Below are 72089 nucleotides of genomic sequence, written 5' to 3' on the forward strand. Positions count from 1 at the left end.
TGGAACTGAACCTATCAGCCACCATTTTTCGGTCCAGAATCGTTAACTTTTAACTATTCTGTGTAAGTGAAACCCCTCGTTTTCGGTGCCAGAGTCCCACCCTAATGTGCTTACCGTAGGGAAAAGACAGATTAGGACAAGATCTAAGTTACCTTATTCTTTTACAGGAGATCAAATAAAGAAACGCGGAAAACTGCCATCCTTTAGGGGGACACTTTTAGGGTGGCTCGAGGCGATGTGCAGTAACTTTATTCAACCTAATGAGGGAGACCGAGGGATATGCTGTCGCACTTCCCGCTGCCACTTACTATGAACATTCTCTCCATCCACCTTGATATTGACCTACCCAAACACCATCCGTTGGGGGGACATGCCAAAGGTGCCGCGAGGCCGAGGATAGATCTCACGGTGTGGACTTTAGGAGAAAAGTGAAAGATTTAAGTGAAGCATCTTATGCCTTAAGTGCCTCCCTCTAAATGTTCTACCTAGGGATTCATTAACCTAGACAATCCAGCTACTGATTTTAGTCTAAGTCATCTTTTTAAACTCTGCTCATAAACAACGTTTGTTTATGAAATATAAACAAGTTCAAGTAGTCACATTTAAACACTTTAATAGACTGTCCTTAACTTGCACACATGCATAAAATTTATCTAATTCACCTTTCTAGGTAAGTTCTTAGGTAGGGGTGTTACGTTTCCGTCAACTTAAATACCCCAGCCTAGACAGAACCCGCCTTAGACAAAGGTCCCTTATAGATAGATTTGCTACACTTTAACCTTTTATTAGCCAATTTAATCCTATTAAACTATTTAAAAGATTAAAGCCTTAGGGTTGCTAATCATATTAGAACTATGATCTTAGGTCTATGTGATCCAAGTTTTAAACACTTTAAAACTATGAATTAAACCTAAGTGAGCATACATGTCTTTCTTATTTCTTTTAGTTCTAATTTCTCTTTCACTCTTAAAAAGAAACAACTAAAAACATTGTGCACAACGAGGTGTTTATAACATTTATAAAGTAACCTATGTGTCATGTTTCATGCAATGTCCGGTCATTACTATACATAACTTTTATATAACGCGCAATAACCAAGCAAACATGCTATTATTCACCCTTATACTATAACAATTATAATATAAAGATGATGCATGTCAATGTTTTTTATGCATGCATAAATATAACTCTTATATTATATGATGCATAAGCATGCTCTTACATAATTAAAATCATGCTTCTCTAAATTATAACAATTACAATAAAGAGATGATGCATGACCATTGCATAACCTAAGGTGGAATTTACTATATGTGCATACCATATGACATATAAAACATACATCGCATGTAATAAACAAAGGATTAATGGACCGGGATGAGCTTTTTAACCAAAATCTGGAATGAAAAACCCTATCTATTACATTTTTCATCGAGCAAACCGGTTCACAGATGAACCGGGTCTTGAACCGCCACGAGGTCTTCATCGTGTAGCAAACTTCAGTAGGTAGACGATTGTTGAGCGTGCACTAGACGATAGGAGCATTAACAAACGATCGCGTAAACGACGATGAGGCTGCGAAGCCTGATCGTCCATGCGATCGTGACGATAGGTAAACGATTTACCTTGAGTTACTAAGCGATCGTTTAGTCCATCTTATAGTGCGACGACAGGTAAACGATTTACCTTGAGTTACTAAGCGATTGTTTAGTTAGTAACTAAGCGATGAAGCTTGCTGACNAACGATCGTCTAGCGTGCTTTAAACGATACACGAGTGTCTCATCATCTAACCGATGCATGCAACTTGGTAAACAATTTACCTTGCTATGCTAAACGATCGTTTAGTCAGTTACTAAGCGATGAAGCTTGCTGACCTAAACGATTGTCTAGCGCACACGCGCATTAAACGATACTTAGCAATCGCGTGCCAGATCGTCAACCCGATACGACCAACTCTTGATCGCATACCCCATTGTTTAATCGATGCGTTCAACCGCGATCGCATACTCTTTCATCTTCACAATGTGATGGACAATGATCGCATATAACTTCTTCTACACGATGCGATCAACCCTAGATCATCTCGTTCCTCGAAGAGCCGCAACTTTTGCCCAAAACTTCGACGAACGACTCAAGACTTCAAACAAACTTTGAATACAGACTCGATAATGATTATTTATGCCAAAAAACGTAGGGGCTTTTTCAAACAACCATAAATGTAAAAGGAATTAAACAAATCGAGGCAATTCATCCCGAAAACATCCATTAATTCGGCACATCCATAATAGATTTAACATTTAAAAGAGCATAGAAATGCACCCACCATGAATGTATATGTTATTTCATTGCAACAGATGAAATCGGAGTATCAGAAACCTAGCTTTGATACCAATTGAAGGATCTCATATCGAGAGTTCTATGAGCGGGTTCAGATCGCTTCATAATGACCGTAATACAAAAGATGAAGACAAAAGATATACATTCAACACAAATAGTTATGCATATAAACCTAATTATCGGCATGCTCAGAACACAATAATTAACAAGGAAAGGGTTCATACCAGATGAAGACTCTCTTTGAACGTCTAAACCCTAAGCAACGGAAACCCTCCAATGGATCTACCAATGCTCGGCGGGTATGTCGACTGCAATAGCACGATCAGAACGTACATGAACACTACAGCGGGGACGATACCACCATAAGAGAAACCCGAGTATCCTCGAAGTCAAAGACCCAAAGAGTGGGCTTTAGTGAATTTGGTAGAGGACGGAGGATAATGCGTCGTGTAGACGATAAGCAAGTGGGAGATGAAACTATGCTATCGTATAGCGGAAATATTATCGTATAGAAGAGCTACACGATCGTGTATAAAAGGCTGAACGATCGTTTTGAAAAATTGTATACGATCGTTTTGAGAAAATGTGAGGTAGACGATCGTATAGACAGACGAGCTTCTATCGTATAGGCTCTCGCGATCACTTTCACGAATTCTTTTGGGCACAGACAAAAATATAAATGCACGATTGTGAAAAATGAAAACGGTTTTCATTTTTTAATCCGCCGGTTACCATAACCAACGCAACCCACTTCCCACGTCCGAACGTGGATAATTAGTTAATTATCATATAATTAATTAATTAATATAATCATATTATATTTATATCCTATAGTTTGATATCACATATCTACTATAGTATTTTCTCCTCTACTTGATATAAATCATATTTATATCTAATTTCCTCCAAAATAATGTATCTCATACATTTAGCCAATTATATCATATATAATTAACTAGTCCAATTATATCATATATAATTGAACTTCTTCTTGTCAATTTTAACATTTCAAATTAACCCAAAACACTGGTTCTCCAATTTATCCAAGCTACTTAGGTGACCTAATGGACCCGTGGCTCAAAGCTCCAACGGTACGTGAATACCTGACTAAACTCTTTAGCCACGAGATCCACCATCCGTTAACTGTCAGTGATTCCACTAAAGACCAACAACTAAACTCTTCTTACCACAGATATATTTCTGTGTCCATCAGATATAACCAATCATGAGTATGATGACCCTTCACAGATGCTCATAAGTATAATTGGACTAATTTACCGTTTTGCCCCTATAGTTACATCTCACTCTTTAAGTATCATTGATTCCTTTAATGAACAATACAACATAGTCCAACAATGTGTGAACACCTCTCGAGCCAAGAGAAGATGTGTGGCGCCACATCGTTCAAGCCCCAGAATCAGCCTTTAAGGGAGCCATCTATCTACTCACCCCTGCCTCGGGGAAGGAGTGAATTCCATCTTGTGTAGTTGAGTTCCCAGCTCCCAAATCAGACGAATCCCCAAAATGGTAGGTTTGAATCGGTGACCTGGCCATTCACACCCATACAAATCAAAGGACTGGCCTCAATGGCAGGAGTTTCCAACTCACTCAGGATTGATGTCATGTTACCTATGGTCATCCTATTGAAGTGAAGTCTCTGTCATGAATGGTGTTATATAACAAGACGTTAACACTTCGTGGTCAGGTCTTATACAAACTCTTTGTATAAGACGCCCCCGCTCGCATGTCCCCAACACAAATGATTAGGATCGGACTATCTGTGACAAGTCATAACACTTGTGACCATTCCACAAAGCGGGTCGTGTCCGTGGTGTTACCAGGATAAGGATTCCCTCCTTTATCCACTTACTACAGACCATTTTGGTTATCACTCAAGACATGATCGATCCTCTTGTATGTCACCACATACATGCTTGAGTCACATACAAATAACCAGGGATTTTATGTTTATTGGTTTGTGGTAAAGAAAATAAAACAAATAACCGAGCAAAACAACAAGATGTGAAGTAAATATCATATATTAACAACACAAGGGTGTTTGATACACAAAAAAGTAAACCCCTCATTGCGTGTTAGCTATTCCTTTGGGGTAGCCAAAGATCACAACCTCGACCGTGGTTCCAAATTTCTTTGGATTAGCCTCAGGCTATATGCTGGGCACCCTATATGCAGAGTACTAAACTAGCTTTACGCTGTCTACAAACTCCAAAGGTGTTTCTACAACACTCTTGGAGAAACACGTCAGTTAGTATTACACGCAGTCTCCACTACAAAACCCTAAAAGAGTCCGGTAAGGAAGCATAACTCATCATAGAGAACCATGTCATAAGGTCTATTTTTCTCCTCTCCCTACACATTCGCTGAGGTGTACCCGCTGAGAGTTGGAAACGATTTCATGTTTCTATCAATAGTCTTGGAATGATTCCAAATCTCCACCTCGATCCGATTAAGTGTTTAATCCGTCTATCCAATGCAGTTTTCAAACTTCAGCCTTGAACTCTTGAACTTTTCAAAGAGATTCAGATTCTGTTGCATAAGATAAACATACCTATACTGAGTAATATAGTAAATGAATGAAATACTCAAATACCTCTCCTGCTCGCATCATTACATCGAGAACACAAAGGTCAGAATGTAACTAACTCAAGAGGCTTTTGGCTCATAACCTTTTCCAGTAAAAGGTCTTTTAGTCATTTCCTTCAAGGCAAGATTCACAGAGTAAAGAATTTTCTTCTAACTACTTAGAAGTTCATTCTTTCCAACCTCTCAATCCTATTGAATTGATGTGCCCTATAGATGTTAAAGATGGGCATTTTCTTTTGGAGAAACGTTGACGTTTTATTTTTGAGTTACAGTATTTTTAACATTCTATGTTTCGGGAGGAAACTCTTTGCTGAACAGACGCTTAAGCACATACAGTTATTTTCACCACAATATGCTGTAATGGTTTTAATACTCATCTTTATGAATATAAACACTTTATTCCAAATTAAATTACAAGATTTATATTTTACACTGTAACAAGCATTTATAGAAATTAAGTTCTCTTTCAACTCAGCAATTACAAATACTCAAGTACAACAAGAAATTTCTTTTGTAAAAGTCACTGGTACTCCATCTCATGCCACAATGAGATGACGTCCCCGGTGCTGACTCGCATCGTCATCTAACCAGCCTCCAACTGCTGCAAGGATCTAATCCCCTGAAAAGAAGAACAAACATGATTAGTGGCGCTTGAGTCAATAACCCAAGCAGAATCATCATTCTCCACTAAACAAGTTTCCAAAACTAGTAAATCATATTTACCTTGTTTTTCTTTAGCCTTGGCCGCCTTCTTCTCCTTCAACTAGCGAGGACAATTCCTCTTCCAGTGCCCGTCCTAGTTATAGTGAAAAGACCTTCCCTTGTCAACCGATGCTGGATGCCTACCCCGTTGGGCGACAGGCTGTGGTTAGTAGGTGCCTTCCCCTTCCCATTACCACCCTTCTTCTTTTTCCACTTTTTAATGAAAGGAGTAGAAGGTGCAGACTTCGTTCCTGAGATCGAACCTTTATGGAACATCTTTGAAGATGAAGCAACATTTGCCTCACCTTCTCTCTTCTCCTTACTTTTCAGTAGGGATTGGAAAGTCTGCAACTCGTTGAGGAGAGTTGTAAGGGTATAGTCCACTTTGTTAAGAATTGCATTGCTAACAAAGTGAAAGAAGCTATCTGGCAATGAATGCAGGATAATGCTAACCTAGTTGCCCTCATCAATCCGAGACCCATTCATCTCCACCACATTGAAGTGGACCATCATGTTAAGCACATGTTCTCGAACAGAGGTGCCTTCCTCCATGTTGGAGTTGAAGATGCATTTTAGAGCCTTGTGCTTGAGCTATTCAGATGGTTGTTCGAACATCCCTCACAGGGACTCCATGATCTCACGCATTGAGACCATGGGCTCATGCTTCTTAGCCAAAACATCGTTAAGACTGGCTAAGATATAGGCTCAGGCCTTCTCGCCCAACGCTTATAAGCCTCCTGAACGTTTCGAGTGGCATTAGGAGGTGGAATAGGAGGACACTCCTCTGCAAGGACGAATATAAGATCATCGATGATAAGTATTGTTGTGATTGTGTGTTTCCAACTAGCGTAATTCTCGTCAGTTAGTTTATTGGTGCTAAGTAGAGCTATTATGGCGATAGCCATTTAAAATGTTGCTAAAAATAAAAACTTAATAAGTCTATGCTTTAACCATATTTTAACACCAATTTTAGTTTTAGCAAAATAGTTTCCAAGTACCCTAAGTGAAAAGAGTTCTATTTCGCAATGGTGCCCCAGCGATGCAGGACAAACATCACCGGTGGGGTGATTAGATGCCCTTTCACTGGGATGAGACACTCTCAACCATTAGGCAGAAACAACTCTTGTAACTGCACCTAACAATCACCATTCATTCGGTCCAGAACTGTTAACCCTTAACAATTCCGCGTAAGTGTAACCCCTCGTTTTCGACCCTAGAGTCCTGCCCTAATGCGCCCACCATAGGAAAAAAGTAGACTAGGACAAGAGACAAAAGAAACCTTATCTTATACAGGAGATCAAATAAAGAAACATGCAAAACTGCCATCCTATAGAGGGACCCTCCTAGGGTGCCTCGAGGCGATGCACAAAAACTTTATCCAACCTAATGAGAGAGACCGTGGGATATGCTATCGCACGTCCCGCTCCTACTTACTATGAACATTCTCTCCATCCACCTTGATATTGACCTACCTAAACACCATTCTTTAGGGAGGCACTCCCAGGGTGCCACGAGGTCGAGGATAGATCTCACGGTGTGGACAATAAAGGAAGAAACGGGAAGAGGTTTAAATGAAGTATCAGATACCCCAAGTATCTCCCACTAAATGTTCTACCTAGGGGCTCATTAACTTAAACCATCAGACAACTGATTTTAATCTAAGTCAGTTTAATTTGCCAAAAAATAAATCTTGTCTTTGAAATTAAACAAGTTCAAGTAATCACATTAAACTCTTTAATGGACTATCCCCAAATTTGCATGCATGCATCAGATCTATCTAATTCACCTTTCTAGGTAGGTTCCCAGGTAGGGGTGTTCCGTTTCCGTCACCTTAAATACCCCAACCTAGACAGAACCTACCTTAGACAAAAGGTCCCTTATACATATATTTGCTACAATTTAACCTTTTATTAGCCAATTTAATCCTATTAAACTGATTAAAAGATTAAAGCCTACGTTGCTAATCTCATTAGAACCGGGATCTTAGGTCTATCTCCACCAAGTTTTAAAATACTTTTAAAAACATGATTCAAACCTAAGTTCGCATGTATGTCTTTTTTATATATTTTAGTTATAATTCCCTTATAACTCTTATAAAAGAAACAACTAAAACCATACACATTGCCACACAACTAGGTATTTATAAGACTTATAAGTTTAAATTATGTGTTATGCTTCATGCAATGTCCGTTCATTACTATACATAACTTTTATATACATGTAATGAACCAAGCAAACATGCTATCATACACCCTTATACTATAACACTTATAATATAAAGATGATGCATGTCTATGCTTTATGCATGCATAAATATAACTCTTATATTATATGATGCATGAGTATGCTCTTATGTAGTTTAAACCATGCTTCTTTAAATCAGAACACTTACAATAAAGAGATGATGCATGACCAATGCATAATGTAAGGTGGGATTTCTTCTATATGGCATACCATATGACATATAAATAAAACATACATCCTATGTACATTCACAAAGGTTAATGGAATAGGATGAACCGCCTCAAAATCGGACATAAAAATTCTATCTATTACATTTTCCATCGAGCAAAACCAGTTCACAGGTGAATCGAGTCTTGAACCGCCTGGGCAAAGCTCCCATCGTTTAATAAATGCGGTCGGGTATACACAATCGTTTAGCTACGATCGAGTACTAATAACTATACGATGAAGCATGAGGTACTCGATCGTTTAGTGCACAAGACAAAACATGTGAGTCTAAACGATCATTCAGACGACGACGTTGTTGTGAAGCACGATCGTCTAGACGATCACATAACAAGCGCTTAGGTAAACATTTTACTTCGCGATTGTGTAGTCAGGATCTAAGCGATGAAAAACTTGTTAAGCTACCATCATCTAGTGCCGCGCGTGTTTAACTTCTCGACCGAGTGTCCGATATCTCCTACGATTCAATTTACCCCATTCGCGTTACACGAAACGACGAGTGCTTGGTCGCTGTCATCCTCGAAGAAAATTAACTCTTGCATTGAAGTTTCATCATGAACGACGTCAAACAGACTAAACACTATTGAATTTACAGAACTCATAGGCAAGTTTAATTACGGCCCCCCCAAAAAAAACCCCATAAAGGGCCCCTCTTTAAAACTAACTTCAAATGTAAAAGAATTTAAATAACAAGGCTTTCATTCCCAGAAACTCCATCATCCACATCCCAAACACATGCGTTTAAACAGAATGTAGACATGCTTTACCCACGAGAAAGTAAATGCTATTTTTTTGCTCAAATGAATTTGAAATATCATAACCTGAACTGCTGATGCCAATTGAAAGGAACTCTTATTAAGAGTACCTCTGAGCGGAAGAAAAAATTGTTCTTTAAATTCATTGTGATAGAATATTCCGCATTCACAATAAAAAAGTTAGTTATGCGCAGTTTAACAACAAATTATTAGGGCATGTTTTGAAAACTTTAAACAACAAAGAGAATGAAATAATACCAGTTGAAGAACCCTTCTTCGAAGAAAAAACTCGTTCTCATCAAAGGACTGCACCTTCTCGCGTCTCGCTGAGTCGTCCCAAGCTATTGATCACCAAATATCGCTGTCATCTAACCGAATAACGGACTCCTCACCAAACTTAACAACAAGAAAGACACTACCACTCGGAACCCTCGGTATTTCTCGGAGTGAGAACCAGGAGGTGGTGGGTTCTGGAAATGGGAGATTATCGGGTGTCTATCGTATAGACGATGCTTGATCGTTTAGGTAGAGGTACACGATCGTGTAGTAAAAGGGGCGAGATCGTATAGACGATCATTTAGTAAATGCTCGGGCACGCGATCGCATAGGAAAAAGCTAGACAATCGTTTACTAAAAACTATGCGATCATTTAGTAAATTGCGCGTGTGAATATGATTGTTTAGAAACGTTGAGCTGTCGTGTATGCTCTCAGTTTGCTATGTGATAGGCAGTACACATAACTTGGTGAGTGAATCTCTGATCCTTTGCAAAATAAAAACAATTTTCATTTTATCCTTCAGTTACGAAAACTGAATGCAACGTCTCAGTATCTCATTCGGTTATGGAGAAAAAGCCGGTACAATTATCCCATAATTGTTAAATTAAAAAATAAATATAATCATATTATATTTATAACCTATGGTTTAATATAACATCATATGCAACATATGAACCATAGTCTTTTTCTCCTCCACTAGATATAAATCATATTTATATCATTTTCCTCTAATTAATGTATCTCATACATTGTGTCAACTATATCATATATAATTGACTCGTTTAATTATATCATATATAATCAAACGCCTTCTTGTCAATTTGAACACTTCACACTGACCCAAAAACCGATTCTCAACTTGAATCCATTGAGCTGCCAAGGGGACCTTATAGACCTATGGCTCGAAGCTCCAACGGTACGTGGATAGCTGACTAAACTCTTTAGCCATGAGTTCCACCATCCGTTAACTGCCAGGCATTCCACTAAAAACTGACAGTTGCACTCTTCTCATCACAGATATATTTCTGTGTCCATAGGATATAACCAATCAACAGTATGATAACCCTTTACAGATGCTCGTAAGTACAGCTGGATCAATTTACCATTTTGCCCCTGTAGTTACATCTAACTTCTTAAGTACCACTGATCCCTCTAATGAACAATGTAACACAATCCTACTATGTGTGGACATCTCTCGAGCCATGAGAAGGTGTGTGGCACCACATCGTTCAAGCCTCGAAATCAACCCTTAAGGGAGCAATCTATCTACTTACCTCTGCTTCGGGGAAGGAGTGAATTCCATCTTGTGTAGCTGAGTTTCCAGCTCTCAAATCAGACGAATCCCCAAAGGTGTAGGTTTGAGCTTGTGCGGATTTTGCCAACTGCGACGCATGAAAATCAAAGGGATCACCCTTAATTGCAGGAGTTTCCAAAACTCACTTAGGATTTAGATCATGTTACCTCATTGGTCGATCCTAGTGAAGTAAAGTATTCTTTCATGAATAGTTTATATAATGAGACTATAACACCCCGTGGTTCGGACTTATATAAACTCCTTTTTATAAGATGCCCCAGCTCGTATGTTTCCACATGAATGATCAAGATCAGACCATCTGTAGCAAGTCATAAACATTTGTAACTATTCTACAAAGCGGCCGCATCTGTAATGTTACAAGATAAGGTTTCCCTTCTATATCCATATACTATAGACCATTTTTGTTATCACTTAAGACATGATCCACCTGTATGTCTCCACATATATGCTTAAGTTACAAACGACAACCAGGGATCTTAGTTTATTAGTTTGTGGTAAAGTAATTAAAACATCCAATGTTCTATAGACAAAAGTGAAGAAAATATCATATATTATTACATCACAAGCGTTTGTTCAAAGCTGTGTTTACAAACTACAAGACCCAACGAGAGTTTAGGGCATCATCTCCAACAACTCAAAGTTCTTAAAATAGTTGTGGAAAGTTTCACCATGCATCGAAAAGTCATCCATAAAAACCTTGATCGTTCTCTCCACTAAGTCAGAAAATATCGCCATCATGCATTGTTGAAAGTTTGCTGGCGTATTGCATAACCCAAATGGCATCCGTCGAAAGGAAAAGGTGCCATTAGCGGTGTACATAAAAGCACTGAAAACCGATCCGACCAATCTAAATCTATTGAATTAAAGTTGGTCAGTCAGTTGTCGGTTTTCCTATAAAAAAAATTGAAAAATCGATCAACCGAAAAATTGAAAAATAAAAATAAAAGTAAGCTTACTACCACAAACCCAAGCCCAAGCCTACTTTTTCAGTACTGATTTATTATTTTTTTATGTTGCCTAATTTCCAACTCAATACATGATTGATTTAAATGTTTCATAAAAAAAATTATTGATTTAAATTTGAAAAAGTTGCAAATTATGTTAACCTAAGCTCTCAAAAAGAGCTATATTTTCTTGCTTAATTTAGGCACGTTAATGGATTTTATGTGTTAATCATCTTATTTTCTAGGTACTGAGCAATAAAGAGGTAAAACTAGCCATTTGATGAGAAACGGGGTTAATTGAGGCAATTTGTAGGTGATTTGAGCATCCGAGCTTCAAAGGAGTAAAAATGAACAAACTGCCCTGATTAGAGCGTCGCAACGCTCGTTACATGCATAACCTCAACACTCGTGCAACGCTGAGCAATAGAAGCTGAATATGCAGGGTAGCATCACAATGCTACCCTTGGCGTTGCAACGCTATGATGATTAATGCAAAGCCAATGTTCGCGTGTGCGTGCATGTCGCAAGGGAACATCGAAGCCACCGTTGCAATGCACACTTGACGCTTGAGGTCTAACTCGATAAGAGCTGTGCCTATTTTATAAAATTGTTCTTTCCAAATTAGGTTAAGGAAAAGGCTGATTTTATGGAGGCTGAGGTGGTGCTTCAATTTGCTTCTTCTCCCTTCAGATTTTAGCATCTTAGTTTAGGATTTACATCTTTTTTGGGGTTGTAAATGATAGATTGGACCTTTCCTCTTCCTCTTGTCTAAGGGATGTTGAGTTAACTTCTATCTAATTTTTGGAGCAAGAACCCTATGTGTTTTTCTTGAGATTTCTATTCTTTGGAGTTAATGCATATTGAATTTGTGTTTTCTTGAATCTTGCTTGATTTTGATATATATTTTTGTGTTGGATTGATGGCCTTAACATAAATTTATGTCTTAGCTAGTTTATTTTAGGCTCACACGTTTCTCTAGTGTTCGTTTTGAAGGAAATCGAACACGAGGATTTTCATGAGCAGCGGAATAGATCATTCCAAATTACAATCATGTATGAACATTACAAATTACAGTCGTAAACAAAACAAATGATTATGCATTCATTACAGAAATTACAACATGAAAAGTACAAATGATCAAGAAGAGAAAAGCTACGAACATTTTTCGACTCATCTCCACACTCTTTGATCACGAACGTTTGAACACAGCAACCTCGAACGCTCGAACAACATGACTGCTACACAACATGAACACCTTGCACTCGAACTCAGTGATTGCCTCGATCATGAACACCCCAGTAGCACGAACGACCTCCACAGAACCTCGACGACATCGAGTTAAGTATGACACCAACAAGAAGGTTACCTTGGTATTCTTAGTGTGAGAATCCAGAGGGTGGGCTCTGTGTGGACTTGGTATGAGGCAGAAGAATGGAGGAAACAACAATCGTGTACACGATTGGGTAAGTGGGAAATGGCTGAAACCTACCGTATAGGTTAATGCCCAATTGTTTAGCAAAAGCTAAGCGATCATCTAGCAAAAGCTAAGCGATCGTTTAACTCATCGTTTAGCTGTGTGTCTATCGCCTACAAACACTACACGGTCATTTACCTTTTGTCAAGCTGTCGTTTAGTAAATCTGTATTTACTTGACAAGCTCCATGAGATTCTTTTACCGAGAGAGAAATCTCCAAAACAATTTTTGACAAAAACTTACTAAAATTAGGTAAACAATTTTTCTTTTATCTCACGGTTACCATGAACCACCAATAACCTCCCACTCAATTGGTTATTAGAGAAAAAGATTTAATAATCCAATAATTAATATTATTATACATATAAATGATAACCAACTTATCATACTATATTTATAACCTATAGTTTTAATATTTCATCTCATGAAACATATAAACCATAGTTCTTTTTCTATTCTATGACACTTAATATAAATCTCATTTACATTAATTCTCTACAAGATGTATCTCATACATCATATCGATCATATCTTATATAATAAAAAATACCTCTTGTCAATTTGAACATTTCAATTCAACACCAAGAACTGATCCTCAACTGAATCCATTGAGCTACCAAGGGGACCTTATGGACCTGTAGCTCGAAGCTCCAATAGTACGTGAATAACTGACTAAACTCTTTAGTCGCAGGATTCACCATCCATTAACTGCCAGACACTCCACTAAAGATCGACAACTGAACTTTCCTTACCACAGATATATTATGTGTCCATCTTAACCAATCAAAAGTGCGACAACCCTTCGCAGATCGCTCGTAAGTATAACTGGGCCAATAACAGTTATGCCCTTGTAGTTATATATAACTTCTTAAGTACCACTGATCCCTCTAATGAACATAAGTCATAGTCCTACTATGACTGAGTCTTCTCTTTCAAAGAAAAGCTGTGGCCATTATATTCAAGCCCCAGAATCAGCCCTTAAGGGAGCAATCTCTCTACTTATCCCTGTTTTCGAGAAAGAAGTGAATTCCATCTTGTGGATTGAGTTCCCAGCTCCTAGATCAGACAAGTCCCTAAAAAGGTAGGGCATGTTGAGTTGGCAATCTGGCCATTCTACCCATACTAATCAAAGGACGCCCTCAAAGGCAGAGTTCTAAAAACTCAGATTAAGGTCGTGTACTATGGTCGTTTAGGTGAGATGTAAGTCTCTAGTATCAACGACTTATATACAGAGTTTAGTCATCTCGTGGTCTGGGTCTTATACAAACTCTTTGTATAGGACACCCCCACTCGCACGTCTACACATGAATGGTCAAGATCTACCATTTGTAGTAGTTTACAATACTTGCAAACCTCTACAAAGCGGGTCGTATCCGTAATATCACCAGGATCAGGTATCCCACTTTAATCCTTATACTACAGACCAATTTATGTTATCACTTAAGACATGATCCATTGTATATCACATATACATGCTTAAGTTCACATAAGATAACCTAGGAGCTTTGTTTATTGGATATGAGTAAATGCCAGAATTAAATAACAATTATTTTATTCATCAAACAATGTGTATCTTTACAAAACAACGAGACTTCGGGAGAATTATGACACCAATCCCAACACATTTATGCTTAAAATCACTCCGGTAGCAAATGGTTGAATGTGTATGCTAGGATTTATAGTCTAATCTTGGGTCATAGGATGCATGTTTGATCTAGGTTCAGGGATAAATCGGTTGATTGAGTTAGGGCTTTCCGATTAATTAATCGACACAATGGAATCCTAAAGCTTAATGCACATGTGCTTAGTCTGAATTGATCGCTATTGAATCAAATTAGGATTTAATGCATGTAGTTTAATTAGGATGCTTTCTTGGTTGGTCCTAGCCAGTTGTCTGCCTTTGTAGAGCTTAGCTTGGTCATGTCAAGTGATTGTTGTGTAGGCATAAATCGATTGCATGTCCAATTAATGGATTTTGATGATTGAAATTATATAGGATCTCTCTTGCTTTCGAAACTAGATAATTCCTATCCTTAGTTTACATTTATCCGCTTTTATTTCAATTTCTTACATGTTTATCTCTTTCATACCAAACCCCCCCAATTTACCACTCTAATAGAAAATTGGCTTAACGAAACAAGTCACGCTGTCACGTGAATCGACTTGGACTTACCACCATTCTTACGTCTTTGTAGTGATAGAGTAGTTTGGTGTAATTATAAACTTTCTTTTGATTTGTGGCAGTTTTCTAGAATTAAATGACACCACAAAAGAGCCACTATCACCTAACAATAACATTTCGTCAATCCATATTCATCTTGACTTTGCTTTAAAAAAAGGAGAAAAAAAAGACCAAACCAACTGGCTCGATCGACAATCCAACGAATTTTACACATTTTTTGGTCGATTTTCGGTGCCGATTTTCTCCCAAAACCGACATCGACCGATTGATATTCACCCCTAAGTGCCATAGGAGCACGTGAATGTGGTTTTACTCTAATCCTCGAGCACTATCATGATTAATTGTACCCTGAATACCCGTCAAGGAAACAATAGTACTATTTACCAGCTAACCAATCTAACATTTGATCTATCAAAAGCAATAGAAAGTGATCCTTCTTCGTGGCCTTGTTAAGCTTGTGGTAGTCCATGAAGACTCACCACCCTGTTACTATTTGAATCGGGATGAGCTCGTTGTTTTCATTTACCACTACGGTCATTCAGCCTTTTTTCGGTATACACTGTACTAGACTAACCCATCATTGTCGAAAATGGGATAAATCACTCCGATGTTTATCCACTTGGTGATTTCTTTGCGGACAACTTCTTTCATGTTTGGATTTATCCGCCTTTGACTCTCAATTGAATTCTTTTCTTCTTCTTCCAGGTTGATGGGATGCATACAAAATGAAGGAATGATTCCTCTTATGTCAACTACTGTCCAGCCAATCGCTTGCTTATGCTTACTTAGAATTTTCAGCAACAAATTTTCATCTTATTCCGTTAGCTCAGTAACAATGATTACTAGCAATGTGTTATCTTGACCTAGATATGCATATTTTAAATGTGCCAACAGTGGCTTCAAGTCAAGCATTGGTGGTTCAATTACCAATGGTTTGAGTGTTTTTGATATTTCACGGTCTGATACTAGACTTGCTATTCCTATTACTACAGCAACCTGTTATGTTGTTTCTTCAATTTCTTTAATACTTCTTCCTACTCCTCTTGATGTGTAACGTCCTGCACATTTGAAAACAAAGTATCAATAGCATCAACGAAAGAACACTCATCCAAATCTCCTGGAAATTTTAGTGCACTTGACACATTAAATGAAATCTTTTGGCATTGACTCGCATAGTCAATTCTCCCTTTTACACATCAATAGCTCTCCCAATTACTAAAGAATTATTGATATTTCCTTATCTGATTCACAGTCTAAATTTATAAAGTCCGCAGGAAACACGAACTTGTCTACTTTTACCAATACATTCTCAATCTTTCCCACTGGCTTAGTGATGGATCTGCTAGCTAACTGCGGCGTCACCGTGGTTGGCTTCACTTCCTCAATGCCAAACAGAGTAAAAATGGAGTAAGGTATCGAATTTATGTTTGCCCCCAGGTCACACAACACTCTACCTAGACTCTGTCCTCCAATTGAGCATGGGATAGTGAAGTTCTCAGGGTCTTTCAGATTAGGAGGAATCTTTCTACTAACCATCGTGCTATAACATTCAGTTTACACAATGCTTTCGAACTCCAACAACTTTCGTATCTTAGAAAAAAATACCTTTTAGAAACTTGATATAGTTTGACATCTCTTCCAGTTCCTTAACTAAAGGATGTTGATATATAATTGCTTGAGGATATCCAAGAACTTCTTGAACTACATGTCTTTGTTGGTCTTTTGAAGCTTTAGGGTAAAGGTATGAATGGTTTATATGCTGGTACCTCTTTCTTGTCTGTTGACACCCTTGACATTTCATCTTCTTCATTCTTTTTGCCTTTTCTATCTACTGTCTTTATTTCCACATCTTTCAGAATGGTATCTTCTTTAGACTTGACATTTTTTTGTTTCTTTCTTTGTACACTGTACTTGTTTTTCATATATTTTCGGTCTTTCATATTCCACTTCTCTTCTTACTGTAATAACCTTACACTACTCCTTTCCATTCAACTTTGGTGCTTCTATGTTATTAGGTAAGGCTCTGGGCAGTCTATTCTGAATCTCCTTTGCCAACTGGCCCACTTGCACTTCTAAGTTTCTCAGAGCCACACCATTTCTTGCTATATACTCTTTCATTATTTCTACCATGATGGGACTTTTTTTAGGAGGCTTCACAGAAGGTTAGGCTTGAGGCTACTGTCGCGACACTTGTGGGAATCCAGGTGGGTTGCTTTTGTTTGTTACTGCATGTACTTATGATGTTGTTAGGCTTTGACCATGCAAAATTTGGGTGCAATCTCCATCCAGAGTTGTAAGTATTGGAATAGGGATCCCAATGCTCTTGTATTGGGTTTTATGTCATAAAACTCGTTGTTTGTAAACAATAAACTTATTCTGAAATTCAATAAAGTTATTATTGAAGTTTGATTCAATAAAATTGTTATTGAATTTATGAATTGCTTATTTCGTTTTAGAAATAAATCCAATAAACTAAAAGATCTATGATTATTATATGAGTACTTGAACTTTATGTGGAGACATAAAAGTGGATCAAGTTTGAGTAAATAGTAAAAATGATCTATAGTATATAAATAAGGTTGGGTGCCTTATTCTAGTAACACTATTAGATGCGACCCACTCTATAGTTGTTACAAAGGATTGTAAAGTGCTACAAACGAGGTGATCCTGATTCGTTCATGTGGTGACATGAGGAGTGGGGATGTCCTGTGCAATGAGTTTGCATAAGATCGGACTAAGAAATAAGTCACTCTTACTTTATAACGTTGTTTACTTTTTAAAACTAACTATTTCACAGTGGTGACATAGGTAACTTAACCTTAATCTTGAGCTAACTATGAACTCCTGTTTATTCAGGATTATTCTTTGATCTGCATAGGTGAGAGTAGTCCAACGACACTACTTAATAAGCCTTCCATTTTGGAGATAAGACTGGGTAGATAGCTGGGGACATAGGGTGCAAGATGGAATTCACGCCTACCCAATTTAAGGATAGAAGGAAGGTTGTTCTCTTAAGTGTTGAATCTAGGTCTTGAACAAGGGGCTCCACCCTCTCATTGGCCCGAAAGGGATCTGGTTTAGTAATTAGATCACAAATCAATTGTTCATTAGAGGATCAGTGGAAGCAAGACGTAATTTCAAGGGTAAAACAACATTTGACCCAACCGTTATTACGAACAACCTGTGAAGGGTTGACTTACTGCGTATGGTTAAATCAAGTGGGCACAAATATATCTACAATGAGGAGAGTGAAACTGTCGAGCTATAGTGGTGTGACTCGATAGTTAACGAATATTGATTAATTTGGTCTAAAGAATTTTAGCCAATTAATCTCAAATCGTTGGAGGTCATGATCTATAGGTCCATAAGGTATCTCTACTAGCTTGTAAAACATAACACCTTGAATTAGTAAATTGAGTGTATTTGGAATGATATCAATTTGAAGTGTTCAAATTGAATTTCAATTTGAAATGTTTAAATTGAATTTATGGTTTGAATTTGAATAGTTCAAATTCAAATTAGAGTTTGTATAATTATATTTGATATAATTAATTAATGTTTAATTTATTGAAACTAAATGAAAATGGAGAGTTTATATTGATTTATTGTATAATTATATTTGATATAAATATTGATTTAAATATTAATTACATGAATAGGATGCATGTTTAAAAGTAGGTATGTGATTAATTTAATTTTTGATATTAAATTACTATTTAATTAATTAAATCAAAATTAATTTTTATTTTTATTTCAATTTTAGAAATTGAAATATTGGTTTTGATTTTAATTAATTTTGAATTAATTAAAATTAAAGATTGAAAATTTGAAAATTGGTACTGCATGAAAAAGAATGATAAAACTCTTTAATTTTGAGATTAAAAGAATTTCAGGCTAAAAATTAGTTTTTGCAGAAACGGTTTTTCCCTCTCTTCAAACCCACACCAAAACCTTCACAAATTCAACCCAATTGTGAGTTTCACCACTTAAATTCAAGGCTGAGAATAGCAGAAAAGATCTCTTGGTGGTCCACGACTTTAATGGAAGAAGATTGCAGTTCAAATTCGTGTTCGTAGAGGATCTTCAAAGGTATGTATTGAAACCCTCTCAATACCCTATGAACATGCTTATTTTGATGTCAAAATTAAGAAATTAGAATGCTTAATGAACATGCTTATTTTGATGTCAAAAGTAAGAAATTAGAATGCTTAATGAACTTATTTTTTTCTGCTGCATGTTTCTGTAAAAGGAATTGAAAATCAAGATTAGGAATGATATAATCTGAAGAATGAAGTCCTAGTCCGACTATGCTATTTCACTCCTATAAATAAATGCCCATCACTCATCTCCCAACTTAGTTCAATTCATTCCAATGACTTGTCATAAAATTAACTTTTGATTTCTAAATATATTTTCATATTAAATTTAAATTTGAAAATGGATTGCTATATTTAATTTAGATATGAAACGTGTTCCTATTCAATTTAGATATGAAACATTTTTGTATTTAATTAAGTTTTGAAACGTTTTTGTATTTAATTAAGATCTGAAACGTTTTTGTATTTAATTAAGATCTGAAATATTTTCTACATTTAATTTAGAAAAAGTTTTTGTTGAATTCTTATAAAAAGAACCATGGTTGTTTTAGCCCTCAAGGTGAGATTTGAGTTTGACATGATATTTCTCTCTATTAAAAATGATTTAATTTTTAGCCAAGTTTTCATCCTAGGCGATTTAACACCTCAGTCGCACCGATTTTGCTTTCAAGGAAGTGGTATATCTATGGCACAATAGTGGATGTTTGAATCTTACAATTTGAAAGCAAAATTCAATTTCTACCAAATGTCGATAAAGAACGAATTGTGAAGGAGTTAGCATCTTGATATTCAATTAATGGCAAATTGAGAAAACGAATCTGAACGAGGTGAACGGCGATGAGTGGCGGAGATCTCGGAGGAACTGAGATATTGCAATTGGATCTGAACTATGGTGAGCGGTAGATTTTGTAGCGTGGAAGATCGATCAGGAAGAGAGATCCACGAGTGAAGCTACCCACGTCGATAGATNCGTGGAAGATCGATCAGGAAGAGAGATCCACGAGTGAAGCTACCCACGTCGATAGATCTGGTGCCAGCGGAGGAAGACCAGTGGCAGGTCTGGTCTATAGAGGCGGTGGAAAAACGGCAGATGAGGTCAAGTCTTATTTATTTATTTATTTATTTTTGGCTGAAGCCAACTCGACGAATCTCCACTTTCAATTTATAAGATGAAGCCAACGTTCTGCGATTACAGAAGAACCAGTCGGAAATGTTGTCCATCGATCAAGAAGCTATCGTTGGGTGATTTTAATATCATTCTCGCGGATATGTTCTAATGCAAAATGAATTAGGCCCAACATCACGTCTAAAATGGTTTCAGTGACCAAGACTTTAGAAGAAGCAATTGGCAGTCGACTGGTATGTACACTTTAAATCCACTTTACTCTAATTTAAAACATCAACATCAAGTGTTGTTTGATGGAAGACATCAAGGTCTAGACTTAGAATTTGATTTTGTGTTATGTGTTGCCTAAAGTAAGGGTTGATCTAAAATTAGGAGAGAAGTAATATTTAATAAGATTGAAAAAGGTTAAATATCTTAAAGTAAAATCAGTTCTAGATTTGTTCATCTATTTTTCGAAGAAATCGTGAGAGATATTATATTCAATATCTAAAGATTTACCAATATGGTTCATTGATTCAAATCTTATGTCTGCAACGTAAATAATTTCAAATCAAGTTGAAAAGTAGAAGTTGATTGTACATTCTCATATGTGTTCAGTACAATTTTAGAATCATTTCTTATATACAACCATGAAAGAAAATTGGTACACTGAAGGAAAAAACCACTTGAGGTAAAAATTAAAATACATAAAGAAAGGGAATTAATTATTTGTGTGGCTTTCCTTATAAGTGATTGCATATAATGGAAAATAATTTTTGGAGTAAAATTAATTTAGCATTTCTTCATGAAAAACAAACATGGTGTTTCATTTTTTGAGTAAAATTCATTTTGAATACATTTTGCATTTGTTTTCAAAATGGTTCATTGACTAAATCATCTAACTAATGGCATGATTTAATAGATTTGAAAAAAAAATCAGTATATTACATTATGTTAAGTAAATTAGTGGATTGATTAATGTTGGTTGCTAGAAGAGCTTTTTGTGGTATAGTAGTTGTTGATCATCAAGTATAATGGATTTAAGCTCAACGTTTCAAATTTTTATTTATGGTATGAGAATTAAGAAATTTTATTTCATTGCTACATTTGAGCATTGTATTCAATATATATTTGATTAGTATATATTATAATATTTCATGAGTAGCAAATGATATGTGCAATAAAAAAATAATAGTATTATTGTAATTGAATTGTCTTCCATACCTTAAATGGGATGCTATTGTGATCTACTTGAGCATGTGTATTAGCATGTTAGCATGAATGAAAATAATATTTCATGTATGTTATATTTAACAAAGTTTACGCATATTAAATTGTCATATTTGGCCATTAATTTTCATGAAGTTGAAAAGTATTATTATTACTTTTTAAATTGAGTGTGACCCTATACCATTATTTTGATTATCACTTAGCTTGTTTGTGGTACGAAAATATGTAAATTCCATCATTTTTATTTGGAAGCTTGTAGAATTGATGGTAATCTGAAATATTGTCTAAGCTATAAAATATGTGGATATTTTATAAGAACTTTTCATGGATATATAAGTTAGAACAACTATCTCTATTGGTATGAGGCTTTTAGGGTCAAAATAAATACATTACCATACTTTTGTGAAAATATTTGCATAGTTGTTATCCTTAATAAGTGGTATTAGAGTTATGCCCCTAGTTTAGCTATGTTGAACAAAGATGTAGTGGAGCCTCAAAAGTATGTTATGGTATGATCTATAGTTGAACTCTGTCAGATAGGCCGTGTGTCCTAGTGAAGAGGAGTTAGCCTAGACAAGAGTGAGACAAATGAATTGCTATTTGAGGGGAGACTTGGTGATCCTTTGTTTGAGGGGAGAAATATTGGAAATGCGACCAAAGTTCCACATTGGTTAGATAAGGAGATGATCATCACATTTAGTAGATAAGGAGATGATCATGGATAATATTTAATTTCAATTGATTAAAAGTACGCATGTCTAGGATCTTGAAAAGAGAAAAGTAAGATTGATGATTTATTGTTGTTATGTGATTTAGCAACTTATGAAGAAACATTATGAATTAAACATGGATTTAGTAGAATTTTTTAAAGGAAATAAACCACTTAAGTTTAAATGGATCTTCAAATATTTTGATGCATATTCTCATATGACTAAAATATTTAAAATATCTATTATAAAACTCTGATAGTATTTATATAATACATCACATGGATATAAAGAAGTCATTTACTCAAGTTATTTGAGCTAATTATGTGAATATTTGTAAATATCCTTTGATACATGTATTTATGCAAAATTATTTGAGCTAATGGTGTGATATACTGATCTTTGGTACAAACATAAATGTAAGTAATGATACTAAGTTCTTTATATCCTCACAATTTGAAATGTAAGATTTAGGTGAAGGTAATGTGATACTTAATGTTAAGATAAAGCAAACTAAAAATGGTTTTTCTTTATATTAATTACACATTGAAAAATGCTCCTGTAAGAATACCTTATGATACTAGTATGGGTCCTAAGAAAAATAAGGAAGATGTGTGTTTTGATCTGAATATGCAAAAATTATAAGAATTGTTATGTTTTTTTTTTATGAACTATACTAAACCTATCATTGTATATGTTCTGAGAAGATGAATAGATATACACATAATCCTGATAAAAATCATTTAATTACTCTTCGTATGTTGTGATTACGTATGTTGTGATTGCATATTTTGTTAGAAGGGTAGTGTATGCAAACTGAGTAACATAGAATGATGAAGTACACTTTACTAATGGATATGTGTTCTTATTGGGTAGAGAAGCTATTTCATGGAAGCGTGAATTTATTGCTCTGGAATTAGTAGGACATTAGTTTGAGTGGCTTAAAAACCAACTGGGAGATGCACCATTATGGGGGACATTAGTATGAGTGGCTTAAAAACCTATGTGGAGATGTACTAGACATTAGTATGAGTGGCTTAAAAGCCAACTAGGAGATGCATCATTGTGAGGGACATCAGTATGAGTGGCTTAGAAGCCTACTACAAGATGTACCATTGTGGGAGGGCATTATACCTATCTCTTTGCATTGTGTACCATTCTACGCTTTAGACATGGAGCTGTGAACCAATTGTGAAAGGCGGATTATTTCATTGTAAGGTTTGAGAGGAATTTTACAGATCCTCTCACTAAAGACATAACAAGGAGAGTAATTCTAGAATTTTCAACAAGTATGAGACTCCAACCATTATAGTGGTCCATAGCCCTTTATCTAAGTGGTCTATTGTAATAGACTTGATGGTCCATGGCCTTTTATCTAGATTGTCTAGGTTGTCTATTGCGATAGACTTGATGGTCCACAACTTTTCATTTGGATGGTCCTAGTACGGACTTGATTGACAAAACTAAAATATTTAAAAATTCCATAGCTCTTCCTTTAGGTGGTCCTAGCATGGACTTGATGGATAATGGTAAAATTTTCATAGCTCAGTTTTTGAATGGTTTGTCTTTGACAGACTTGATGGAGTTGGTCTCCTGGTATGGATTATATATGTCATAGCTCAGTTTTGAACGGTCTATTGCGATAGACTTGATGAAGCAATTAATGTGATTGTGAAGGTGTGACCGCCTTCTATGGAAAAGTTTAAAGGTATTTTTCTAGAGCTTTCACGTTGATTCGAGGTTCTATGTGCATGGCTTTAAATAGCACGCTCTTATCACGGAATCGATAGAAATTTAAGGAATGAAACGTATTGTATGGGTCTCGACCATAGTTATTGAAAATTCAAGAGGTAACTCACTCTCTCTAATCAACTTGTTGCTCTACTTCACTATGTATTAATTCATATTGAAAGATGTTGAGGTTTAAGTTTATTCTCTTATATTTGCTCATATAAATTATTTATTGTTTTTAATTCTCAATCATTCGTGGGGGATTGATGTGAATGACTAGTTAATTAGTCATTTGCTGGAATGACTTGTTATAAAATTAGCCAAAGATTTCTAGATGTATTTTTATATTTAATTTAAATTTGAAAATGGTTTTCTGTATTTAATTTAGATATGAATCTTTTCCTATTTTATTTAGATATGAAATGTTTTTGTATTTAATTAAGATTTGAAATGTTTTTTACATTTAATTTAGAAAAACGTTTTTCTTGGATTCTTATAAAAAGAACAATGGTTGTTTCAGTCTTCAAGGGTGAGATTTGAGTTTGGCATGATATTTCTCTTTATTAAAAATGATTTAATTTTGAGCAAAGTTTTCATTCAATTTCAATCCTTCTACGATGAGTGTACGACCGAGAAGGATATTGTGTTATCCTTAGAAAGTAACCGGCTTCTGGCGATTTAGCATCGAGGTCACGTCGATTTTACTTTGAAGGCAATGGTATATCCACTGCACAAAGGTAGACATTTGAATCCTATAAGTTTCTTCCAAAAATAAAACACCATGCTTGCTTTGGCATGAAGAAATGCTAAATTAATTTTACTCCAAAAATTAATTTCCATTATATGCCATCACTTCAAAAATAATTAATTCTCTTTCCTTATGTATTTTACTTTTTACCTTAAGTGGTTTTATCCTTTAATACACCAATTTTCTTTCATGGTTGTATATAAGAAATTGTTCTAAAAATGTACAGAACACATATGAGAATATACAATCAGTGTCTACTTTTTAACTTGATTTGAAATTATTTACGTTGCAGACATAAGATTTGAACCAATGAACCATATTGGAAAATCTTTAGATATCTCTTGCAATCTAAAAATAGAGAATATAATATCTCTCACAGTAATGCGTCTAGATCTTCCAGATTAAACCAAATCTACATACCTCGAGAAGTAGAACTTCCATTGCTGAAAAGAAAGAATGGGTATTGGAAGTGGAGATGTATATTGTTGGACTACTAAGTGGAATTCGTTGGGGGGGAGGAAATAGGATTAAAAAGTGGAGAATATATTCAACTTTGGAGCTTCAGAAAAGATGATGAATTTGATGTTTATTGTCTTTGCTTCGTGTGGTTAAGTTAGTACGTTACTAATTTATCATAGGAAAGATTAAGGACTAAAATTGATGATCAAGACTTAGTAGGGACTAAAATAAATATTTTTTTAATAGTTTAGGGATTAAAATAAATATGTTTGAAAGTTTAGAGACTAAAATAGAACGGGATTCAAAGTTTAGGGACCAAAATAGGTAAAAACTTAAATACATTCATGATTGTACTTATCTTTTTCATATCACAAATTGTTCGATCACAATTTGACGAATTCTTGTTACTTTTCTGAAATATTTTATGGTTTTTTTTTTTGTTTGAGTGTTTGGGAAATTATGAATTTCATCATTTATCTATAAGATTGTTAATTTTAGCTCCAATTAACTTTGTTAAAAATATCATTTGATCTCAAACTTTGATGATAATAACAATTTAGTTTCTATACTTCAAATTTATAACAATTTAGTCTCTAAACTTTAATAAATATCAATTTTGTCATTTTAGATTAGGATTTGTAACAATTTAGTTTCTATCTTAAAAAACTAAGATTTAATGAAATTTCTTACACATTTAGATTGATAAACTAATTAAGTGTCAAGTTTTTGTTCATAAATTATAAATATGGGTCTGCTTGGCAACCAATTTATTTTTTTGTTTTCTATTTTTATTCTTGGTTTTTTTTAAAAATAAGTTTGTTGGGTAATTAATTGAATTTTTTGTTTTTACAATTTAAAAAATGGTTTGGAAATTGTGAAGTAATTATGAAAGTAAAAAAAAAAAAAAAAAGAAATGTTTAATTTATAGGATATTTGTAATATATAGTAGAATAAGAGAAAAAATCTAAAAATATATTACATCTTTAAAATATTTGCAAATATGGATGAGTTGACTAATCAATCTTTGAATTTATTTTTAATTTCTAACTTCGCTCTCCCTTTATCTTATTTGATGTACACCTTCTTTTTTTTATTCTTTTTATTTTCTTTCTTTTCTTCGTCAGTTTTTGCTCTTCCCTTTTTTTTTTTTTTTAAAATTTTATTCTTTCCTTTATCCGATTTTTGTTTCTTTCCTTTATTTTTTAGTTTCTTTCATTTTTTTCTTTTTTCCTTTCTTTTTCTTTCCTTTCTTTTTTATTTTCTTTCATGTCCTTTATTTTTTTTTATTTTTTGATCAGGAAATTAAAAAAAAAATTCAAAGATTGACTAGTCAACTCATCTATATTTGTAAATATTTTAAAGATGTAATATATTTTTAGATTTTTTCTCTTATTCTAGTATGTATTACAACTATCCTATAAATTAAAGACTTTTTCTTTTCTGCTTTCATAATTACTTCACAATTTTCAAACCATTTTTTAAATTGTAAAAAAAAAAAAAAAATTCAATTACTTACCAAAAAAACTTGTTTTTAAAAAAACCAAGAATAAAAATAGAAAACAAAAAAATAAATTGGTTGCCAAGCAGACCCGTATTTATAATGTATGAACAAAACTTGACCCTTAATTAGTTTATCAATCTAAATGGGTAAGAAATTTCATTAATCTTAGTTTTTTATGATAGAAACTAAATTCTTACAAATCCTAATCTAAAATGACAAAATTGATATTTATTAAAGTTTAGATACTAAATTGTTATAAATTTGAAAGTAAACTAAATTGTTATTATCATGAAAGTTTGAGATCAAATGATATTTTTAACAAAGTTAATTAGTGCTAAAATTGACAATCTTATAGTAAAGGATGAAATTCAAAATTTTCCAAAAACACAAAAAAAAGTCATAAAATATTTCAAAAAAGGAAGTAACAAGAATTTGCCAATTTGTGATTGAACCATTTGTGAAATGAAGAAGATAGGATCAATGAATGCATTTAAGTTTTTGCTTCATATTAGGTTTAAATACTATTTTGTTCCATAAACTTTGAGTTCGGTTTTATTTTAGTCTCTAAACTTTCAAACATATCTGTTTTGGTCCCTAAACTATTAAAAAAATATTTATTTTGGTCTCTACGGCTAAGTCTTGATAATGTGTTTTAGTCCTTAATCTTTCCTATGTTACATCAAAATACATAATAAATTAGCAATGAACTAACTTAACCATAGTGAAGCAAAGACGATAAGCCTCAAATTCATCATCTTTTCTAATGTTCCAAAGTTGAATATGTTCTCCACTTTTCAGTCCCATTTCCTCCACCAACGAATTCCACTGTGTCGTCAAACAGTACACATTTTCACTTCCAATCTTCCACTTCTTCAAACAAATCATTCTTTCTTCAAGAACATCATCTAAAATCACCACGTTTATCCCTTTCTTATTTTGGTTTTCCACTTCACTCAACATCTTCCTCTCTTACTTTGTTGCAAAATCAAGTAACAGTTTCTTTATCGATAGGGAAAAACGTCCATGGTTCTTGTTTAAATCAGTATCTTGAAGTTTTCTGAATCATCAGTTTAATTTCATACCCACCCATCTCCACGATCCGATCTTTGAATGTCGCCGACATCTTAGGAATCGTCAGATACTTGCTTTGTTTTGCCTTCTTCTTCCTTTATTTCGCCTTTTTCTTCCTCTGTTTCCTATGTTTCTTAGTCCTAGTCGTCAATGTCGACGTCGAAGTTGGCTTCTTTCTCTTATGGGTTTTGTTAATTTTTTCCGATTCAATATGAGTAACAAATTGTGAAAACTCTATTACAATATCCGCAACCTTCAACATAGATAGGGGAATGACAGTCTCAGTCTTGGGTTGTTCTTTCTTTTCGACACTAGAATATCTTCTTCTTCGAGGTATGTAGATTTGGTTTAAATATGGAAGATCTAGATGCATTACCATTGTTATTTCTTTAACACGAAAAAACTTGAAATCAAAACGGAGTAGAATGAATTGAACTGAGTTGGGAGATGAGTGATGGGCATTTATTTATAAGAGTGAATTGAACTAAGTAGGAGATGAGTCGAACTAGGATCTCAATCTCCAGATATGTCAGGAAACTACAACCTTATAGGAATTTAATTTCTAACCTTGATTTTCAATTCCTTTTATGATTTTCTTTGTTACTGCCATAATTGCATTGAGTTTTTAATGAAATTAGATTTTAATTCAAATATTTATCTATATTCTTGTTCTAAATCGAGTTATCTTTTTATTTATTTTTGTTCTTTTTTATATCTATCTATCCTAATCTCTTCGGAGTGGGAGAAGGAAAAGGATTGGAAATACATTTTCATTCTCTCTTTATATATAATTTTAAACTATGCGGGGCAGATTCCCACGAGTCCCATCCTAAAAAAATGGGCGATCTCTAATTCAATAACAAATGTACCCATTTTTTTTGGGATTGGACTCGCTGGAATCTACCACCGTTTAAAATTATATATAGAGAGAGAATGAAAATACACTTTCAATCATTTTTCTTCTCCCACTCCGAAGAGATAGGGAGAGATACATATAAAAAAGAAAAAAAATAAATAAAAAGATAACTCGTTTCAGAACAAGAATATAGATAAATATTTGAATTAAAATCTAATTTCATTAAAAACTCAATGCAATTATGGCAGTAACAAAGAAAATCATAAAAGGAATTGAAAATCAAGGTTAGAAATTAAATTCCTATAAGGTTGTAGTTTTTTGACATATCTGGAGATTGAGATCCTAGTTCGACTCATCTCCTACTTAGTTCAATTCACTCTTATAAATAAATTCCCATCACTCATCTCCTACTCAGTTCAATTCATTCCGTTTTGATTTCAAGTTTTTTCGTGTGCAAAAAATAACGATAGTAATGCATCTAGATCTTCCAAATTTAAACCAAATCTACATACCTCGAAGAAGAAGATCTTCCAGTGTCGAAAAGAAAGAACAACCCAAGATTGAAACTGTCGTTCCCCTGTCTATGTTGGAGGTTGCAGATATTATAATAGAGTTTTCACAATCTATTACTCATATTGAACCCAAAAAAGTTAACAAAACCCACAAAAGAAAGAAGTCAGCTTCAACGCCGATACCGATGACTAGGACTAAGAAACATAGGAAACAGAGGAAGAAGAGGCAAAATAGAGCAAGTATCTAATGATTCCTAAGATGTTGGTGACATTCAGAGATCGGATCGTGGAGATGGGTGGGTATGAAATTAGACTGGTGATTCAGAAACAACTTCAAGATACTGATTTAAAAAAGAACCATTGACGTTTATCCCTACCGATAAAGAAACTATTACTTGATTTTGCAACAGAGGAAGAGAGGAAGATGTTGAGCGAAGTGGAAAACCAAAACAAGAAAGGGATAAACATGGCGATTTTAGATGATGTCCTCGAAGAAAGAATGATTTGTTTGAAGAGTGGAAGATTGGAAATGGAAATGTGTACTGTTTGACGACACAGTGGAATTCGTTGGTGGAGGAAATGGGATTGAAAAGTGGAGAACATATTCAACTTTGGAGATTTAGAAAAGATGATGAATTTGAGACTTATCGTCTTTGCTACGCATAGTTAAGTTAGTTCGTTGCTAATTTATTACGTATTTTGATGTAACATAGGAAAGATTAGGGACTAAAATACATTATCAAGACTTAGCGGTAGAGAGCAAAATAAATATTTTTTTAATAGTTTAGGGACTAAAACATATATGTTTGAAAGTTTAGAGACTAAAATATAACATGATTCAAAGTTTATGGAACAAAATAGTATTTAAACCTAATATGAGGCAAAAACTTAAATGCATTCATTGGTGTTCCTATCTTCTTCATTTCACAAATTGTTCGATCACAATTTGACAAATTCTTGTTACTTCCTTTTCTGAAATATTTTATGACATTTTTTTTTGGTGTTTTTGGGAAATTTTGAATTTCATCCTTTATCTATAAGATTGCCAATTTTAGCACTAATTAACTTTGTTAAAAATATCATTTGATCTCAAACTTTGATGATAATAACAATTTAGTTTCTATACTTTCAAATTTATAACAATTTAGTCTCTAAACTTTAATAAATATCAATTTTGTCATTTTAGATTAGGATTTGTATCAATTTAGTTTCTATCTTAAAAAACTAAGATTTAATGAAATTTCTTACACAATTAGATTGATAAACTAATTAAGAGTCAAGTTTTATTCATAAATTATAAATACGGGCCTGCTTAGTAACTAGATTGTTTTTTTTTTTTATTTTTTTATTTTTAGAATAGGTGATATTATTATACAACAACAAGGAGGATCTCATAGTCTGGGATCAAGGCATCAAAGCAACCAAACACAAGCAAAGGCAAAGCAACAAAACCAAAACAAAGCCAACAGGATACGACCAAAAAAAAACCAACACATAGACGTAAATTCGCAAACCACTAGGAAGAAAGGCAGAGAAAAGAACCCAGAACCCCACAAACTAGGGGCTACAGCAAAATAGAGAACAACGTGAAGTTCAAAAGTAAACAACATCCGTACACACACTAGATAAGACCAAGAAGGTCAACCCACCAGGAAGTCGCACGAGCATGAATCGTAGAGACCATAGGGTGAAATAGAGCAGACACTGACCTCGGTCGACCTTCATGCAGCCGCCGATTACGCTCCTGCCAAATGTAGTATATGGACGCACAATAGAAAACACGGAACAACTTACTACGCACCCCCTTACCCAACCCTACTCGATACAACCAACTCAACTCTACATCCCAACCAGCCACCTGATGCGTCGAACCCAACTGACGCAACACACTAGACCACACCTCTCTCCCAAACCCACACTCAAAAAATAAATGATCCCACGACTCCACACTTCCCCCACACAGAAGATACCTCCCTCTGATAACACATCCCAAATCCTCAACCAATTCCGCATACCCAACCTATCCCTTCTTGCTAACCACACACAAAAGGAGTGACGTGGAATACCACCCCCGCCCACAAAATACCAGCCCAAGACACTCTAGGACGACGAGGACGTATATTCTCCCAAGCACTAACGATAGAAAATTGACCACTAGCATCCGACACCCAAACCCAATAATCCTCTCCCTTCACCCTAGGCCCCACTAACTGGATAAGACCCCAGATCTCAAGCAGCTCCCAAGACACTGTAGGCCACCTCCAACCTCCCTCACCATCTAAGAACTCTGACAACCGCGCTTCCAAACTACTCCTTGCATCATAAACCACCGTAAACCTGTATGAATCCAAAATCGCGCCCCCCGGCAGCCAAGGATCCCACCAAACAAAACAAGACCGTCCATCGCCAATCATCAAACGAACCAGATGCTTGAATCTATCTCTACTTCGCAAGATAGCCCTCAAGCACCACGACCTCTCAACCTCACTTCGAACAGCTCACAGTGACCGCCCACGCATCTGGTTCAGAAATTAATTGAATTTTTTGTTTCTTCAATTTAAAAAATGGTTCGAAAATTGTGAAGTAATTATGAAAGTGAAAAAAGAAGGTTTTTAAATTTTGTTTTTATTTTTGGGTTTGTGGCTGATCCAATTGGTGGAGAGGGAAGTCTTGACTTAAAAGTCTACAAAAGCTTGTCGATCCAAAGTTCTACAAAAGTTTTAATTTATTTTTAATACTTTTGTACATTTGGACCATATTTTCTTTATGGTATTGTGGTTAACTAACAATTACTTTTTGTCTTTTGAGATTTTGGGCTCATATATTAGGTGACGCAATTTTTTAAACATTTTTTATATGAAATTAAATGAAAAATAATTTTCAAAATATTTTCTTATTTTACCCTTCACTTTCACTCAATTTTTCACTTTGTTTTTTCTAACAAGAATATTTTAAATATTTTTTTCAAAACTATTTCAAAATTCAAAGTTTGGTATCGAAAAATACAAATATATTATGAATATTATATAAAAAAAAAAAATAGATGTTCATTGTTTAGTATCCCAAAAGGCATGTGTCACCATTCATGTTGTCCATGTGCCTTGTAGTAATTCATGCTTGTTGTCCATGTAAGTCTACATCCTACTTACCACTTTGTCTATAAATAGTGGTCTTTGGTGGATCTTAAAATGATATACCCATTGGTGATAAATCCACACGAAATTCCACTAAATTTTCATTGTCCAATTATATAATTTGAGTTATTTTATAATTTGAGTTTTTATTTATTTATTTTATTATATAAGAATATTATTATATTATATTTTTCATATCCATATTCCTATTGTGCTCCTCAAACAAGGAGTCTCCAGTTCAAACAGGCGAACCGGGTCTTGAACCGTCTGGGCGAAGCAACGCGTCTCCAACCATCGTTTACTAAACTCCCTGTGATCGTCTACACAATAAAACAAACGCTTCGTTCTATCGCTTACCAACGCTCCCAGAGCTAAACGATTGTTTAGCAAATACTACACGATCGTGTACCTTTTACTAAGCGATGAAGCCTGAGGTACACGATCGCTTAGTGCGCTCCGCATAACGTATGCGTTCCGCGATCGTCTAAACGATTACGATGCAACAAAGTACCATCACCTAAACGATCGCTTAGCTAGCGCCTCTGTATCGTATACGCACGATCGTGTAGGTAGTAACTAAGCGATGAGGCTTGCTAACTACACGATTGTCTAGCACATGCCTTTTACTAAACGATGAGCATCACATGCTCCCACTACGATCGTCTACCTCTAGCGCCTACGCGATCGGGTAACCAATGCTACGCGATAGAGTAAACGATTTACCCCATCACTTAGCATTAGCTAAATGATCGTTTAGTAAATACTACACGATCGTATAGAAAAATCTACACTATCGCTTAGATCAATCCCAACGATCGTTTACCTTAGGCTACACGATACGTCCAATGCTTGGTCTTCTTCCTCGTTGAGAACCATATCTCCATGCTTCGAAACTTCATCACGAACGACTCGACTAACTCAAACTCTTTGAATTACAGACTCAATTGCAAGTTAATTACGCCTAAAAACACAGGGGACCTTACAAATTAACACTTTGTAATTGAAGAAAGCTTTAAACTAAAGGCAATTAAACCCGTAAACATTCATAAACTCCATCAAAAAATGCACTTAACAATTAAACACAAATGCAGAAACCCACCGAGACTGTAAAATGAAGTTCAAAACAGACTTGTAATTTGGAATATCAGAACAACCTGGCTCTGATACCAATTGAAGGAAATCGAACACGAGGATTTCCATGAGCAGCGGAAAGATCATTCCAAATTACAATCATATATGAACTTTACAATTACAATCATAAACAGAAACATATAGTTATGCAATCATTGTAGAAATTACAGCATGATACTACAAATAATCAAGGAGAAATGCTACACATATTTGTAGACTCATCGCCAAGGTCCTTGATCATGAACGCTCAAATACAACAACCTCGAACGCTCATCTAACACGATCGCTACACTGCAAGAACACCGCACACTCGAACTCAACAATCGTCTCAGTCATGAACACCCCAATAGCACGAACAACCTTCACAGACCCTTCCGACAGTGTCAAGTTGAGTATGACACCACCAAGAAGGCTACCTTGGTATTCTCGTGGAGAAATCCAGACATTTGGCTTCGTGTGGACTTGGTTTTAGGTAAAAGACGGAGGAAACAACAATCGTGTATACGATTGAGCAAGTGGGAGAAGGTTGAACCTATCGATTAGGTTGATGCCCATCGTTTAGCAAAAACTAAGCGATCGTTTAGCTCATTGCTTATTTGCGTGTCTATCGCCTACAAACACTACACGATCCTTTAGCTCGTTCCAAGTTGTCGCCTTAGTAAATCCTATTTACTTGACAACTTCCATGAGATTATTTTTCAAGAGAGAAAATCTCAAATTCACAGAATTTAACCTTATTAAAATTAGAAAAACTATTTTCGTTTTATCTCACGATTACCATGAAACCACCAATAACCTCCCACTCAATTTATTATTAGGGAAAAGAAATTTAATTATCCAGTAATTAATATTATTATAAATATAAATGATAACCAACTTATCATACTATATTTATAACCTATAGTTTTAATATTTTATCTCAAGAAACATGTAAACCATAATCTTTTTTCTATTCCATTGTACTTAACGTAAATCTCATTTACATTAATCCTCCACTAGATGTATCTCATACATCATACCGATCATATCATACATAATCGGATTACCTCTTGTTAATTTGACATTTCAAATCAACACCAGAATTAATTCTTAACTAAATCCATTGAGCTACCAAGGGACCTTATGGACCTGTAGCTCGAATCTCCAACAGTACGTGAATAAATGACTAAACTCTTTAGTCATGGGATCCACCATTAACTGCCAGACACTCCACTAAAGACCGACAGCTGAACTCTCTTTACCATAGATATATTATGTGTCCATCTTAACCAATCAGCAGTACGACAACCCTTCACAGATCGCTCGTAAGTACAACTTGGCCAATAACCATTATGCCCTTGTAGTTACATCTAACTCTTTAAGTACCACTGATCCCTCTAATGAACATAATGTTGAGTTTGATGTCCTAAAACTCGTGGTTTGTAAATATTAGAACTTATTATGAGAATTTAATAAATTTGTTATTGAATATATTTTTTTTTTATAAATCCAATAAACATAAGTCTCTTGACTATTATATGAGCACTTGAACTTTATATGGAGACATACAAGTGGATCAAGTTCGAGTAAATAGTCAAAATGATCTATAGTATATGAATAAGGTTGGGTATCTTATTTTAGTAACACTATTGGATGTGGTCTACTCTGTAGTTGTTACAAAGAGTTGTAAAGTACTACAAACGAAGTGATCCTAATTCGTTCATGTTGAGACATGAGGAGTGGGGGTGTCCTGTGCAAATGAGTTTTGTGCAAGATCGGACCATGAAACATGTCATTCTTTCTTCATAACTTTGTTTACTATTTAAGATTGACTATTTCAAAGCGATGACCTAGGTAACTTAACCTTAATCCTGAGTTAACTATGAACTCCTATTTGTTCGAAATTATCCTTTGATTTGCAAACGGTGAGAGTAGATCAATTGCCTCTGCTCAATAAGCTTACAATTTTGGGGATAAGACTAGATGAATAGCTGGGAACATATGGTGCAAGAGGGAATTCACTTCTACCCAATTAGGGTTAGTAGAGAGGTTGTTCCCTTTAAGTGCTAATTCTGGGTCTTGAACAAGAGGCCTCACCCTCTCATTGGCCTAAGAGGGATTCGATTTGTTGATTGGATCACAAATCAATTGTTCATTAGGGGATCAGTAAGACTTCTAAATAAGAGGTAATTTCGGGGGTAAAACAAAGATTCGACCTAGCCGTTATTACGAGAAACCTGTGAAGGGTTAAATTACTAATCATGGTTATATCGAGTGGACATAATATTTCTATATGAGGGGAGTTCAGCTATGGGCTTTAGTGGAATCATCCATTAGTTAACGAATGGGGGTTAGATCGGTCTAATAAGTTTAGTCAATTAGTCTTGGATCGTTGGAGCCCATGATCTGTAGATCTGCGAGGTCTCCTACTAGCTCGTAAATGGATAAGCTCTAGAATAGTGTGATAAGTTAATTTGAAGTGTTCAAATTAGAATTAAATGAATTTGGAGAAATAATATTTAAATATGATTTAAATATTTTAAGATAGTTTTTCCCTTATCTTCTTCTACTAGCTCATCAACAACCCACATTAACTCCAAGCATGAGCTGCATCTCATGTAGCAAATTTCTTTGCATGAATGTCTGCAATATAGTAAAGAGATTGGAGTGTTTTGAAGTGATGGCAACCGAAAAAATTTTTTGAGAAAAATTTGAGAGAAGAAGGTTGTTCTTCTACTTGGTTGCTGTTGTAAGCTTCTCCAATTTCCCTTAATTCCAACTTTTTGAGTCCCACTACTCAATTTTGACCTCCAAGAGGATAGTAGGGAAGATCTTGGGGTGGTCTACTACAAGATGTTGTGGAGATTTACAGCTGAATCAAAGCTTAGAGGAAGTTCTTCAAAGGTATGTCATGAAACCCATTTATTTCTGTTGAAACATGTTTTCTTTTCTGCCAAAATTAATGAATTAGAGTGCTTATGGATCCTGGTTTCTTCTGCTGCACATTAGTACCTTCCAACAACTGGTATCAATATGTTTTATATGAGAATTGTGAAACTGCTGTACTGATATAGTTCTTTAAGTTTTGGCTTTTAATTTCGCTTTGATCTTCCTTTTAAATTTGTAATTGGCTCTTGCTTGATGAGCTTTAATGTGTTCCCAAGAATGTAATTTATTTGGAGTCATTAGAGTTGAAATTAAGCTGCAAATTGAAGAAACAAGCGAAGAGGCCGAGTTGCAGATTCCAGAAAATCAACCTCTGTTCTTATCGTCATTTAGCTTCATGCATTAGACGATGTGAAGAAAAGCTAAGCGATCGTGTAACTTTACGCGTTGATCGTTTAGGTGTTGTGTGCTAAACGATCGTGTACCTACTGGAGCTAAGCGATGTGTTGTATTGCTATATGATGGCACTACACGATCGTGTAGCTTCAGGTGCGATGAAGAGCTATACGATAGTGCTGTGCGATCGCTTACCATGATCGTTTACCTTTAATCGAGAGCTAAACGATGTGTCGAGTTCCTAAGCGATAGCACTACGCGATCATTTACCTCTATACGACAACTAAGCGATGTATCGAGTTGCTAAGCGATAGCACTATGCGATTGCTTACCTATGTGCAGTAGTTGGGCGATGCGTTGAATGCTATACGATGGCATTAAGCGATCACTTACCTTTTGCGTGCATTAAACGATCGGCTTCATGCGTTAGACGATGGAGCTAAGCGATCATGTAGTAAATTATCCGTGTTAAACGAGAGCTACACGATAGTGTTAGACACTAAGCGATCGTGTAGCTTCCTTCGGCACTAGACGATGACACTATGCGATAGAAGGAAAATACTACACGATCGTGTAGCTTTGCTAAACGATCAAGCAAATACTAAAAGATTAGGCAAAATGCAAGACGATGGTCGTCATTGCTAAATGATAAGACTTAGTGAGATTTTGAACATGAGCAAGAGTTGCCGGTTCAATCGGTTCTTTTGTGGTCCGGTTCGGTTCAGCTTCGAATGGTTCTTGGCTGGTTCAGTTCAAACTTGGCTGGTCCGGTTTAGACGGTTCGGGTCTGATTCTAGCTACTTGAGTTCATTTTGGAGTGGTTTGAGCAGTCCATGAGCGGTTCAGAAGCTGTTTTGTAATAATTAGGTTTTATTTGCTTGTTTTTGCCAAAACTAAAGCCATATTAGTTAGTGTTTAATTATTTATGCATGTGATGTATGTTATAATTAAATAAATCTTATATGGCATACAGTATGCCATGTAGATTTAAAATCCCACCATACGAAGCATGCTACATGTATTGAAAGTATGTTATAAATTGTTATAATATATAGTATGCATGTTAGGATTTCTTTTATTTAATATAATAGTTATATTAGATATTGAATGCCTTTGTTTTTTGTCATGGATATTTAGCATATCTAACATTTTGTAAGATATTATAAAATTAGGTTAGACATTTGAAATCCATAACAAAGAACAGCCACATGCTCACTTAGGTTAACCGCTTGTTTTAATAGTTAAAATAGGTCGTTAAACTTGTAAAAGTAGGGTTAAAACTCAACCGGTATATAATCCTGTCGAAGGCTAGGGGTACTTAAGTTGACGGTCTATGGAACACCTTCTACCGGGGATTATAACCGAATAATTGAGCGTTGGTAACCGATTTTATGAGCATTCGTGAGCGATGTGAGGTAATAAAATGGTTTATCACCTAGACATTGTAGGTTAAATCCAATTATAAGAGTTATATTTGGATAAATCACTTAGACTTAGGTTGTATGAAATTAGCCATCATGCCTAAGTAAATATACCCAAAAATTTAAAACACTTCAGTGGGAGAATAAAAGTTAGCTCTCACGTCCTCAAGAGTTCACACCGTGAGATCTATGCTCGACTTCTTGTCGATTTTACCTCGACTGCTCCATACGAAAAGTGTTTGCATGGGTCAATAACAAGGTGAATGGGGAAGTGGTTCATAGTAAGTGGGTGAAGGAAATGTGTCAACATTGTCCTATGGTCTCCTCTATTAGTTTGAACTGTGAGATTCCTGTTGCACCTGCTATCGTTTTTATGCAGCACTAGCTAATCGTTAACCACGACGATCCCCATGGAGGGTTGTAACAACCCAGGCTTCAGTAAAATGAATATGGTCTTATAGTTCCGTCTTGGGTATTGTCTTTTATTTCGGAGGCATACTCACACCGTTCTGTAAGATCTGAAAATGGCGGTTCTACACTTATAAAACTTACTAAGTGTTCGTAATGATCTTGACCGAAAACAATAATTAAATGACTATTGGTATATAAGTTATTCTGAAGATAGTATTTGGTCAAGAACTGTCTTACTTTTGTGAAGGAATTCTTGACTGCCCCACGGTAGCATTTGTTCTAAATCACTTAAGTATCGTTGCAAAAATAATGATTATGGGTACATTATCACTTTGCTAAAACTTGATGGATTTAAAAGCAATTCACTTATAAAATTTGTTTATAATTTTAGAATGACGAGTTATATTATACAATTGTTGGCTTCAGACAAACTGATTGGGGACAACTATGTTAACTAGAAATCGAATTTGAATACAATACTCACAATTGACGATTTGAGATTTGTCTTAACGGAGGAATGTCCTCCTATTCCTAGCTCAAATTCCAACCGAACTTTTTGGGAAGTGTCTGATAGATGGATCAGGGCGAATGATAAAGCTCGTGCTTATATCCTCGCTAGCCTATCTGACGTTTTGACGAAAAAACACGAAGATATGAACACTGCCAAAGAGATTATGGAATCTCTAAGAGGGATGTTTGGATAGCCGTCTTTCACCCTGAGGTATGATACTATCAACTACGTTTACAATAGTTGCATGAAAAAGGGGACCAATGTTTGTGAACATGTTCTGGACATGATGGTCCACTTTAATGTGGCTACAGTGAACGGTGCTATGATGGATGAGAGAAGTCAAATTGGATTTATTCTAGAATTTCTTCCAAAGAGTTTTTTGCAATTTTGTACCAATGCCTTGATGAATAAAATCGAATACAACTTGACAACTCTACTTAATGAGCTGCAGGCGTTTTAGACCATGTTGAGAACTAAGGGTCTGGAATCAGTACCAAAAGTAAATGTTGCTTCTGTTCAGAAGAGAGGAATGTCCTCCAAGCCTAAAGTTGCCTCCTCTTCGCAGACTAAGAGTATTCCAGCGAAGAAAGACAAAGGGAAAGGGAAATAGAAGCTTGTTGGCAGAAGAGCAAGAAAATCGCTGCAGAGAAAGGGAAATGTTTCCACTACTACGAGCAAGGGCACTGGAAAAGAAATTGCCTTAAATATCTTGCAGAGAAGAGAGCAGAGAAAGGCAAACAGGCTACTTAGAACCTGGAGACCATTTGCTCAGCTCATCCAGTAGAAGAAGTTGCTGATGAAGATGTAAATTACCTGCTTTTGTTAAATCTTGTAATGAACCTATTGTACTTATTTTGTTTTGAATGAAATTTTCATTTTCAGGAAATATGTTTGTTCAATCTCATAGAAACTTCTGTTAAGAATCAAAACTGTTAAAAGCCATTTGCAAATATTCAGATATTTAAACGGCTAAGATCGAAGTATAATAAATTTAAGATTTCTAGAGCTGACTGTTAACAAGAGTTGTTAAGGCAGGTCAGGCGCATCTTAATCAAAGAGTTGAGTGTATCTCAATGTAGTGGGAGGAAAGTGTGCTTCCTGGCCATTATTGAGAAATAGATGCATTCCTCATATAGTTTAATGAGAAGCCTATTTGTACACTAATGTGTTTATAATGATTCTCTCAGCTAAAGTGTTTAAGAATCATCTAGTAAGACTAGAAATACCAGAGGTCAATAACCTAGAGCAAGTGGGAGAAATATCAGGTATGAGATACCGAATGGTAAAACCATGGGTAGGGGATGCCCTAGTTTATTGTATTTCTCTATAAAACTTAGAAACTCATTCTTATATATCAGATATATAAGTTACCACTGGAGTTTTAGTCCAAGTGGGCTTTATGTCCTAAAACTCGTGGTTTGTAAATATTAGAACTTATTCTAAGAATTCAATAAAGTTGTTATTGAATATATATTTTTTAGAAATCCAATAAACTTAAGTCCCTTGACTATTATATGAGTACTTGAACTTTATCTGGGACATACAAGTGGATAAGGTTTGAGTAAATAGTCGAAATGATCTATAGTATATGAATAGGGTTGGGTACCTTATTCTGGTAACACTATTGGATGCGACCTACTCTATAGTTGTTACAAAGAGTTATAAAGTGCTATAAACGAAGTGACCCTAATTCATTCATGTTGAGACATGAGGAGTGGGGGTGTCCTGTGCAAATGAGTTTTGTGCAAGATTGGACCATGAAACCAGTCACTCTTACTTTACAATGTTGTTTACTGTTTAAGACTAACTATTTCAAAGCGATGACCTAGGTAACTTAACCTTAATCCTGAGTTAACTATGAACTCCTATTTGTTCGGGATTATCCTTTGATCTACAAACAGTGAGAGTAGACCAATTGCCTCCGCTCAATAATCTTACCATTTTGGGGATATGATCGGATGAATAGCTGGTCAAGAGGGAATTCACTCCTACTCGATTAGGGTTAGTAGAGAGGTTGTTCCCTTTAAGTGTTGATTCTAGGTCTTGAACAAGAGACCTCACCCTCTCTTTGGCCTGAGAGGGATTCGATTTGTTGATTAGATCACAAATCAATTATTCATTAGGGGATCAGTGGGACTTAAGGAACAAGAGGTAATTTCGAGGGTAAAATAGAGATTCGACCTAGCCGTTATTATGAGCAACCTGTAAAGGGTTAACTTACTAATAATGGTTATATCGAGTGGACATAATAAATCTACAGTGAGGTGAGTTCAGCTATGAGCTTTAGTAGAATCACCCATTAGTTAACGAATGGGAGTTAGATCGGTCTAATGAATTTGCCAATTAATCTTGGATCGTTGGAGCCCATGATTTGTGTTGGGGTTGATGCCCTAAAGTCTCGTATCTCATAGTTTGTAAACAGTATGTATGAATGCTTATGTTATTAATATCTGATATTTACTTCACATCTTGTATTTTTGCTCAGTTACTTGTTTTATTTGCTTTACCACAAACCAATAAACATAAAATCCCTGGTTATCTGTATGTGACTCAAGCATGTATATGGTCACATATAAGTGGATCATGTCTTGAAAGATAACCAAAATGGTTTGTAGTATATGGATAAAGGAGAGAAACCTTATCGTAGTAACGCTACGGATGCGGCCCACTTTGTAGAATGGTCACAAGTGTTGTGACTTGTCACAAAGGGTCTGATCCTGATCATTTGTGTTGGGGACATGCCCCCCCGGGCATCTTATACAAAGAGTTTGTATAAGACCTGTCCACAAAGTGTTAACGTCTCGTTATATAACACCGTTCATGACAGAGACTTCACTTCAGTAGGATGACCATAGGTAAGATGACCTCAATCCTGAGTGAGTTGGGAACTCCTGCCATTGAGTGCGGTCCTTTGATTTGTATAGGTGCGAGTGGCCAGGTCACCGATTCAAACCTACCATTTTGGGGATTCGTATTATTTGGGAGCTGGGAACTCAGGTACACAAGATGAAATTCACTCCTTCCCTGAGCCAGGGGTAAGTAGATAGATGGCTCCCTTAAGGGCTGATTCCGGGGCTTGAACGATATGGCGCCACACACCTTCTCTTGGCCCGAGAGGTGTTCACACATAGTTGGACTATGTTGTATTGTTCATTAGAGGAATCAGTGGTACCTATGGAGTGAGATATAACTACAGGAGCAAAATTTTAATTTGGCCCAGCTGTACTTACGAGCATTTGTGAAGGGTCATCGTACTCATAATTGGTTATATGAGTGGTAAGCGATTTGGGCAAGCGTTGCAGTTCTTCGAAGAAGGAGGCGATCTAGGGTTGATCACATCGTGCAGAAGATGTTTTACGCGATCGCTGTTGATCGCATCCTAAAGATGAAGGAGTACACGATTGCGGTTGAACACATCGGTTAAACGATGGGGTATGCGATCAAGAGTTGATCGTATCGTATTGATGATCAGGTACGTGATCGCTGAGTATCGCTCCGTGTAGACGATGAGATACTCACAGATCTCTTAACGCGCGGGCGCGCTAGACGATCGTTTAGGTCAGCAAGCTTCATCGCTTAGTAACTGACTAAACAATCGATTAACATCGTAAGGTAAATCGTTTACCTGGTTGCACGCATCATATAAACGATGAGATGCTCGCGTATCGTTTAAAGCACGCGCGCTAGACGATCGTTTAGTTTAGCAAGCTGCATCGCTTAGTAACTGACTAAACGATCGCTTAGTAACTCAAGGTAAATCGTTTACCTGTCGTCTGGCACACGATCGCATAGATGATCAGGCATCGCAACCTTGTCGTCGTCTACGTGATTGTTTAAATTATGCTTCTATTGTCTAGTGCGCACTGAACGATCGTCTACCCCTGCGGCTTTTGCTACGTGATGAAGACCTCCTGGCGGTTCAAGACCCGGTTCGCTTGTGAACCGGTTTGCTCGATGAAAAATGTAATAGATAGGATTTTTTTTTTCATTTCGATTTTTGTAAAGGCTCATTCTGGTCCATTAATTCTTTATTTATTACATGTGATGTATGTTTTTATATGTCATATGGTATGCACATATAGTACATCCCACCTTAGGTTATGAAATGGTCATGCATCATCTCTTTATTGTAATTGTTATAATTTAGAGAAGCATGATTTAATTATGTAAGAGCATGCTCATGCATCATATAATATAAGAATTATATTTATGCATGCATAAAAAGTATTGACGTGCATCCTCTTTATATTATAAATGTTATAGTATAAGAGTGAATGATAGCATGTTTGCTTGGTTATTACACGTTATATAAAAGTTATATATTGTAATGACTGGACATTGCATGAAGCATGACACATAGGTTATTTTATAAATGTTATAAATGCCTCGTTGTACGCAATGGTCTTAGTTGTTTCTTTTTAAAAGTTAAAGAGAAATTAGAACTAAAATAAATATGAAAGACATGCATGCTCACTTAGATTTAATTCATGGTTTTAAAGTGGTTAAAACTTAGATCACATAGACCTAAGATCATGGTTCTAATATGATTAGTAGCCCTAAGGCTTTAATCTTTTAATCAGTTTAACGGGATTAAATTGGCTAATAAAAGGTTAAAGTGTAGCAAATTTATCTATAAGGTACCTTTTTATCTAGGGGGGTTCTATCTAGGCTGGGGTATTTAAGTTGACGGAAACGTAACAACCCTACCTGGGAACTTACCTGGAAAGGTGAATTAGATAGATTTTATGCATGCATGCAAGTTAAGGATAGTCCATTAAAGTGTTTAAATGTGACTACTTGAACTTGTTCATATTTCATAGACAAACGTTGTTTATGAGCAGAGTTTAATAAGATGACTTGGACTAAAATCAGTAGCCGGATTGTCTAGGTTAATGAACCCCTAGGTAGAACATTCAGTGGAAAGTACTTGGGGCATAAGATGTTTCATTTAAACCTTTCACGTTTCTCCTAAATAGTCCACACCGTGAGATCTATCCTCGGCCTTGCACCACCTTTGGCGTGTCCCCCCAACGAATGGTGTTTAGGTAGTTCAATATCAAGGTGGATGGAGAGAGTGTTCATAGTAAGTGGGAGCGAGAAGTGCGACAGCATATCCCTCGGTCTCCCTCATTAGGTTGAATAAAGTTACTGCGCATCGCCTCGTGGCACCCTGGGAGTGTCCCCCTAAAGGATGGCAGTTTTGCGCGTTTCTTTATTTGATCTCCTGTAAGAGGATAAGGTAACTTAGTTTCTTGTCCTAATCTGCTTCTTCCCTACAATTTACTCATTAGGGCGGGACTCTGGCACCGAAAGGGAGGGGTTACACTTACGTGAAATAGTTAAAAGTTAACGATTCTGGATTGAAAAATGGTGGCTGTTAGGATCAGTTCAAAGAGTTGGTTCTGCCTAATGGTTGAGAATGTCTCATCCCAGCGAAGGGGCAACTGATCACCCCACCGGTGGCGTCTGTCCTGCCTCACTAGGGCATCATTGCAAAACAGAAGTCTATAACTTAGGGTACTTGAAACTGTTTTGCAAAACTGTTTGGTTTAAAAGTGGTTTAGTAAAATCTAATAAAGTTTTGTTCGTATTTTCAGCAACATTTTCAAAATGGCAACAGCCACGTTAGCATTGCTAAGCACTGAAAAACTTACTGGCGATAATTACGCAACATGGAAACACATGATCACAACAATCTTGATCATCGAGGATCTCATGTTCGCTCTCACAGAGGCTTGTCCTATTCCAGCTCCTAATGCCGCTCGAAGTGTTCGAAATGTTGAGAATGTCCTACAACTCGCAGTTCGTGTTAAACATTCTATTTAATCAATAATAATGATTTGTTGATTTTGCATCTTATTATGAATATCCAATAAACGCATCCTTGGCCATAGTATGAATGCTGTAACTTTATGTAGTGACATAAACAGGATCAAATGACAGTATATAGCCTAAATGGCCTAATAAGTATATGGATAAAATTGGATATCTCATCATGGTAACATTATTGGATGTGGTCCACTTTGTAGTTGTTACAAGAAGTTGTAAGGTGCTATAAATGATGTGATCCACAAATCGTTCATGTTGAGACATGAGAGTGGGGGCATCCTATGCAATGAGTTTGCATATAGACTAGACCACGAAAATAGTCACTTTTCTTTCTAACGGCCGTTTACTATTAAAACTGACTATTTCATTTATTATATAACCTAGGTTAGCTTGATCTTAATCCTGAGCTAGCTATGAATTCTTGTTTGTTTGGGATTATCCTTTGATCTGCAAATGGTGAGAGTAGTCCAACAGCACTGCTCAATAAGCTTACCATTTTGGGGATAAAACTGGATGAATGCTGGGGACATAGCCTTGCAAGATGGAATTCACTCCTACCCTATTTAGGGTTAGTAGATAGGTTGTTCTCTTAAGTACTGACTCCAGGTCTTGAAAAATCGGGACCCCGCCTTCTCATGATAGAGAAGGGATTTGATTCATAGAGATTATGAATCAGAATTGTTCATTAGAGGATCAATAGAAACTTAAGGAACAAGATGTAGTCACAGGGGTAATACGGTATTTTTGACCTAGCTGTGATTATGAACAACCTTGACTTACTGATTATGGTTATTAAGTGGACATAATATATCTACAGTGAGGGGAGTTCAACTATGGGCTATAGTGGAGTGTCCCATTGGTTAACGAATGGGGGTTAGATCGGACTAATGAGTTTAGCCGATTAATCTCGAATCATTGGAGCCCAGGATCTGTAGGTCCGCGAGGTCCCCTTACTAGTTCGTAAATGGATAAGCTTTAGGGTAGCTTGAGAGATTAATTTGAAACGTTCAAATTAAACGTAAATGAATTTGGAGAAATAATATTTAAATATGATTTAAATATTTGAAGATGGAATTGTGTTAAAAATTATTTTAATATTTGATATTAAATTAATTATTTTTTTAAGTTAATTTATGAAATTAATTTAAGAAAATTAAATTTTGTATTAAAATGATTTAATATAATTTTTTCTTTAGTTTTAAGAAAAAGAGAAAATGAAAAATCATTTTTGCATGTTGCACAAAAATAGAGAATGGGTATTTTCCATTACCATCATCTTTATGCTCACAAAAAATGCATTATCTTCTTCACCTTGATTCTCCAAGCATGAGCTGCAAGCCATGCACTCCATCACTTTTCATGTTTATATAGTATATAAAGAATATTGGAGTTGTTGGAGAGGGTGAGATAATCACAGAATTTCGAAGGAATTTTCTCTGAAGAAGAAGTTGTCTTCTTCAACTGTGCTACTGTGAGTTTCTCTGGTTTCTTCACTTCTTCAAGCTATTCTTGAGTCCCACAACTCTTCCTAAAGCTTCAAGAGCATAGTAGAGAAGGCTTTGAGGTGGTTCACGTTGATAACAAGAGTAGACAGCAGTTGGACATGCGTTATCTTAAAGAGTTCATCAGAGGTATGTTCATAAAACCCACTTTTGCGAAGAGCATGTTTTAGTTTTTTCTAAAATTAGTGAATTAGAAAGCTTATAGATCCTCGATACTTCTGCTGCATGTTATTATACTCTTTCACGGGAGGCATATGAATGATGAACAAGGGTGAATGAGAAGGCCTGAGCCTACATCTTGGCAAGTCTTTCTGAAGTCTTGGCCGTGAAACATGAGCCTATGGTTTCAGCGCGTGAGCTCATGGAGTCCCTGCGGGGGATTTTTGGACAACTGTCTGAACAGCTTATGCATGAGGCTCTTAAATACATATTCAACTCCAAAATGGAAGAAGGCACCTCTATTCGTGAACATGTGCTTAACATGATGGTCCATTTTAATGTGGTGGAGTTGAATGGGTCTACCATCGATGAAGGCAGCCAGGTCAGCATAATCCTGCATTCTTTGCTCAAGAGCTTCATGCACTTTGTTAGCAATGTGATTCTTAACAAAGTGAAATATAACCTTACAACTCTTCTCAACGAGTTGCAGACATACCAATCTTTATTGAAAAGTAAGAAGAGGCAGAAGGGTGAGGCAAATGTTGCTTCATCCTCCAGAACGTTCCATATAGGTTCGACCTCAGCAATGAAGTCTGCACCTTCTGCTTCTAACTCTGCAAAGGGGAAGAAGAAGAAGGGTGGTAAGGGAAAAAAGAAGGCACCTGCTAACCCACTGCCTGTCGCCCCAAGGAGGCGTCCACAAGTTGCTAAGGGAAAGTGTTTCTACTGCAACCAAGATGGACACTATAAGAGGAACTATCCTCGATATCTGAAAGAGAAGAAAGCAGCCAAGGCTAAGGCTAAGGCCGATAAAGGTAAATGTGATTTACTTGTGCTTGAAACTTGTTTAGTGGAGAATGATGATTCTGCCTGGATAATTGATTCAGGTGCCACTAATCATGTTTGTTCTTCTTTTCAGGGGATTAGATCTTGGTGACAGCTTGAGGCTGGTGAGAGGACGATGCGAGGAGGTACCGTGCACGTCGTCTCAACTATGGTGTGGGAGGACTCCAGTTAGCTTTACAGAATAGGTTTCTTGTTTTACATAATGTATATATTGTTCCCGAACTAAAGAGGAACCTTATTTCTTTAAAGTATCTATTGCAATGTAAATATATTGTCTCATTTAATGTGGATAAAACGTTTATTCATAAAGATGGTGTTTTTATTTGCACAACAAATCTTGAATCGAATTTATATGTGCTAAGGCCATTAGCCATTAATTCCCTCCATAATACTGAAATGTTCAGAACTGTCGTAACTCAATCAAAACGTCAACGAATTTCTCCAAAAGAAACTGCCCAACTTTGGCATCTTTGTTTAGGGAACATCAATCTCAATAGGATTGATAGATTGGTGAAGAATGGACTTCTAAATGAGTTAGAAGAAAATTCTTTACCAGTGTGTGAATCTTGCCTTGAGGGTAAGATGACTAAACGACCTTTTACTGGGAAAGGTTATAGAACCTAGGAGCCTCTTGAGTTAATACACTATGACCTTTGTGGTCCTATGAATGTGCGAGCTCGAGGTGACTATGAGTATTTTATCAGTTTTACTGATGATTACTGAAGGTACGGTTATGTTTATCTTATGTAACAGAAGTCTGAATTCTTTGAAAAGTTCAAAGAGTTCAAGGCTGAAGTTGAAAACGCATTGGATAGACGGATTAAAACACTTCGATTGGATCGAGGTGAGAGTTTTTGGACTCAGCATTCCAGGATTATTTGATAGAACATGGAATCATTTCCTAACTCTCAACGCCGGGTATACCTCAGCGGAATGGTGTAGCGGAGAGAAGAAATAGGACCTTGTTAGACATGGTTCGCTTGGTGATGAGTTACGCTTCCTTACCGGACTCGTTTTGGGATTTTGTAGTGGAGACTGCGGTATATATACTCAACTGAGTTCCCTCAAAGAGTGTTGCAAGAACACCTCTGGAGTTGTGGAATGGGCGTAAGCTAGTTTACGTCATTTTCGCATTTGGGGTTGCCCTGCACACATGCTTGAGGCTAATCCCAAGAAGTTGGAACCACAGTCGAGGTTATGCCTCTTTGTAGGTTACCCAAAGGTACACAAGGGAGTTATTTTTATGATCCAATGGAAAATAGGGTGTTTGTTTCAACAAATGCTACTTTTTTAGAGGAAGATCATATAAGGGAGCATAGACCACGAAGCAAAGTCGTGTTGCGTGAGCTTTCCAATGAAACCACTGAATCTTCAACAAGAGTTGTTGATGGGAGTTCATCTAGTAGGTCAGTCCACCTCAAGAGTTGAAGGAACCTCAATATAGTGGGAGGGTTGCGAACCCACCCGTTCACTATCTGGGCTTCACAAAAATCCTTGCTATGGTAGTAGATGGCGATGTTGAGGATCCGTTATCTTATAAGAAGGCAATGAAGGATGTTGATCGGGATGGCGACATTGATGAACCTTGTGTCTACAAGAAGATCATCAATGCTTTAGTAGTCTTCTTAGTGTTGTATGTAGACGTTTTCCTACTCATTCGAATGATGTAGGTCTACTGACTGCAGTTAAGAACTGGCTAGCGGCCTAATTCCAAATGAAAGATTTTGGAGAGACTCGGTTTGTTCTAGGTATACAAATCTTTTGGGATCGTAAGAACAAAGTGCTAGCATTGTCTCAGGCATCGTACATTGACAAGTTGTTGCTCTAGTACTCGCACGACTCTAGAAGGGGCCTAGTGCTGTTCAAACATGGAGTCACTTTGTCTAATTATGTGTCCAAAGACGCCTCAAGAGGTTGAGGAGTTGAGATGAATCAGTCTAACCTAGGCCATTTTACTGTTGCTGACTCGTTTACAAAGGCTCTCACGGTACAATGTTTGAGGGTCACCTATGAAGCATGGGTCTACAGGATCGCCCGTGGTTGGACTAGGACAAGTGGGAGATTTTATTATACTGGGCTTTTATGCCCTAGTTTATTGTTTTGTACTAAATTTTTTGTACACCCCACTTTGCTTTAGGACAAGTGGGAGATTGTTGAAGTTGATGCCCTAAAGTCTCGTATCCTATAGTTTGTAAACAGTATGTATGAACGTTTGTGTTCTTAATATATGATATTTACTTCACATCTTGTATTTTTGCTCAGTTACTTGTTTTATTTGCTTTACCACAAACCAATAAACATAAAATCTCTGGTTATCTGTATGTGACTTAAGCATGTATGTGGTGACATACAAGTGGATCATGTCATGAGAGATTACCAAAANGTGACTTAAGCATGTATGTGGTGACATACAAGTGGATCATGTCATGAGAGATTACCAAAATGGTCTGTAGTATATGGATAAAGGAGGGAAACCTTATCTTAGTAATGCTACGGAGCAGCCCACTTTGTAGAATGGTCACAAGTGTTGTGACTTGTCACAGATGGTCTAATCTTAATCATTTGTGTTGGGGACATGCGAGCAAGGGCGTCCTATACAAAGAGTTTGTATAAGACCTGACCACGAAGTGTTAACGTCTTGTTATATAACACCGTTCATGATAGAGACTTCACTTCACTAGGATGACCATAGGTAAGATGACCTCAATCTTGAGTGAGTTGAGAACTCCTGCCATTGAGGGCGGTCCTTTGATTTGTATTGATGCAAGTGGCCAGCTCGCCGATTCAAACCTACCATTTTGGGGATTCGTCTGATTTGAGAGCTGGGAACTCAGCTACACAAGATGGAATACACTCATTCCTCGAAGTAAGGGTAAGTAGATAGATGGCTCCCTTAAGGGCTGATTCTAGGGCTTGAACAATGTGGCACCACACACCTTCTTTTGGCCCGAGAGGTGTTCACACATAGTTGGACTATGTTGTATTGTTCATTAGAGGAATCAGTGGTACCTAAGAAGTGAAATGTAACTACAGGGGCAAAATGGTAATTTGGCTCAATTGTACTTACGAGCATCTGTGAAGGTTCATCGTACTCATGATTGGTTATATCCGATGGACACGTAAATATATTTGTGGTAAGAAGAGTTCATCTATTGGTCTTTAGTGGAATGCCTGATAGTTAACAGATGGTGGATCCCATGGCTAAAGAGTTTAGTAAGCTATTCACGTATCGTTTGAGCTTCGAGCCATAGATCCATTAGATCCCCTGGGTAGCTTGGATAAATTCGAGAACCAGTATTTGGGTTAATTTGAAATGTTCAAATTGACAAGAGGAAGTTCGATTATATATGATATATTGGACTGGTTAATTATATATGATATAATTGGCTAAATGTATGAGATACATTATTTTGGAGGAAATTAGATATAAATATAGTTTATATCAAGTAGAGGAGAAAATACTATAGTAGATATGTGATATCAAACTATAGGATAAAATATAATATGATTATATTTATTAATTAATTAGTTTGACTAATATATGATAATTAATCCAAATTTCACGTTCGGACGTGGGTTAGTGGGGTAGCGTTGGTTTAATATAAGCCGATGAATTAAATGAAAAAGTTTTCATTTGATCGTTCGTCGTCAGATGCCCAAGAGAAATTCGAAAGCACGCGTTGGTGAAAGTAAACGATCGCTTGAGAGCCTATATGATAGCGCTCTCCGTCTAGACGATCTTCCACCTCGCGCTAAACGATCGTACACTGGTTCCTTACACGATTGATAGCTTCTCTAAACAATTCGTATAATGTGCCGATTTTACTAAACGATCGTGTAACTTTTCCTAAACGATGCGTGTAACTACTCCTAAACGATAAGCATTTTTACTATGCGATTAGCGTTTTCTTCCCTCCCCACTTACTTATCTCCTATACGATTCGTGTTTCCTCCTTCCTCTACCAAATTCACTAAAGCCGGACCGCTTTTGGGTTTTCACTCCGAGAATACCTGGAGCTCTTTAGTGGTGGTGTCGTCCCCGCGGCGTTCGTGTTTGTGCTGCTGCTGGACGTTGGTAGATCGCGTGGAGGTTTTTTGCTGCGTTAGAGTTCCGAAGTGTGATGACTATCTTTAACTTGTATGGAACTCTCTCCCTTGTTATATATTTGTTGTTCGTAGCATGCCATTAATTAGTCTTTATTTGCATTACTGTATATTTGAATGTATAATTTTTATTTCGGTCACGATGAGATCGGAGCGATAAGTTAATTTGAAGTGTTCAAATTAAAATTAAATGAATTTGGAGAAATAATATTTAAATATTTGAAGCTGGAATTATGTTAAAATTAATTTAATGTTTGATATTAAATTAATTAGAATTATTTAAATTGTTTAAATAATTATTTATTAATTTTATTTAAAAAATTAAATTAATTTATGAAATTAATTTTGTAAAATTAATAATTTTTTCAGTTTTATTAATTAAAATTGATTTATGAAATAAATTTTGATAAAAATGAAAAAGAAAAGATAAACACAAAAAAGTGGGAAATAGTTTTTCCCTTGTCTTCTTCTACTAGCTCACCAACAACCCACATTAACTCTTCATGAACTCCAAGCATGAGATGCATCTCATGCAACAAATTTCTTTGCATGAATGTCTACAATATATTAAAGAGATTGGAGTTTTTTGAAGTGATAGCAACCAAAAATTTTTTTTGAAAAAATTTTGAGAGAAAAAGGTTGTTCTTTTATTTGGTTGCTGCTATGATTTTCTCCAAATTCCCTTAATTACAGTTTATTTTGAGTCCCATTACATAATTTTGAGCTCCAAGAGGATAGTAGGGAAGATCTTAGGGTGGTCTACTACTAGATGTTATGGAGATTTGCAGCTGAATCCAAACTTAGAGGAAGTTCTTCAAAGGTATGTCATGAAACCCATTTATTTCTGTTGAAGCATGTTTTATTTTCTGCCAAAATTAATGAATTAGAGTGCTTATGGATCCTGATTTCTTCTGCTGCACATTAGTACCTTCCAACAACTGGTATCAGACATCAATAAGCATTCAATTCGGTTTAATTTTGGTTTTGTGGGTATTTTATATGAGAATTATGAAACTGCTGTATTGATATGGTTCTTTAAGTTTTGGCTTTTAATTTCGCTTTGATTTTCCTTTTAAATTTGTAATTGGCTTTTGTTTGATGAGCTTTAATGTGTTCCCAAGAGTTTGTAATTTATTTGCAGTCATTAGAGTTGAAATTAAGCTGTAAATTAAAGAAACAAGAGAAGAGGTCGAGTTGCAGATTCTAGAAAATCAACCTCTGTTCTTATCGTCGTTGAGCTTCAGTAGCTAAGCAATTGTTTAGCTTCATGCATTAGATGATGTGAAGAAAAGCTAAGCGATCGTGTAGCTTTGCGCGTTGATCATTGAGGTGTTGTGCGCTAGACGATCGTGTACCTGTTGGAGCTAAGCGATGCGTTGTATTGCTATATGATGGCACTACACAATCGTGTAGCTTTGGGTGGGAGATGAGCGATGCGATAGGAGCTATACGATTGTGCTGCGCGATCACTTACCATGATCGTTTACCTTTGATCGGGAGCTAAACGATGAGTCGAGTTATTAAGCGATAGCACGACGTGATCGTTTACCTCTATACGATAACTAAACGATGCGTCAAGTTGCTAAGCGATAGCACTACGCGATCGCTTACCTATGTGCGGTAGCTGGGCAATGCGTTGAATGCTATATGATGGCATTAAGCGATCACTTACCTTTTGCGCACATTAAATGATCGACTTCATGTGTTAGACGATGGAGCTAAGCGATCGTGTAGTAAACTGTCCGTGTTAAACGATGGAGCTGTGCAATAGTGTTAAACACTAAGCGATCGTGTAGCTTCCTTCAGCACTAGACAATGACACTATGTGATAGAAGGAAAATACTACACGATCGTGTAGCTTTGCTAAACGATCAAGAAAATACTAAATGATCAGGCAAAATGCAAGACGATGGTTGTCATTGCTAAACGATGAGATTTAGCGAGATGTTGAACATGAGCAAGAGTTTCCAGTTTGATCGGTTCTCTTGTGGTTCGGTCTGGTTTAGCTTCGAATAGTTCTTTGCTAGTTCGATTCAGACGGTTATGGTCCAGTTCAAGCTACTTGAGTTCATTTTGGAGTAGTTCGAGCGATCCAGGAGTGGTTCAGAAGCTATTTTGTAATAATTAGGTTTTATTTGCTTGTTTTTGCCAAAACTAAAGCCACATCAGTTAGTGTTTAATTATTTATGCATATGATGTATGTTATAATTAACTAAATCTTGTATGTGCATACATTATGCCATGTAGATTTAAAATCCCACCATAGGAAGCATGCTACATGCATTCAAAGTATGTTATAAATGGTTATAATATATATTATGCATGCTAGGGTTTCTTTTATTTAATATAATAGTTATATTAGATATTGAATGCCTTTGTTGTTTGTCGTGGATGTTTAGCATATCTAAAATTTTGTAAGCTGTTATAAAATTGGGTGAGACATTTAAAATCCATAACAAAGAACAACTGGATGCTCACTTAGGATGTTTCAGCAAATTTATTCATTATGACTCCCACAATTCTTAATTTACTCGTCGTGGACAAACTAATGGCCGATAACTACACAACTTGGAAAGATACAATCAACACTATTTTAATCATCGATGACCTCCAGTTTGTCTTAATGGATGACTGTTCTCCTATTCCAGCTCCAAACACTACTCAAAATATTCGGGAAGCATATGAGTGATGGACACGGGAAAATGAGAAGGCCCGAGCGTACAACTTGACAAGTCTTTCTGAAGTCTTGGCCAACAAGCATGAGCCCATGCTAACGGCCCATGAGATCATGGAGTCCTTGAAGGGATTGGTAGTCCGCATAGCTTTGGCATGACGCTCTTAAATACATCTGCAATGCCCATATGCAAGAAGGGGCATCTGTTAAAGAACATATTCTAAATATGATGGTCCACTTCAATGTGATAGAGATGAATGAGTCCATCATCGATGAAGCCAGTCAAGTTAACTTCACCCTAGAAACTTTACCTAAAAGTTTCCTACAGTTCCGTAGCAATGCTATTATAAACAGGATTGACTACAACCTGACCACCTTGCTCAATGAGCTACAGACCTTTCAATCCTTGATGAAAACCAAGGAACAGAAGGGTGAGGCAAATGTTACTTCATCCTCTAAGATGTTCTTCAAAGTTCGACCTCTGGGATGAAGTCTATGCCTTCTTCTTCCGGCACTAAAAAGTGGAAGAAGAAGAAAGGTGTAAAGGGGAAAGCTAACCCACCAACTGCTACCCAGAAGAGCAAGAAGGCCAAGGCTACAAAAGGAATCTATTTCCATTGCAACTACGAGGGACATTGGAAGGGGAACTGTCCCAAACACTTGGCAGAGAAGAAGAAGGTCAAGCAAGATAAATATGATTTGCTTGTTTTGGAAACCTGTTTAGTGGATAATGATGATTCGGCCTGGATAATTGATTCGGGTGTGACTAACCATGTTTATTTTTCATTTCAAGGAATTAGTTCCTAGCGATAACTAAAAGATGAGGAGATGATGATGTAGATTGAAACTAGGCACGTCGTTTCAACTATAGCAGTGGGAGGACTTCGACTTTGTTTACAAAATCTTATGTTATACTAGATAATATATTTTTGGTTACAAGTTTGAAAATGAACCTTATTTCTATAAAATTCCTATTAGAACAAAATTATTTTATCTCTTTTAATGTAAATAAAGTGTTTATTTACAAAAATGGTGTATATATTTATTCTGCAAATTTCAAAGATAATCTTTATGTGCTAAGACTGTTAGCAACTAAATCATTCCTTAACACTTAAATGTTTAAAACTGCGGTAACTCAAAATAAAAGACTTAAAATTTCTCCTAAAGAAAATGCCCAACTTTGACAATTGAGATTAAGACACATCAATCTCAATAGGATTGAGAGATTGGTAAAGAATAGACTTCTAAGTGAGTTAAAAGAAAATTCTTTACTTGTGTGTGAGTCATGCCTCGAAGGTAAAATAACTAAAAGATCTTTTACTGGAAAAGATCATAGGGCTAGTACATTTAGACCTCTGTGGTCTGATGTGATAGAAAGTAAACCCGTGAAATGGAAGCAAACAAAATCAATAAGCACTCTAATTGCATTTAATTTGAGTTTTAAAGCATGCAAAATCAAATTTTCCAGAAGTGAGGTTTCAAGAACATCATACATTTGAAGAATCCTCTAAATCTAAGCTGCTCTTCATGAATTCTCAGCTTCAACACCTCAATGAACCACCAAAAGATCTTCTCTACTTTCTTTAACCTTGAATTTGAGTGGTGAAACTCTAATTTGAAGTGAATTAAATGAGGGAATGGAGAGGGTTTGAGATAGAAAGAAAGAGAGCTGCATAATTTCTCTAAATTCCAACATCCATTCCCCTTCAATCTAAAATTTCAAGCTTTTATGTAACCCTTACATGCAAGGACTCTACAATAGAGTCAATGCCACATAAAAAATAAGATTGAGTGGGCAAGGGGTGAGAATTGGAACAATCCACCTCTTACTCTAAGAGATATTGGATTTTTCCACTATCTTGATTTAATTTTCAAATTTTGAATTTTAATTTTAATTAATTCAAAATTAATTAAATTCAAAATCTCAAAAATCAATTTCTTCAAATTGAATTAAAAATGAAAATTAATTTTATTTTAATTAATTAAGCAAATTATTAATTAAATAATAATTTAACATCAAATATTAAATTAATCAAACATCAAATTAATTTTAAACATGAATCCTATTCATGTAATTAATATTTCAATCAATATTTTAAATATTATAAACTTTCCAACTTTGTTTAATTATATCGAATGTAATTATGCAAACCCTAATCGTAATTTGTACACTTCAAATTGAAACCCTAAATTCAATTCGTACATTTCAAATTGAAATTCAATTTGAACATTTCCAATTGAAATCCTTTCACATTCACTGAATGTACTAATTTAAGGTGTTCATGTTTTACGAGCTAGTACCTTATGGACCTATAGATCATGAGGTTCAACGATTTGAGATTAATTGGCTAAAAATCTTTAGACTAAGTTAATCAATATTTGTTAACTACCAAGTCACACCACTATGACTTGATAGTTGCATTCTCGTCACTGTAGATATATTTGTGTCCACTTAATTTAACCTTAATCATTAAGTCGATCCTTCAAAAGTCATTCGTAATAACGGCTGGGTCAAATGTAGTTTTATCCCCGAAATTACATCTTGCTTCTTAAGTTCCACTGATCCTCTAATGAATAATTGGTTTATGATCTAATCACTACCAGATTCTCTCGAGCCAATGAGAGGGTGGGGCCCCTTGTTCAAGACCTGGATTCAGCACTTAAGAGAACAAACTTCCTTCTATCCCAAACCGGGTAGACGTGAATTTAATCTTGCACCCTATGTCCCCAGCTATCTACCCGGTCTTATCCCTGAAATGGGAGGCTTATTGAGCCAGTGCTATTGAGCCACCTATGCAAATTTAAGGGTAATTCCGAATAAACGGGAGTTCATAGTTAGCTTAAGATTAAGATCAAGTTATCCAGGTCATTTAAGCGAAATAGTCAATCTTAAACAGTAAACAACGTTATAAAGTAAAAGTGACTTATTTCTTGGTTTAATCTTATGCAAACTCATTGCATAAGATGCTCCCACTCCTCATGTCAATACATGAACAAATCAGGATCACTTTGTTTGTAGCATCTTACAACAAATTGTAACAACTACAGAGTAGGCTCGGATCCGATAGTGTTACCAGAATAAGGCACCCAACCTTATTTGTATACTATAGATCATTTTGGCTATTTACTCGAATTTGATCCATCTTTATGTTTCCACATAAAGTTCAAGTATTCATATAATATCCATGGATCTTATTTTATTGGATTTAGTCTTTATAGGTGCAATTTACAAATTCAATAACAACTTTATTGAATAAAATGTCTAATAACATCTTTATTGATAATAGAAAATGTTTAACTTTACAAACTACGAGTTTTAGAACATACAACCCAACAAACTCCCACTTGGACTAAGAAATCCATTGGATAAAATTATATACATAATGTTGAGTACAATGAGAGAATATATACAATAAACCAGGGCATCAAATACCCATTATATTTTCCACTTGCCCTAATTCTAAATATCTCATAGACCTAGTCCTACTAGGTGATCCTCAAACAGTTTAGCCGAGAGGGCCTTCGTAAATGGATCAACCAAGTTGTCTTGTGAGGCTATCTGTGTGACAATTACGTCTCCCCTATGTACAATCTCCCTGATGAGATGGTACTTGCACTCGATGTGTTTTCCACGCTTATGGCTTCTAGGTTCCTTTGAATTGGCAACCGCTCCACTGTTATCACAATATAGGGTGACTGGTAGGTGCATATTTGGAATTACTTCCAAATCAATTAGGAACTTTCTGAGTCATATTTTTTTTTTGTTACTTCACTTGTAGCTACATACTCAGCTTCCATTGTGGAGTCAGCAATACAACTTTGCTTGATACTTCTCCATACTAGTGCTCCTCCATTTAGAGTGAGTACTGCCTCGAAGTAGATTTCCTTGAATCAATATCAGTCTGGAAATCAAAATCAATGTATCCAGTAAGGATCAAATTCTTATCATCATACATGAGCATATAATCCCTCGTTCTCCGAAGATAGTTAAGGATGTTTTTAACGGTAGTCCAATGATCATTTCCTAGATTGGACTAAAATCTGCTGACAATTCCAATTGCATAGCATATATCGGGATGAGTACACAACATGACATACATTAAACTCCCTACTGTTGATGCATATGGAATTTGTTTCATAACCTCAACCTCTTAAGGTGTCTTAAGACATTGTCCCTTAGACAGATGAATTCCATGTCTGAAAGGTAACATTCCTTTCTTGGAATTTTGCATTTTATATCTAGACAACATTTTGTCTATATAAGATACCTAAGATAATGTGATAGTTCAGTTCTTGCGATTCCAAAACTATTTGGATCCTAAGAACATATGTGCTTCTCCTAAATCTTTCATATGGAATTGTGTAGCAAGCCATCTCTTAACGTCAGCCAGAAATTCTACCTCATTTTCTATGAGTAGAATATCATCAACATATAGAACCAGAAAAGTCATAGTTTGTTGACTATTTTCTTGTATACACAAGGTTCATCAACATTCTGTTCAAAGCCATAAGACTTGATCGCAGTGTCAAATCTTATATTCCAGAATCGAGATGCTTGTTTCAACCCAAAAATGGATCTATTAAACTTGCAAACTTTTTGTTCTTAACCATATTCAATGAACCCTTCTGGTTGAGACATATCGATACTTTCATCAAGATAGCCATTTAGGAAGGTTGTCTTGACATCCATTTGCCAAATTTCATAATCATAAAATGTAGCTATGGACAAGCATATTCTAATAGACTTTATCATAGCAACCAGAGAGAAGGTTTCTTCATAGTCTACCCCATCTCTTTAGGTAAACCCTTTTGCCACAAGCCTAGACTTGTAGGTCTGTACCTTACCAATTTGGTCTCATTTTCTCTTATAGATCCACTTACAACCGATGGGTTTTACCCCTTCTAGTTGATCTACAAGATCCCAGATTGAATTAAAGTACATTGACTCCATTTCATGGTCCATGGCTTTAATCCACTGGTTCTTATCCACATCTTCCATTACATGTTTAAAAGTTAATGGATCCTCTAAGCCATCATCTGGTATGACGACTTGAATTTCAGTTAAACCCATTGATAACTTGTAGAAATATAAGTTATTATCTCTCGAAAGTTAGAACAATCAGGATTTTCTATGATAAAATCTCATATTTCTTAAAGGAAAACACATGGAATCCTTCAAACATAACTAACCTTTACAAAAACATTATTTTTTTATAAAACTGTGTCATTAACGTATCTCATCGTAGGATTTCAATACATTTCACTAAGTGTCGCAGGCACAACTAAAGCAAAGGCATGCGTCTGAAGAATTCTAACGTATAGCAAATACATTGGTTCGAGCAGTTCCAGTCAAATCATCACTTGCAAATATGGGTATCTAAATGTCGGTGTCTGAAAAGAAACTGAAATGGTAGGCACTAACCAGGGTATGGAAATTAATGTTGTCATATCACAAGTTGCTTAGGGAAAATACCTATAAATAGAAGACTTGCAACCGGAAAATAGAGCATAGCATAACATAGAGAGAGCATCATAGAGCTTAGAATAGAGTAGTTTTGCTGCTGCAAGAAGATCACAGGAGGAAAAGAACCATCACCATTATTGATCAAGGAGAATTGAAGAGAACCAAGCTCGAGAGAGAAATTTTCTTCATTTCTTTAACAAGTTGGTTGTACACACATTAAGATCAAGCCAAAGAGGACAAGAAATTGAACTTTGCGGCTTGACTCTTTTCTTTTTACTTCATTTCCGTTCATCATTCCTGCAATTAAGTGTGTTATTGTAAAGACAATTTCAATCTTTATAAAACCGTGCATTTAATCCATTCACACTTGCCTTTACTTACAATCTACCGTGTTAAGTGCGCTTGTGACTATGTGCATGCTAAAATTCTAAAAGCTTTAAAGATTCTGATCATTTGGTTGAAGTTATCTCAACTAAACCATTTGAGAGAATAAGATAGCTAAAAATGCATCAAGTCAAAATGCATAGTAGCTTTAGAGATAAAGATATTTGTGCTTCACTATTTTCTGTATCCAATGTATACACCCTAGGGATAGGAACATATGGCATTTTCATTGAGAAATGTTAAATGATTAGATAGAAAGAAACCCAATGCATTGACATACATTTGATTGTAAATACGCATTTCCATCTTCCACCCACAATATTTTGTGTTCATCTTACTTGGATCAACACATCAATCTATCACTTAACACCATTCCTTCATTCAACCCTATATTTCAGTTAAACTCTTGTTTCTTCTTGTACGCATGCAGTTAAAATAGTGCAGATAAATTTTTCTACATCCATGCAATGCAAGGCTTGTATTAGTCTAACCTAAATCCCTATGTTCGACCCTGGACTTACCAGGAACCTGAATTAGATTTATACTTGGATCTAGCTCAGGTAAAGCTTGTATGCATCATCTAATGAGTGTAATGCATCATCCATTGTTCCCACCTAGAGAAGTCATTCACCATTCATCTTCATTTACATCAAACTTATCTTCCATCTCCACTCATAATACACTCCTAGCACAAATCACGAAACCACGAACAAGTTTTTGGCATCGCTGTTGGGGATTTAGCAACAAGGCTAACTAGAATTTTTCTTGTATCTTTTGTAGAAAAACTTGCAGCTGGGGGAGTATTACAAGCTAAGTCGAAGCTTGTAAATGTTTTATGAGCAGGGAAAACACTCTTGAGCTCCAACACAACCCCGAAGTTGAAAGGAACTTTAAATGAAGAAACTGATCGAATCGTCGTCGAAGGTTAAGACAATAACAACTAAGACAACAACAACAAAGACAACAACAAATGGCAGATGATCAACTAAACTAGAACATTGCTCAGAAATTAGCTAACGCTGCCCCAAATCCAATCCTGATGGAAAATAACAGTATGCGTCCAATGCGAGAGTATGCATTAACTATGTTGTATGACTTCTCACCAGGGATCATAAACCTGATGCCAGATGAACGAGATTCGATATGAAGTCTGTAATGCTTCAGATGCTTCAAACTGTAGGTCAGTTTAGAGGTGGCCGTGGTGAAGATCCACATGCCCACATGAAACGCTTCCTAGAAACGTGCAACTTGTTTGTGATTCCTGGAATTAGTCCAGAAGCTATTAGACTCTCTTTATTTCTCTATTCTCTCCACGATGATGCAAAGCAATGGGTAAGTTCCTTGGAACCTGGTGAGATAACAACATGGGAGAAATTAGTGGAAAAGTTCATGCAGAAGTACTTCCCTCCAACCACTAACGCAAGGAGGCTTAGAGAAATCATGAACTTCGAACAAGGAGAGTTTGATACATTGAGTGCCACATGGGAATGCTTCAAAGGATTAGTCAAGAACTATCCTAACCACGGACTACCTTTAACTGTTCAAATGGAAACCTTTTATAGGGGTTGAACTGAGCTTTTCAAATGGCAGCTGGCGGCATAATGGATAAGTCCTACAATGAAGCTAAGGAAATACTAGATCGCATCACCAAACACAATATGGAATGGATAGACGATACTTACGATGCTAGAACGAACAATAAGAGGTGTTCTCAGAGTGTGAACAATGTTGATTCAAACGCAATAGCCATACTCTCTGAAAAACCTTTTGCAAACTTTATCATTAGGAAATGCAGCTCGTACTCAAAAAGTGAATCAAGTGGACACATTCGTACATCCCATGGTTAGCTGTGTGGGCTATGGAGAACCTCACTCCTATAATGATTGCTAACAGAATCCATAATTAGTCTATTTTATCAAGAACAACCCATTCTCGAACACTTACAACCTTGAATGGAGAAACCATCCAAATTTTTCCTGGGGAGGTCACCAGCAAGAACAACATCAACTGAGGGCAAACCTACAGCAAAGGCAGGGACCGCTGCCTAGATTCCAGTCATCACGGCAACCTCAGCATCAATCCTTCAATAGAGGTGTTCAGGCATCGAGTTCAACTTCTTCGCCTGAAAATCTCTTGAAGGAGTACATGACCTAGAATGACACATTGTTAAAGAGCCAGGCATCATCTATCAAGAACTTGGAGATGCAAGTGGGACAAATTGCTAGTAAACTGAAGAATCGGCCGCAATGAGTGCTACCAAGAAATACGAAAACCCCTGGAAGTAATAATGGAAAGGAGCATTGTCATGCAGTGACATTGCGAAGTGGTAGATCTCTAGTAGAGAATATGAACCCAAGAAATAATAATCCTTCAACAAATGAGCACACAACAAACACAAAGGAATTTGAAGATCAAGAAGAAAGAACACCTGAAGCTATAAGTCATTCTGAATCGAGCACATCAAACGTAGGGTTGCCTGTGGTGCAACTGAATGCACCATTTCCTAGACGCTTGTAGATAAAGAATAATGAGCAGCAATTCAGGCGTTTCCTAAAGATCCTAAGGCATTTGCACATTAATATTCCCCTTATGGAAGTCATGGCGCTGACGCAGGAATGCAATACGTTGATCAATAAAAAAATTCCTGAGAAGTAGAAGGATCCGGGAAGCTTTACAGTCCCTTGCTCAATTGGAGGGATAAATGTAGGTAATGCATTGTGCGATCTAAGAGCCAGCATTAACCTCATGCCCCTTTTAGTTTTCAAGAAGTTAGGAATTAGTGGAGCGCAACCCACTTCTGTGATGCTTCAGCTTGCTAACAGGATAATCACATACCTAGAAGGAAAAATTGAAGACGTTTTAGTGAAGGTTGACAAGTTTATATTCCCAACAGATTTCATTATCTTAGATTATGAAGTAGACGAGATGTTCCAATCATCCTTGGACATCCATTTCTTGCCATTGGGAAGGTATTGATAGACGTACACAAGAGAGAACTGACTATGCGCGTGGACAACTAGGAAGCAAAATTTAATTGCTGAACGCATTGAAGTTCCCAGATGATGAACAATGTCAACCTAACAGTCCAATTGAGTTGTCTGATGAAGAAGAAATGGACCAAGTCTACGAGGTACATGCGTTGGGGGAAACCATAAGAAAATTTGAGCCACCAGGTCTGAATGAGCGGTAAACCAAACCAATGTGGCCATCTTTAGAAGAACCACCAACACTGGAACTGAAACCTTTACCTCATCACTGAAAATATGCTTTTCTTGGATCCAATAACATTTTGCCTATATTATTTCAGCCAATCTTTCTAAGCCTAACGAGTGTTCTCTTTTGTAGATGTTGAGAAGGCATATGCGTGCAATCGGGTGGACGTTGGTTGATATTCATGGTATCAACCCATCCTACTGCATGCAGAAGATTCAGCTAAAGGAAGGGAAAATTGGATCGATCGAGCCTCATTGTAGGCTAAATCCTATAATGAAAGAAGTAGTGAAGAAAAAATCATCAAGTGGCTTGACGCAGGGGTAATTTACCCTATCTCTGACAGTAGTTGGGTGAGCCTAGTCCAATGAGTTCCCAAAAAGGGAGGCACCACTGTGATAGTTAACAGCAACAATGAACTCATTCCCTCGAGAACTGTCACAGGGTGGAGAATATGCATGGACTACAGGAAGCTCAATGCATCGACAAAGAAAGACTACTTCCCTCTTCCCTTCATTGATAAAATGCTTGACCGACTAACTGGCAAAGAATTTTATTGTTTCTTAGATGGATACTCCTGATATAACCAATTCTTATTGACCCTGAAGACCAAGAGAAAACAACATTCACATGCCCTTTTGGAACATTCGCATTCAAACGCATGCCCTTCGGGCTATGTAACGCATCAAGGGCTTTCCAGAGATGCATGATGGCAATTTTCTCTGAATTTTTAGAATAGACCGTTGAAGTTTTTATGGATGATTTTTCTATTTTTGGGGACTTCTTTCAATCCTGCCTAGACAACTTAGAAGTTGTTCTTGCACGATACAAGAAAACAAATCTTGTTCTGAATTGGGAGAAATGTCACTTCATGGTGACTGAAGGCGTTGTCTTGGGACACAAGGTTTCCAAAGCAAGATTAGAAGTTGATGAAGAAAAAATTGATGTTATAGCCAAACTTCCCTCACATTCGAATGTTAAAGCACTACGAAGCTTCTTAGGCCACATAGGTTTCTACAGAAGATTTGTGAAAGGATTCTCTCAAATTGCATGACCTCTGAGCACATGGTTAGAATTAAACAGGCCCTATATATTTAACGAAGACTGCATCAATGTATTCGATACATTGAAGTATGTGTTAACAACAGCTCTGATACTGATAGCCCCGGACTGAATGCAACCCTTCATTTAGATGTGCGATGTGAGTGATGTAACCATTGGAGCCATGTTAGGGCAGAAAAAAAGGAAATCTGATACATCTCATCTCTTATATGTAAAAAACATTAAACAAGTCTCAGAAACATTATACCACTACTGAAAAGGAGATGTTGGCGGTAGTGTTCAGTATTGAGAAGTTCAGAGCATATTTGGTTGGTGCAGCAGCAACAATCTATATGGATCACTTCACTATAAAGTTTCCGATGGACGAAAAGGACACAAAACCAAGGTTGATTAAATGGGTACTATTATTACAAGAATTTAATGTTGAGATCAAAGACAGAAAGGGAACCGAGAATTAGGTAGCTGATCACCTATCAAGGCTGGAAAACAAGGAAATATAGGAAAAACAACCTGAAATCAAATATGTGTTCCCTGATGAACACCTGCTTAAAATTAAAGACGGGGAACCATGGTATGCTAACTTTGTTAATTATTTAACCATAAAATAGTTCCCTAAGAACTTCAATGCACAACAGAAGAAATGGCTTATTCATAACAAAAAGTTCTATTTTTGGGATGAACCGTTTCTCTACAAGCAAGGTCCTGGCTCCATTATGCGTCGATGTGTTCTAGAAGTTGAAACACAACGCATCCTTGCTGAATGTCATGACTCACCTTATGGGGGTCATTTCAGAGGGCAAAGAACTGCTGAAAAAGTTCTTCAAAGTGGGTATTTCTAGCCCACCCTTTTCAAGGACACTAGGGAGTATGTGCTGAAATGTGATCCCTATCAACGCATTGGAAATATTTCTTCAAGGGATACTGATAACTTGTAGAAATACAAGTTATTTTTGCTTTTAAATTGGAACAACTAAGGTTTTTAATGATAAATTCTCCTCATTTTTAGAATAAATGGATGGATTTATTCAAACATTATCAAACTCATGCAAAATAAGTTTCATTACTAAATATCGCGACACTAACGCATTGTATTACAAGATTTCAACGCAAGGATTAATGCTAATGCATTAGACAAGTGCCGCAGGAAAAACTCTAACGCATGGGCCATGCGTCGGAGGGAGTTCAACGTAGAGAAGATTCATTGCTTCAGGCTGATTGTGTCACATCACCACTTGCAAGTATGGTCACTTGCAGCAGGCGGCGTCTGAAAAGCTTCTGAGAGTTAGGTGGCTAATTAGGGCATAGACTTTAATGTTGACCAGGACATGGACTTTAATGCTACCCATTCACCAAGTGGACGTGACCAACACCTATAAATAGATGAAGTCCCTCCAGAGTTAAGAAGTTCGGAAATTATCAAGATCCTTACTCTCTGTGTATTGTAGTCATAGTTTTAGTTCTGTAGAGGTTGTGCTGTGGTGCTAGACGATCAGAAAGGTTGAGAACCACCACCATCGCCGGTCAGGGAGCGGAGGAAGCTAATCTTGAAAAAGACACTTCATCCAATTCCTAAACAAGTGATTGTACACAACGAGATTGAGCCAAAGAAATACAAGAGATTGTATTCTTTGGCTTGACTCAGTTTCCTTCTTCTCATTTATCACTTTCATTCCATTTGCCATTGTTTATTTCTTGTTTATGTTGAACGCATTAATAATTTATGCCAAACTTCATACCAACGCTCAAGCCAACTTGACAAATTGGTAAAAAGCGTCTTTAACATAGATTGTTTGAAAGAATAACTAAGCTGCATCAAGTAGGACGCCTAGTACAGCTAGAGATAGACTTACTGGTATCTATTACATTCTATGTTAGACGCATGCATCCTAGAGATAGGTTTTGTATGTTATTTGCAATGAGAAATGTTGAATGAAGTCTAACGCATGACCAAAAGATAAGCAAGTCACTCCATCTCATCCATATCACAACCTAGTTTGTGTACATTCATCTTAGACCGACGCGTCCACTTACATTAAACTCCATTCTCACATGATCCATCACTAACTACTCAAATCTTTTGCATCTCTTGCATAGGCACAGCAATTTAGTGTAAATAACACATTTATCACATTTATTTAGGAAAACCTCTACAGTAGATACAACGCAAGGTCTACGTTTGGTTAACTGAATCCCTGAGTTCGACCCTGAACTTACCAGGAACCTAAATTAGATTTACACTTGGGTCTGGTTTAGGAAAACTTGAACGTCATTAGAAGGAGTTGTGTGAGTTCTGTACATATATCTAACGCCCAACGCATTACAATTATTTAAACGCATTAAAGTATAACGCATGACTTATAATTGGACCTTATTTCTCCAATTTATTTTATACAATACACTTCTAGAGAAAATCACGATAGCAACGAACAGATACTATGCCTTTGAACAACATATTGGAAGTTGAGTTGTTTGATGTATAGGGCATTGATTTTATGGGACCTTTCCATCTATCTTGCGGACAACAATACCTTTTGTTAGCAGTCGATTATGTATCAAAGTGGGTCGAAGCTGTAGCGTATGCCAAGAATGATGCGGCAACCGTTTCAAAATTTCTTACCAGAAACATTTTCACACGCTTTGGAATGCCTAGGGCGCTGATAAGTGATGAAGGTACACATTTCATTAACCGTATTATTTTTAAATTACTTGCTAAATATAATGTCAGGCACAAAATCGCTACCACATACCACCCCCAAACCAACGATTAAGTGGAAGTATCTAACAGAGAGATCAAATCTATATTGGAAAAAGAGGTCAACGCATCCACGAAAGATTGGGCACAAATGCTGGATGAGGCACTATGAGCTTACAGAACTGCCTACAAGACGCCAATAGGTATGTCTCCCTATTCTTTGGTATTTGGAAAAGCATGCCACTTACCATTGGAATTGGAGTACAAAGCATTTTGGGCAGTAAGAAGCTAAACTTGAATTTATAGATTGTTGGTGAACAACGCAAGCTGCAACTCAACGAGCTCGATAAGTGGCAGCTGACCAAGCATTAGCATGACCAATGTATCGGTAAGAAAGAACTTTATATAGGTCAAAAGGTCTTGCTATCTATCGCGTTTGCGATTGTTCCCAAGAAAATTGAAGTCCAAGTGGTCAGGTCCATTCATTGCAAAAACAATCTTTCCTCATGGAGCTTTGGCACTTACACGAGAGGATGGCATTAATGCATTCAAGGTAAATGGGCAGTGGGTGAAACCTTACCTTGAAGGAAATCTAGAACGTAAAAAATCATCCTTCAAACTACGTGAAGCTATCTGAAGCTCGCATTGAAGCCTACCTGCGTTTGATTAGACACATATTCCAGGGACGCTTCCTCTTCCTCTTTTTTTTTTTTGCCTTATGTATTTTATGCTATTGATTTGCTATTCGATTCTTGATTAAATTTCTGCTTGCTTTGATTCTTTCTTTGATTGCTTTTTATTAATTCACAAAAAAAGCTTCTTTTTTAATGTTTGTTCAAACTGACTTAACAAGTAAATGCATTAAAATTAGATCAACGCATCACCATGCGTTAGAAGTTAAAAAGGTGCTCTTAGGGGGGATCAACCACTCGAGTGTTTAGAAGCCCAAGACGCGTCTCTTCACATTCGCAATTAATGGGCAGCCTAAATGTCCCAATCGACTGACACATCATAGTTGTCCTTTTGCCTCTCTCTCCTAGGTTGGTCTATAAAAAGGCTTCCAAACCCTTTACCTTCTTATTCTTCATTTTCCCCGAAGCCCTCTATATTTCAAAAGGAAATCGCCCAGCCCTCACCGTCCGACCAAGTAGCTGCTTCATTCAAAGCTCCGATCATCCATCAACCTCGCAATTTCGGATGCCTCGGACAGTCAAAATCACTCGATGAGCTTCGCTGGAGACTCACCAATAAGATTTTTTTCTTCTTCGTCCATTTCAATATCGTCTGCCTCTTTCTCTTCCCTCATGTCGAAGGCCCCCCATTTTAGCCAAGCAACGAGGCAGTTCTTCTTCCATTTCTCGAAGGTCGTCTCAACCTAAAACGGCCAAAAGACCTGCTCCGACCACAACCCTCATGCGCGCTTTGGCATTGTCCAAAAACCCCAAACCTCAACTAGACCTGAACCTTCCACTCCAACCTTTCCAATACCCCAACCTACTCCATCCAAGTCATGACGACAACTTACGTCCAAACGACCTATCTCATCTTCTATCGCACGACCATATAGAAAGCTTGGCCCACCACTAACCATCTAAAAAATCACCCTTTTTGTGTCAACGTATGAACCAATCCCAAAGCATCTCCACACCGCTCCATCACCTGCCATGCGTCCATTGACCCCCCTCTCCATTCAACCCTTGGCCACAATTTTTTTTCTAAGGGAGGCCAAGCCAGCCAAGCTACCAACCTTCCTCACCCATCATCAACTCTTTTCCCAGTTCGCTGCATACCCCTTCAGTAACCACTTCTATCACTCCACCAGCAACCCTCCTAGCTCTGACAGTCCTACATTAGAGTGCAATCCAATAGACCCCACAGAGCTGGCTCAAAGAGATGAGCAAGAGGTTTTTGGACCCATTTTAGCTAGTTTAGACCCTAGGCAAATGGACGAGATGGATCAAATGATGCGTCCAGAGTCAACCAACACATCAGCCAAGGTAATGGAGGAGGCTGAACGTTATGCAAATTTTTTGGAAGCGGAATTGGAAGAAGAAGAAAATAAAGAAAAAGAGAGAGAAGTCAGCCCTGACACATCGCATCCTCAACAATCTGATGCGAAAGGTGGGCCATCAAAAAGAAAAATAAGGCCAATTATGGATGAAGATGATGAGGATGAAAAGCATTGCACCTGGCCCAGTAGGTGTAACGCATGAACATTGCTTCGACTCAAGTACGACAGAACGTAGGCTCGAAAAGTATAGGCCTGCACATTAAGGGAAAAGAAAAACAACACTATAAAAGGAATTAAAAAGAAATTAAGGGGACTAGCTCGGGAGGCGAGACAGTTTGCAGCTGGGAAAAGAAAGGTGACAACTGCGTCACAAAGGCAAGTGAAGGGAAGAAAATGCCAATTTAATGACATATTGATAGAGAAAGGATTCTTCCCCGAACACAACCTATCGCCTGCATACATAACAGACACAGTAGACGCAATGGGCTGGCGTGAGCTATCTGTTGGTCCTACAAGGATTTGGGCTGATCTGGTCCACCGCTTTTACAAGAGTGAGTTTGATGAGAAGAAGGATGCGATCCTTGTCAACAACACTTTGGTAGCTTCTCTACTAGAAATATTAATGAAGTTCTCGACTCAAATAATACCCCAGACGTAGAAGGAAACTGCATCCTAGAGCAGCCAACTTCAGATCATTTAAAAGATGCATTAAGAGTAGTGGCCAAACCTGGAAGCCAATGGTAGATTTCAAGAACGAGAGTTATGATCTTGGCTTCCAGGAACCACACTAGATGCGAACCTGTGGTTGTACTTGATCAAGAACCACATCATGTCAATAATGCATGATGAGACGGTCTCCAAAGAACGCATCTTGGCCATTTAATGTATTATGCAGTGCATCCCCCTTGACATTGGAAAAATTATAGTAGATCAGATCAAGTTGTCAAGGTGAAGCCACACTACCAGTTGTATTTCCTGTGGCTTATTTATGCACTATGCAAACACTCGGGCCTCTCTCTGAGGGATGACCATGAAGAGGTCGATGGTCTTATGGATATCAAGTTAATTAGGCGTTTGCTCGTGGTTCACCAAATCAACCTGCCTTACCACTCAAAACTAGGGCAGCAAAGCCTTGACCTTCTAAACATGCGACAAAGAAAAGACGCGTCCAGGAAGTGGAACACAGCGATGATGCTTCGGTAAATAAAGAATTTAAAGCGGAGCAATGTTGAAGCACGAGGAAACGTACCTCAATTTAAACTTGGCTCTCCCTGCCCTAACTTTACCCTCACCAGTCGATGAACCAATTGATCTAACGCATCATGCTGAGACAAACGAAGATCAAATTGGCGAGACTTTTAGCCTCTGTCCTTCTCCTTTACAATCTCTTGTTTTGCCCTCCTTCATCGCTCCATCCAGAAACGAAGATCAAATTGGGTTAGGAACAAGTAACGCGTAACATTCAGAAGACCCGATTGAGGAGACACATGAAACTCAAGCCCCACCTCTAGCGTAGACCAACATGGATGAGCTGAAAGTGTTCGTCCAAGAATAAATCAGACCGTCGGCTACATCCATGGAAGTAATCCACATGCAGATGGCTACCTTGCAGCACTAGAATGTGGTACTAAGGGATTATATGTTGCAACTAATGCAGAAAATGCAGAACCAGTTCAATTTCATGACGCAATACATTAACCAAGTCCTTATGGGGATGTTTGCCTTGCTCCTTCTGCCTGCACCTGATCAACCCTCTACGCTTCATGGATGAAGACCCTGCACCTGAACGTAGGGATGATGTGCCAGCACATAAGCAATTTGGGAGTGTTGTTTGTGTTTTGTGAATTTTAATTAATCTTTTGTAGAAATTAGTTTTGTATGAAGTAATCCCAATACATTTCTTTTAAGTATTGAGTGAAATGTTTCATTTTTCATCCTTGTGTGTTAGGGAACTGATTCTTATTAATTCTCTGATTATGTAATCGGTCGGCACAATAGCTAAACGAAGGTTGAGTTCTTTATTAAACGATAACGTCAAACAGAACTAAACGATCATTTACAATTGCCACTTGATTGTTTACCAATCCTATACGATTGCTAAGGATTACTAGACGATTGCTTACAAAATATCTCTGCGATCGCGTACAAACTCCTATACGATCGCTTAGAAACTATTACACGATCACTTATAGATTACAACACGATCACCTACCACTACTACACGATCGTTGGCCCCTCGCTATACGATCACTTAGAAGAAGTAAATGACAGACAGGGCACCTCGATAGAAACTACACAATGGAACACTCGGGTCTCCCACTCTCAAGAGCAACCCTTTTCCACTTCTAAAATACCAATACCCGCCTTTTTGTTTCTTCCTTCTTTTAAATGATCAGCTTTGAACAAACTTTCAGTTGCGGTTTTCAACCTCCCTAACGGACTCAACCGTCGGCATCAACGTTTTTTCCAACCTTTCACTCCTTTTTCTTTGAGTAAAGTGCCTATCATTACCTCCCCCCTCTACCTTTACCTTGTCCTCAAGGTAAAATTCAGGAAACTGGTTTTGGAAGTCATCGAGCACCTCCCATGTTGCCTCATGTTTCGGTAAACTTTCCACTTTACCAACATTTCACGTCCCCGCTATGGTAGCCTTGACCTAGAGCTCAAAACAACTTCTGGCTTCGACAACCAAATGTGATTTTCATTGACCAAGGGATCCACAGACAACTCCCCCTGAGGCTGGCCAACCAGCTTCTTTAGCTGTGAGACATGAAACACGGGATGTATAGACACCGTAGAGGGAAGGTTCAATTTGAAGGCCACCATGCCCACTCTATCGACCACCTGATATGATCCATAGTACTTGGGAGATAATTTTACATACTTCTTTTATCGAACTGAAATTTGACAATAAGGTCGTAACTTCAACCACATCGAATCACCAATCTGAAATTCAACATCACGATGTTTCATGTCAGCAAACTTCTTCATTTTCTCTTGAGCCTTCCACAAATGATCCTTGAGCACACGTAACGCCTCAACTTTGTCTCTCATCTGTTGATCTAAAGTTGCATTGGCAGTACAATCATCACCATAATAAACCAGCACTAGGGGTTGTCTTCCATACATAATCTGAAAAGGAGAGAAACCAGTAGAAACGTTATATGTCGTATTATACCAATATTCTGCCCAATGCAACCAGTTGA

The 72089-nt window shown here is 36.7% G+C and overlaps 1 long non-coding RNA gene and 2 pseudogenes across 1 annotated transcript; 2 read left to right on the plus strand and 1 right to left on the minus strand.

Annotated features, from left to right (window-relative positions):
• Nucleotides 1–20130: 20130 nt before the first annotated feature.
• Nucleotides 20131–24126, plus strand: LOC120092701. The gene is made up of 2 exons (XR_005486128.1): nucleotides 20131–20252; nucleotides 20353–24126. It is a non-coding gene; the product is annotated as an uncharacterized LOC120092701 (long non-coding RNA).
• Nucleotides 24127–27269: 3143 nt separating this feature from the next.
• LOC120067469 lies at nucleotides 27270–28088 on the minus strand (annotated as a pseudogene).
• A 936-nt stretch (nucleotides 28089–29024) lies between these two features.
• LOC120092700 lies at nucleotides 29025–30012 on the plus strand (annotated as a pseudogene).
• The last annotated feature ends 42077 nt before the right edge of the window (nucleotides 30013–72089 follow it).

Source organism: Benincasa hispida, chromosome 12, assembly GCF_009727055.1.
Source record: "Benincasa hispida cultivar B227 chromosome 12, ASM972705v1, whole genome shotgun sequence".
In the NCBI taxonomy this organism is placed as follows: Eukaryota; Viridiplantae; Streptophyta; class Magnoliopsida; order Cucurbitales; family Cucurbitaceae; genus Benincasa; species Benincasa hispida.